The sequence below is a fragment of the Lygodium microphyllum genome, chromosome 25 (genome assembly GCF_053477565.2).
Source record: "Lygodium microphyllum isolate KBCC chromosome 25, Lygodium_microphyllum_v1.1.10, whole genome shotgun sequence".
NCBI classification, from domain to species: domain Eukaryota; kingdom Viridiplantae; phylum Streptophyta; class Polypodiopsida; order Schizaeales; family Lygodiaceae; genus Lygodium; species Lygodium microphyllum.
The window spans coordinates 133,034,265-133,106,353 of NC_141159.1; the positions used below are offsets into that span (position 1 = coordinate 133,034,265).

At 40.8% G+C, this 72,089-nt stretch overlaps 1 protein-coding gene across 3 annotated transcripts; it reads right to left on the reverse strand.

The window, feature by feature from the left end:
* Positions 1–17,223: 17,223 nt before the first annotated feature.
* On the reverse strand, positions 17,224–30,341 carry LOC148014764 (uncharacterized). 3 transcript variants are annotated; one of them, XM_087666691.1, is made up of 2 exons: positions 29,596–30,341; positions 17,224–17,325 (listed from the first exon to the last, which is right to left on the reverse strand). In XM_087666691.1, exons 1-2 carry the CDS (start codon positions 30,281–30,283, stop codon positions 17,240–17,242), a joined length of 774 nt encoding a protein of 257 aa, XP_087522817.1. In that variant the 5' UTR covers positions 30,284–30,341; the 3' UTR covers positions 17,224–17,239. The 3 variants fall into 3 exon arrangements, with proteins under 3 accessions (XP_087522817.1, XP_087522816.1, XP_087522814.1); XM_087666690.1 differs by lacking the exon at positions 17,224–17,325 and adding an exon at positions 21,804–22,179; XM_087666688.1 differs by lacking the exon at positions 17,224–17,325 and adding an exon at positions 27,096–28,907.
* Between the last annotated feature and the right edge of the window lie 41,748 nt (positions 30,342–72,089).

Below are 72,089 nucleotides of genomic sequence, written 5' to 3' on the forward strand. Positions count from 1 at the left end.
TGGCTCAGAGTAGTACTTTGCACCCCACTTCCTAAGCCCAACCATCACTTTCCCCTAGTTCTCTTCATTTTTGTGGGCAAAAACCTTCAGGGTGTGGGGATGGATTGTAACGAGAGAGATACATAGAAACTAGGGGTTAGACACCCAGTCACATTGACTGGGGTATATAAGGTGTAAGAGTCCCAATTTAGGGTAACGAATTATTGTCAAGAACATCATCTTCATCTTCATCTTCAGCTTCCATGGCTTTCTCCTTCTTTCTCCCCTCTTTTCTATCTTTCTCTCTCCTCTTCTAGTCTTCCTTTCTCTTCTTCTTGCTCTATTTCTCTCTCTTCAGTTCTTTCTTCTCTCTTCTCTCTCCTCTCTCCTTTCTCCTTTCTCCTTTCTCCTCTCTCCTCTCTCAACTCCATTCATTACACTTTATCTCTCCTCTTTGATATCTACAAAAAAATTAGTATAGATGTTTACTATTTAAGAAATAAAATCTCATATATATATATATATATATATATATATATATATATATGTCTTGATATACAAACTTACTCATTTGTTGTTAAGTTGAAATGAAAATGAGCATGGGAATTTGATATTTTCATTCTAAATCCAACCTCACTTGATGTAGTGTAAATGATGATCTAATCTTTAGTATTGTAATAATATCCTCATTGAGCCAAATATTAATATCCATTATAGGATATTTGCTAAAATCCTCAAGATTTTGATCGAAAGCAACTAAACTACTACCAACATAATGCCATCTACTATGATAAAAGCTAAGAATGAAATTTTGAGTAGCAAATTTGTATTTGCAAGAAATAGGTTCTTGATCTATCTTACAAGTTATCTTGTCTTCTATCCTTGTATCCCACCTCTCATCAACAAATTGTAGGACATGATCATATGCTAGCCTCTTAACTAATAGCATAGCATTTGATCTTCATATCTCAGCATTAAAATAAATAAATAAATACATTAATAGGCATAAATAAATCTTTCTTAGCCTACTTGAGATATTAGGTTTCAATGTTTTTTGTTATCTCAAAAAAGACTTTACATGTATAGCTCTCACTAGTGGCTAGACTTAATAAAGACCACTCAAGGCTTGTAAATTTTTCTTAGCAAGCCACATGGGCTTTTATATTTTAGAATTGTTGTTAAAAAATATACAAGTTGAAAATATTTCCATGACCTTAAAGAAACACACCAACAATAAATTATCTTAAAGCTTTCTCGATGTCAAATGCATGGTTCTGCTTTTTTGCACCTTGTGCCGTGAAGAAAACACCTCAAGTGTGAACCCCTATTTGTACTTCGGACTTTATATAGCATGCATACATGAATACCATGTCTTCTTGATCAACCTTTTTCACATGTAATTTCATCTTGCATGCTCCTTAATCTCATGCTATACATACAGTAACCCATAGCTTAATTTGAGACATCCACTACAAGATACAAGTCTTATACCGACGTTCAAAGCGACGAAAATGTTCATAAATAAATTTACCCTCGTCGTCGCAAAAAAAGTCGGTATTAGCGACACCATAGAACAATCGCTATCAGCATCGCTATTTGCATCACTGATAGTGATGTAAATAGCGACGATGATAGTGACACTTTGCGATGCTAATAGCGACGCGTGCAGTAAATTTGCGACGCTAATAGCGACGGTAACATGAAATTTTTTGTGCTTTATTTGGGCCATACAAAAGAGTTTTAGTAATGTGTACAATGCTCGTCTAAATGAAGGCAAAGTGTACTTGAATAATAAGACTAATACAAAAAATAAATATAAGATCGCGTAATGAAAGCGACGGTACAATCATGGCAAGATACATAGTGCATAGAAAATGCCTACACAAATCACATGACCAAAAAATAAGAGCATGTGCGCTCCACGGATCCAAGGGCGAGTATAGATCCTCGCCATCCGAAAGCTCGTCCCGTCACAAAGGAGCATTGAACGGACTCTGCAAGAAAAAAAACAACTACACATCAGCCCACCATACAATAATGCATTTTAATTAAAATCAGTAACTACGGACAAGCAATATGAGTGACTTACATGGCCACCGCGTCCATACAATCGGTTGATCAATGCAGTGAGACCGTGTCTCTCTGCATATTGAGTCTCTAGGCTGATGGGATCGCAGTTTGTAATGGAGTGCTGCAAAGAAAACAAAATACAACTGTTAGAAACACGATTGTTAGTACAAGGGATATTGCAAAAAAATAAGCAAGCAGAACAAAAGAAAAACTTACAAAGTCCAAAGTCCTCCAGATATATCAAGTGGTCGCCACTCCCAAGATGATGGACCACTCTTGCCTCCAGCCGTATCCTTGCAATCTTGCGCTATTGTCTCAATCTCCTGAAGAATTTGTAGCCTCCTTCATGAGTCGGCACTAGTCATCTATGTCTAGCCACTCGGACTTTGAGGCCCCACTCTTCAGTGCCTTGCGTGCGTCTGATAGTCTATGTGACATGTACGTACGTATGCACTCCATCATCTAGCCAATGGAAAACCTAACTGCTGCGGTTGGTATCGAAAACTTCTCATGTAAGGATGCTACTATGTAGTCCTTGCTCCCCTCCGGTATGTTATTCCAATGATCCAAGACGTGTGGAAAAACTTGTTGGCATAACTCTCTCATACGAGCCATCACCCTCCTCCCCTTATCATTCATGATGATAGATCATATTCTATCATCTACAAGGTATCCATATTCCTCTGGGGGTATGCCTAAGACGTGTCCTGTCCCACATGCGACCATGCTCCTAGGCATATCTAGGAGACCCCTATACATCTATGTACTTACGAGAGTAGTATCTCTCGGAGTAGCATCCATAGGGGTGCCACCTGCGGACAACTAAGAAAAAGCTTGAGTGACTTGAGTAGACATCCCCACAGGTGTGACAACTCCCATAGGTGACGTAACTACAACAGAACGACGAGACGGAGACACTGCATTGGTACCTCCATAACAACCACCTGAGCCACACTCTCTCGAACCGCCATGAGATCGAGAAGTAGCACTTGTATCTTGAGCCGACTACAAGCTCACTGCATCCATGTCTCCGCAACATCCCCCAGAATCACTCCCTCCATCCACCCAAATCTAGAGCGTCGACCTCGTCTACTAGAAACTGAAGCATCAGAGCGCATCGAAGTAGATCTGATAGAATGACCTGATGGTGTCCGAGACAGCTCCACCATATCTCTGAATCGAGCCATTTGATATGAAGACATACGCATGAAGATCACCTGTAGCTCCTCATCGCTCATCCCTTGACTCATCGTGCTGATCTAAATATCCACAAAGGTTACCTGCACATACAAAAATTGATGTTAGCATAATCAATATAAATCAAGCAAAGCACGGTAATATAAATCTTAAAAAAATGATCTTACTTAAAATGTATATCTTATGTACCCTTATAAGCGATTTGTCAACGAATTGAGTAGGTGGATGCTCCAAGTATGAAGTACCCTATGGTCCCATGTCAATTTCTTGACACAACTCCGCATACACTGGAAGGTCGATAGACATGTCACCACAAAAGGATGAGTCCACCTTGTTCTCAAAGAATTCTTGGACTCTTGTATTTCTATCATTGTTACTTGATTCTGGCTCCTCTACATGGTCCAAGCTTTCGGTGGTCTCCACCCCTTGCAATATTGACCCCTCTATTTGCATACTGTCCTCATCTATGCTGGGAACATTGGTTTGATCATATACTCTTGCACTTCGGGGAGCTGAAGGTATAACATACCACCATCGAGGTTGTCGGGGGTTTGGATAGAAAATTACCTCTTCAAAATCACGTACAAGAGAGATTTAATTAAAAAAAATATGAGTTCATGCACCTGTTCACAATGGGCCGGAAATACAAATGTGTCAGACAAATCCGTTCATATTTTTTCGGAATCTATTTCAAGAAATCTAGATGGAACTCGTCAAACTGTTGTTCTAGCTCCTTCAAGTACCACTTTGAATCCACTACACATTGAATAGGATCATGGAGAAGCTATGGTAATCCACTGTAATAATACTTTGCAAGTTTCCAAAATACTCCATCTCATTTATAACCGTGTTTGGATCCGTTGGTCGTCGTTGGGCTCTGTTCTTTGAACTTTGCCATGATACCACAATCTATTGTGGAGCGCATTTTGTCGATACACTCCACATGGAAATGCCGTCCGCGTGACCACAATGCACTATATATTTTGTAATGTACATTGAAACACTCAAATAGTTGTGGCATATAAAATATAGATATGATTAACCCTAAACACGTCGTCACCTTTGGACTACATCCCCTCGAAAATTCCCACTCCTCGCACTACAACAAAAATGAGGCATAGACGCGCATGTTAGACGCGCAAAGTCGGGCGCGTCTATCACAGCGTCTATAAGTGCGTGTAAACGTGCGTGTAAATAGACATGAATTTTGCGTCTATATATCTGCGCAAATAGACGCTAATATAGACGCGCCAGCAGACAGACAATTATTTAACCACCTAAAATTAGAAATTCACATAATTAAAAAACCAAAGTTAATAATTATTTAACCACCTGAAATTGATTCTTGAGCATGCACATGTGCGCATGATAAAAACCATAGAATTAAGAATACACATTGAATCATTGAATTAATAATTATAGAGTTAATAATTACTTTTTCATTGCTCTCTAATGAATGGCAGTTCCTCCAGTTGACAAGCCTGATATAAGTAATTAGCGGCAAGCGACAGAAACCTTACAATTAGTAGCAAGCATTGCAATATGTATATCGTAATTTCTCTACGTACTTGAAGATGATAAAAGATACTTCCTTTTTATTATGGAAAATTCAATTTAGCTTTAAAATTGACTATTGATTCTTGAGTATACATGTGTGCGCATGATAAAAACCATAGAATTAGGAATACACATTGAATCAATAAGCAAATTAAGTATGTTACAATGAATGATCCATCTCATCTTCAATGAGATCAGCCCTCGCTAAACTATCTACTTCTAAGTCTATGTTACCAAGAGGTAACGAAACAAATAAGTCTATCCCACTATCAGATGTGTTGCTATATTGCTCAATAACTTCATCAATATCATCGACAATCACATTATTGTCTTCTTCTGCGTTTCCTTGAACATCCTCGCGAGGTTCATCTTGTACTATATCACGCATATCATCCATTATGGTGTCATCATGCACATCATCATTAATTCTTGGATTGTCATCTGCTATCTCCATGTCAGTAATATTACCATATATTGGTTTTGAACGATTAGATATAGGGATGACATACCACCATCGATTATTGTTTACCATTGGATGATACACAACCTGTATTTGAAAAACAAAAGCAAAAAACTTAAGTACTTATTATATTGTGTATATGTATCACATGTATACATATAAAAAAATTAGTCTTTGCATATATACCTGTTCGCATTGTTGAGGTAGTACGAATGTGTCATTCTTGTTTTGGTGAAATTTTGTAGAGTTAATGATTACAAAACCACTTGGATGACGTCTGATTGTGCAATGCTCACCATTTGTTACCACTTCTTTAAAGCACTTCACATCCAGTACATATATAAAGAATCGTTTGAAGTCAAGCTTCAGAATATCTTGGATCAAGCCACAATAACCTTCCATGGTACCATTGGCATCCTCGAAGTGAGCAAGGACACCACAATCTTGGGTATTTCTCTTTTCATCTATACGTTGAGTTCGAAGATGTTTACCCTCACACCAAAGTGCATTGAATAATGTGCACTAGTAGTAAAAGATAAAAGATCAAACATGTCAATTATTTATATAAAATAAAACTTATAGAAACAAATTAATTGATAGTATGTCTCACATTTGATAAGCAACCTCGTGCGTATTCCCACTCTTCTTGAGATATATTAATTTCCTCCTCTTTTTCCATTCTCTCCATTTCCTCATGTAACCAATCTATATCAATATGACATGGGAGCGCATTTAGACGATCTGGAAATGAGACATTACGTCCATATCTAGTGCGAAATTCTTATCTTTCACTTTTTCTTCTTGCCCTTGCTTCATTATATAGTGTCACCCATTTGCTCGTTACATCACTATTGAGCACACAAAAACTATTTAACTTACGAAGTTCTTCTTTTGTTAGCACTTTACTCATTCCTTTTCCTTGAGGTACTATAGAGGTCATCCTCAGGTCTTCATCATATTTCCATAGTCGTGGTTGAGAGGGATCCACTTCAGCAAGATATTCAGAGATATAAACAAGGGATGATTGCACTAACCAACCCTAGCCATGCTTCCCTCAGGCCGTGCTTTTTGCCTCACAAAATCTTTCAAGGTTTTCATGAAGCGTTCAAGAAAAAACATCCACCTTACATGAACTGCCCCACAAAGTGCGATCTCATCAATCAAATGTACGAGTAAATGTAATTGAGTAGTCAAAATAGATCGAGGAAAAATTTCCTCCACCAAACAAACCACCTCAACGGATAATACTCGAGCATCTTGCAATGTGTTTGGATCAATTTCCTTCGAGCTCACGTATCTGTCAAGATGTATTTGAGAATTGTTTATTTTTGTGTAGAAATTCAAAGATATATAATGAAAAAATACAATGTATACACACCTCACAAGCTCTCCCATCTTGTAAATGATATCACGTACATCTTTGGATACACAATGGGATATGCTAGTAGGAAGTACGAACTGAATGTAAACAATATTCATAGATCAAATGATTAGTTGAGGAAAAAGTCATCATACCCCAAAGTTTACACATAGTTACTCCACTAATTACTATATTCATGGTTAGAGATACCCTTACTTGAATCATTTTGTGCCAATCGTGGGACTTCAAACCAGATAGTTGCTCCACACCTCTTTTCTTTTTCTTTATGAAGGCTCCCTTGAGACATCTCATACATCGTGTGGGTGTTCGAAAGCTATATATTTGTTCCTTCACTATTTTTTCCTCGTTCTTTGACAACATCCAAGGTGCATGGGGTAGCTCAATCTTTCCTCTGGGTCCAATGCGTGGATAGGCTCGTCTCATGCGACCAATGTTACGTAAATCCTCCCTTACATTAACTGAATCACGAGCCCCTATCAAGTGATCCCATAATGTAGATACAACATTTTTGAATATGTGTATGGGGTCCAACAGGTGATTGATCTTGAGTTCAGTCCAGTACGGAAGACGAAAAAATATAGAGAACCTAACAAACAAACAATATATTATGTAAACAATTCATCATGCTAAATACTTTAAAGTCAATCGAGAGAAATGCACTTCTTACCGACTCATGCCGAGTGGAGGGTGGCAGTCAGCATTAATCCATCTCTCCTTCCAATCTCGAATGGTTAGAGATTGTGGAGTCATTCCATTAGTAGGGAGAACATATTTGGGATGGTCAATAGGAAGAAATCGATGATGATTGTCATAGATAACCTTCTTTAAACGTGCCGGCCTAGAGGAAACTAGAGAGGGACCGCAAATGGGACATGCATGATATCCTGACGTGGTTAAACCTGAAAAAACAAGTGAATTAATAAAATGCAATTGATTCAAGTCTTGAATTTCAAATATAGAGTTATATACATGTACTTGAACACTCTCCGTATCCTGGAAAGTCGTGCATGGTCCACAACAACATGGCCTTTAATGTGAAACCTCTAGAGGATGCAGATGCACTTGTATCTTGCACCTCAATACCTTCCCATAACATTTCTAACTCTTCAATCAAAGGCTCTAAGTAAATGTCCATGTTTTTTACCTTGTACTTTCCAGGAATCAGAAGGGACAACATCACATGTCCCTTTTTAATTGCCATGGATGGAGGAATATTATAGTTCACCAATACCACTGGCCATACACTGTATGATGTGCTTTTGATGCCAAATGGATTGATTCCATCCATACCTAAACCAAATCTCAAATTTCTTGGCTCTTCTTTGAAAACGGGCCACAAATTATCTATATGTTGCTATGCCAGTGTGTTTGCAGGGATCCTCCATTTTCCATCACTTGAACAATGACTAGCATGCCATGACATGAGCTTTCCAATAGACTTACACTTGAACATAATTTTTATACGTGGAACAATCGGAAAACGTCGCAAAACCTTACGAGGCACATCCATTGACTTCATCTCCACTTCGTATCTTGATTCGCCACAAACAGGACAGTCTCGTGCGAACTCATGAATCCCACGAAATAAGACACAATCATTGACACATGCATGGATCTTGACATAATCGAGGCCTCCCAGAGATGTCAAGTAATGTCTTGCTTGCTCTCTCTTAGTTGGCAATTTGTTTCCTTTTGGAAGCATTTGTGATAATAACCTACATATATTTTTAAAAGTGAGTTAAAAAACCACCAACATATATTTCTGTCTGATTTCAAAATACAACAATTAATATTATGATTCATAAGCCAAACTGAATTGATACCTACTTCAATAACGCATCCAAACTGACATTACTCCATCCATAAATTGTTTGCAAGTTAAGTATCTTGAGGGATGCACGAAGAACGGAGTACGTACAACCTTCATACAACAGAGTAGATGATGCTACATATAGTGGATCATCTGGCTTCGTAGAGTGACCTTTTCCCTGAACCGGTTGCAAAAATAGATGGTGTACCATGTTGTCCAAAATCTCATCCTCTACAACTTGATGGGGCATTTCATGAGGGCTACTATCATGGTCGTCAGTCTCTACTCTTCTTGAAGATTTTGCCTCCTCGCGTCGATTTTTTGTAGCCTCTCGATGCCCGGGAGGGAGCATCTGAGGATGTGGCACCACATCCTGCTCAACCACAAAAGGGAGTTTCATGTACGTTGATATATAATTCCCGTAACATAGACATGCAATCTTAGTGGTAAAAAAAAAACAATAAATATTGGTGATTTTTCTCGGTTCCATTCTCCATACAAGCTGAGGTGTGACATTGCAATTCGACGTGCTCGAAAAATACACCCTCGACAACGATCACACATGCATTTAATTTTTCGTTGTAGCCATGCATCTCGATTATGAAGACGCAATGTTTCATCCTCACTTGAGAATGTGCTCATTGACTCATCAGCTTGCACCGCACTAGGTGATGACGACGTCGACATGATTAAACCTAATTCATGACAACATCAAAATATTTGTCATTCATATGTTTACATAAGATCTCAATTTTAAATACATAAAAATCATCATAAATACATTAAAACTTATGATAAGAATTCACTATCAAAACTTATCTTAAAAACAAAAAATTATGATAAAGCCCAAATGCGTGTCTATATCCGTGTTTACCTACGCGTCTATATTAGCGTCTATTTCCGCGTCTATATTCGCGTCTATACTCGCGTCTATCTGAACAATAGACGTGCATATACACGCAAAAATAGACGCACACATCAAAATTCAAACCATACTTAAATCATTTCTTTCCAAACTGCGCCTTTCCTTTCCTGCGTTTTTCGCGGTTCTGAAGCTTGAGTTTAGCCGACATGTAGTCTCTTCATGCCTCACTTAGTCTCTTCATGCCTCACCTCCTCATGACGCACCTTTTCTTTCATTTCAAACACACAAGAAGGGAAAAAGAAAAGCCAAGGAGAAGAAGAAAGAGAGAACAAGAAAGAGGAGAACAAGAAGAAGCAGCAAGCAAGCAAGCAAGCATCAAGGGAAGGTAACTTACCAAGGAGAGGAAGTAGGAGAAGGAAGAAGCGCCACCACCCGCCACACCAAACACCCAAGGTGAGTCTCTTTCTCTCTCTCTCTCTCTCTTTGTTTCTCTCTTCCTCTCTCTGCTCTGTTTGTGTATTTAGGATTTGTGATTCCATTATGTATTGCATTTTGTAAATCATCAATGGCGGTCATCGGCCTAAAATCAGCCGACCGAGCGCGTCTGATAGCGCGTCTATATCTCAGTGTAGACGCAGATATAGACGCGAAAAATGGTTCACTCTCGAGCGCGTCTGAGGGCGCGTCTAACCTGCAATTGAGACGCGGGGATACACGCGCCAGGTCTCCCAGTTCTAATAGTAAACAATATATTTTTGTAATGATGAATGTGACCAATCCCATGTTTATGTTTATCAGTTTTCTTGTTTAAGAGAAGCATTAGCACTTGAGTATTATGCTCAATGTCTAAAGAAAGCTCTTTGAAAATGTAGGTAATATATGATTTTTTGTATGCAAATAAATTTGTCTTTTTCTAGTGTTTTTTTTGCAGATGTCATATCGTGGTTCATCTAGGAATGACCCGGATGTGGATCGCATGAATGATATATTGGCCTCCTTTGGCAGGGGGTCAATGCATTTTTTGGAGGTTTTCCTAGTAGGGAATACTTCATGGGAGAGGTGACCAGACACCTTGGCCACTCTCCTACAGCGGACGAGGTGTTCAGTGTCATGTCTGGGACGCCTCTGGCGTCTTTGCCTGGCACTACTTCCTAGACTCCACATGCAAGTACTCCATATGCAGGTACTCCATATGCAGGTACTCCACGTGCTCCACGTGCATCGGCTGAAGCACAAGCATCTGCAGAAGCATGTGCATCTACAGAAGCTCGTGCGTCCAGCGAGGCAGAGGGTAGTCGACAGAGAGGGAGGAGGGAGAGTCGAGGGGGAGGACGAGGCTTGTGTGGGGGTTGCCTAGGAGGTGGTGAGCGATCACCCTCACCTGTAGATCACGTAGAGGAGGTTGTACGCCAGTACTATAGAGTTATAGATGCTGGTGGCATCTTTCATGATGATGAGGGAAGGGATGTAATGGCGTACATGAGGAGCGTCGTGCATGCGATGTATAAAGATTGTTTCGTTGCCTTCAAAAATAAAAAAAGCGGCTTGTGGCAGGAGGTGTTGAGGGCAGTCCATAGGAGGTACCCAAATCCTGAGGTTAGCGATTCTCGGATGATTGGGGACGTACAAAAGTGAGGGATATGCTTCAGAACAAAAGATCCCACCTCATGACACGGGCCAAGGACTCACTGCGGAGGCTAGAGGAGGGGCGTGGAGCCTATAGCCAACCACCTATGTGCCACTGCATAGAGTGGAAGAAAGCCAAGAAGAAAGCAGCTGAGAAAGTGAAGAGTCGCCAGCACGCAGAGGCGCGACGGATCCAAATGGAAACCATGGGATCGTCGCATTATGGATCGGGCGGCAGAGAGTCGTGGGAGACAGAGTTTGTAAGTATATTTTGATTTCTAGTTTTTTTTAAATTTATATTTCTTTCAATTCTTTATATATTTTAGTCTAATATATTGTGACTCATAATTGTTTATATATCTCTAAATGTTTTGCAGACTACCATCGTTGGTAGGACACCTACTCCTAGAGAGGTGGGTTACCATCGAGGCCATAATTGTGCAGCGATATGGCTTCACTTTTATGAGGAGGGTCTCATCACTGAGGATCAATACAACCGGGCCATGAGGATTCGACAGCCAGAGGAGGTATGTTTTTCTTACTTTCCTATTAAAAGTATAGCTAATTATAACTTTTTCTCCACCTTGTCTATGTAAGTAACCCTGATCTTTTGTGTGTGTAGGCGAACTCGGATGTGGAGCATAGCGAGGAGGGGGATAGCGATGCTAGTAGCCATGGTGGTACTAGCAAAGATGTTTCCTCTTCAGATTCGTAGAGGAGCACCATACCTCCTCATGAGGCCTTCTTTTCTTGTATATGTATGATATCTCTTTGAGCCTACTGCTTGCGTCCACGCTTTAGGTCGCAAGCACTTAAGCTTCCCTTGTAAATGCTTTTGATATATAATGAATACATGGACTTTTATTTTCAATTCTCATGCCCGTAAGATACATTGTCTTTTTCCCAAATACACAATCTGATGTATGGGAGGGGGAAAAAAAAAACTAGAGAGCATGTGGTTGCAACCACATGCTCTCTGGTTTTTTTTTCCAGTTCTGTTTTGCGCTTTATCAGCGTGTCTAAATTGCAGATAATTCACGTTTATACACGCATCTATAATGCAGACTACATGCACTGTCGTGTTGTTGCGCATCCGAGGTGTGAAATCCACCCAAAAGTTGTGTGTGGGAGTTGATATTTTGTACATACTTAGTCTTTATGTTTGCATCTTTATTCTGCGTGGTAATATAGTAAAGAGGGGCTAGAAAAAGATACTGTTGTTGGCAGTGCATTGGTTGCTATGTATGCCATGTGTGGTTTATTTGCGAAAGCACAGAAAGTATTTGACATAATCTCATGGAATGCTGCATTATCTTGGCTTGAAGGTGACAAGGGATTTTGTTTGCTTGTATTATGATGATCAAGGAAAAGAATTCCAAAGTTTGGAGGCAAATTGAAAGCATATGATATGTCATTGTAAGTTATGATATGATGAAGAAGGCTTGTATGCTTTCCTAAGGGCCGCTTTTCTTTGTGCCATTTTATGTTTTTTTTGGGAAGGGAAAATGACGGATGGAATTTGGAAAGGGATGACTATTTTTGAAAAGGGCTTTTTGGGGGGAAAGGAGCTTAATGGAGAAGGAGAGCAAAAAGCAGGGAAAGATTTTTGGCAAAGGGGGCGCTATGCAGAAAAGGCCTTAAGGAAGAAAACTCTGGCCATGCAGGGGAGAAAGAAAATAGAAGAAAAGCTAAGGATAGTGTACAGGAAGGTGTGATCCCTGCTTATCTTTTGGATCGTGAAGCTACAACCAAAAAAAAAAAGTGTGGAGCAATACAATCAAGCAGGAAAAGAAGGAGTTTTGGGTGGCCTTCCATCACCATCATTTAGTGGGCCTCCAATGAAAGGTGGATTCGCTACTGCTCCGCCTAGTCTTATGAACAGGCCTGACATGGGTTATTCTGGGAACTGGTAGTGCATATGGAGGATTTTCCGATCTGGACAATAGCATATACAGCAGTCGTGTACCTGCTGAACGGACTGGCCATAGTGATGTATCAACTAGAAAGCCTTCCAATAAAATTGTAGAGATCACCATTCCGTCTGCTTCTGTCAGTTCTGTGATGAATGGCTTGAGCTCAATCCGAGAGTTTTACAGGTGCGCAGGGTCTCCCATCAAGGTGGTGGTTCATGTAATGTGTGTGGGTCATTTGACGAAGAGACGCCACGCGGACTAACACAGCGACGCTCAGACATCCTGCTCACCAGACATCAGCCCATCAGTCTTCTCCATCGGAATTTTGACAGGCCCATCCGGGAGTATACAGAAGAGCATCGTGAGGGGTCAGCAGACTATATCACAAGCAGAAGAAGGGTGCCAGCAGACTGAGAAAAGAAGTCTCAATTAAAAACTCTGTGCAATGCCACATATCCATATACCTCGAGAGATGAATAATAACTTGGGCAGCAATCGTTTGGTAGCTTAGTGCATGACCTTTTCCACATTCAAGTCAGTATTCCTATTGTCAGGGTGGATCAACATCCACGTTCACGAATTAATAAGAAGGAAAGGTATCTCCAGTGGCAAAATCAGAGCTTTATTCGAACAGTACAGGCTGAAGCTCACCTAAATAGCAAACCAACTGCGACATATGCTGCTCAGACTTCGTCACCGTCGTCATTGTTATAGGCATCCTTTATCATCATCTTCTCCAAATTGAGATACCCTGCAGCAGCATATGTTGACTCCTGTCTTTGCCTCACCCTGTGACAAGAGTATAGCTCTGATGTTCGACAATAGCAGCTACACATGCTACTCAATTCAATGTATCTAAGAGAAGGATTGCACCGATGTGCTCACTGTCAATTCTGTTTTGATCACTGCATACATACGACTTTTGTCAAAAGGATTTGGACTAGGAGGCTCAGGAAATACAGGAAAGATACTCTTGTATGCATCCACTCTGTTTGCATCACTAAGTGAAAACTTGCAAGAGGGAGTTTTACCCAACAAAGCCTTCTTCAATGCCCGCCATAAAACAGGTGGTTTCTAAAAGTTGTATCTTCCCAACTGATCATCATCATAGGAGACAATTACAGTCATATCAAGTTTGGAACTGAAACTAAGTACTGCTGGGGCATGATTGTTAAAAATATTCTTTTGTTCAATGCACATTAAGACAGAGTTGCTGTTGCTAATTTGTATTTATTCACTTGATTGATCTTTCATCTTGGAATTTCACAAGAACCTCTCTGGTTGCGATTTTGCTTTCGAAAACCCTTCGATAGTGCTTATACACGCGCTTCATAATTCAAATTTAAAAAAGATATTAAATAATTTTTTTTAAAAAAGGATATTTTTTGTTTTCCGTTCGCGTCTATCAGTGCTTGTAAAAGCGCGTCTACCAGCGTGTCTATATGCGCATGTATATGTGCATCTATTGCGCGTCTATTTGTGCGTGTAAATTCGTTGATACATGCGATTATAGACGCGAAATGGTAGATGTGCAAATAGACGGGCGGATAGACGCGCCCGTAAGAATTTCTCTATATTCAAAAATCACGTCTAAATGTGCGTCTGTGAGGCCTTTTTGTTGTAGTGTCGGTTGAGACCTCCGCCCCTTCGCGAGACGCTGCGGTCAAAGCTCCATGCAACCATCACGTTGACATAAACCGCAGCATCTCCTCCATACCCTCGGGATATCGAATCGGTCAATGGCACGTACTATGTCAAAATTCAAATAGCGCTTCTTCTCGATCTTTTCTAGCTTGCTCGTACCTAGCGAGCCATGTCTCCATGGAGGTATGATGCAACATACAAAAGTGATTCACTTTCTCCTCCATTGAATCATCCATTGTTTTTTCTATCCCATTTCCAACCACCACATCTCTGATTAGTCTATCATTGTCCTTCAGCGACCATAGCATATTGTTGTCTGAATCCACTGTTGGTAGCCACTGTGAAATATGCACTAACGCCTCAGACACCAACCAACCTTCAGCCATGCTACCTTCTGGCTGAGCTCATTGTCGCACAAAGTCTTTTAGGGTTTTCATGAAGTTCTTCAAGAAGAACATCCATCACGTATGGAAAGGTCGAGCAATCTCCACTTCATCTACAAGATGCACAAGAAGGTGGATTTGTATCATGAGCATGTTGGTGGGCAGGTATTTCTCAAAGAGACACTAAAGTTGACAACCTGTAAATCGCCCTATGTATTTCTAGAGTAAGGCATCCTGCGATTGCGATCAGTAGTACAAACTACCACAAATGAGGAAGCATTATGAACAATGACTACACTCCAAATAGCAAAATATGCAGGCCACTTACAATCCATTCGTAGTAAAAACCTGACATATCTTATGCCAATCATGGGACTTTAGCTGTGATAATTGGTCGTCTTTAGAAAACATGGATATGAGAGAACGCATCATACCCGTCGGAGTGCAGATAGACTTGATAATTTGCTTCACAATGCGCTCTTCTTTAGTGGACAAAACCCAAGGAGTGAGAGGTAGCTACAAGCAAACATCAGCACTCGAGTGCGGCGAAAGCACCTCCATCTTGTCTATCTCCTTCAAATCTATTTGTGCCCGTGTAGTGTCTCTCTTTCCTGTGATGTGGTCCCATAGTAAGCTGCCCACGTTCTTGAAAATATGCATGGGATCCAACAAGTGGTTGATTTGTAAGTGGGTCCAATATGGCAACTCGTAGAAAATTGAGAACCGTCACATTCCGTTTGGATGTGACTCTGTGTGGACCATTTTCAGCTCGTACCAGCTTAACCTTCCCTGAGCTCATGACTCTCTGGCAAGAAAGCAGTGTGTCCTTGATATACCATCTTCTTCATGGTTCGTGACCTTCAGGAGTCTAACTATGGCCCACACAATGGACATGCATGATAACCTGAGGTAACCAAAACTGTCCCAACACTTCCATCCAGTGAATACAAACTTGAACGAGCTATGATAGATATTACCAACAAGAATGGAAGCCTACTTACTTGAGCACTCCTCGAATCCTAGAAAGTCATGCATGGTCCACATGAGAATGGCTTGAATATTGGCAGACCGTCGACTATTGCACTTGTTCATATCTTCCACGATGACCCCCTCTTCCCACAAAATCTTAAGCTCATCGACTAATGGGCGAAGATACACATCCATATTTTTGACTTTGCTTAACTTGGACTCATCGATTGTGTGCCGACCGTGGCATGCTCCACCAAGTCCATTGCATCTTTTAAAGCTATAAGTGTGTTATCTATGTCTTCCAGCTTCAGATTGCTATACTCTATAGGCAAATCATTAGACATGAGAGGGAAGTCATTGATGATTGCCAATATTGACAATGCCTCATCCTCCCTCACTCCAAAAACTTTCTCCCACTGCATGGAGAAAAAAGAATTATTTGTCATCGATGAAGATTTTGCTCATACTATCGTTGCAAAAATTTGTACTGATAGTAGAGGGTGTGGCCTCATGATCACATGAGCCACCTCTCCTAAGGTACTATCCACAACAACTATAGCTCTATAAACCATAAGGTCTAAATATTTTACCTCTTCTACAACCTTTGCTTCCTCTCTAGTGTTATCCACTACTAAAGGCTTTAGATTAGGGACATCCTTCAATAAGCCTCCCACATGCTCATCAGCATTTGTTGTGGGACTAAAAGGAGGTCCTCATCTTCATTGAGGAAAGTGGCAGTCCATGAGAGGTAGTTAGTGCCATGTTGATCAAAGCCATACTCCTTGGCATGTTGAGAAGTGAGATGATTGAAGTAGACGAGGTAAGATTTGCATAGGAATGACCTAGATTTTTGAAATGCCTCCATACCATTGATGTATTTCAAGAGATTGTATGGCACCCATTCCTCACTAGAATCCTTGAACCCGATGGTATATTCTTGTAAGTATGTGTTCATGTACTTGATAGGGTATTGCATTCTTAGACCATGCCACAAAACCATATCATAGTACTTGATATTGGGACAAAAGATCTTGTAAAGATCAGAATTCTCAATGAATTATGTGGCTTAAAGGAATTGCATGAAGCTATTAAGAGGGCGATACATCATCGAAGAAGGGAAGTAGGAGGCAAGTAAAAGGGTGCTTAGGAGAGGAGAAGTGGTTGGAGATTTAGAAAATGAAAATGAGTTCTAGTGAATGGTTTTTATAGGCCATGGACTTAAAGTCTTAGTTCCAAAAAATCTATTAAATTTATTGAATAGAGTTTTGATTTTTAAATAAAAAATACAAAAAAATCCAAAATATAAAATGCTAGATAATCTAAAATATGTATTAAAAATTAAAAATTAAAATTCCATAATCGATTTGTCCTTAATTTTTGATACGTTATTTTGTACATAAATTTGTACATAAATTTTGACTTGTTACAAAGCACTCAATAACATATAATTCTTCTTTATTCTTGTATCCACCTGAAAGAAGAAAACCCAAATAAGATTTGAAATACTATGTCCCAACCAAAATAAAAAACTTCCAATATTAAATAAGCTCATCTTTCTATCACTAATAAAGAAGTTGAAGCTTTTCATATGAACACATTCCATCAATACAAGATGCTCTCATAGATTTAGGAGAGTCCAACAATTACTCACTCTGATTTACTTGATTATTCCACCTAGCATATGAATTTGAATATTAAATGCTTATCCCATGTGTTCAATGGACTCCAACAGAACCCATTGGCTTGAGATATATACAAAACCATGAATCGGTACAAAACATGAATGACTCACTGATCTTGAAGCTCTCCTAAATCTCAATGAGCTATGAATATCATGTGTGATCTTCATTTTTAATGTTTGAAGCATCTAGTCATTTGGAATGGGCCATTTCAAAGGATTGAGAGGTGGAAAAGGAAGTAATGCAAGAGAATCATACAAATCAACTAATGTAGACATAATATACATGAACTTATAAAAGAAAATCTTGCAATGTACAAGATATCGTGATGACTTTTCAATCGTCATTCTCTAGGGCAAAAATTAGGGGTTAATTTTATTCCAAATACTATTTTTAAGAGTTTTTATCAATTAGAGGGCTAAATTTTTAGTCTTGAAAACTCAAAAGATAATCTATATATACAGAAAGTTGCATATTTTGACTTTAAATTTGCCTTAAAATAGCTCAAAAATAGAGTTTTACTCTTTATCATTGATCAATCAAACATTTTTCCATCTATTTATAAACTAAAAATTGTGGCAAGGCCTTATTTTTTACAATGTCATTCTCTCACCCATATCCACATGTAGAGCCTTATATATTCTACCAAGCTTTCCAAAGGCTAATTCTCAATAAGATTCAAAGGGAAAATGTATGATAGGAGAGAATAAGTAAAAATATAAAAAACATATGAGAAGTTAAAAACATAAAAGCAGTGGCTTACAATTTGAGGGGAAAATTGTCGAGTAGTCCTAGTAGGAGGTAGCTTCAAGTTCTTTATACCATACACATATTGAATTGATGCAACAAGACCACCATCTTGAGCCTCTCGAAACCCAAGCACTTTGTACTTTAAATGATTTTTTAGTACACCATGATGACAAATTCAATGAGGCCCTATTGTTGAAGGTTGCATATGGACCCATGAATCCTTATTGAACAATAGTCATTTTCATCTACCATGTTCATCCTTTGTATTGTGTACATAGTTAGTAGATATCAAATCAATGGATCGCCTTTGCAAATATGTAGATGCCATTGAAATGGTAATGAAAGTAAGGAGGGTTGTAAGGCTATGGATGTGTGAGCACAGAAAGATGAGAAATTTTGTGGATTAGAAGAAAGAAAATTACTATGGAAGAAAGAGAGAAAATGGGTGCTAGGTGGCTATGACTCCGAGAATATGGGGGCTATGTGGCTATGGATATGTGAGGATAGAAAGATGAGAATATTTGTGAAATGGAGGTAAGAGAATGACCATGGAAGAAAGAGAGAAGTTGAGTACTACATGGCTATGGCTCAAAGAAGCTGGGAACTATGTGGCTATAGTTGAGAGAAGCTAGGAGTATAGAAAGCTAACTAGGTTTGTGCAATGGAGGTAAGAGAATGACCAAATTGGAAGCATGTCTTATAAAAAGACATCAAAAAATTCATTTTTGACCATACACATTATAAGAAGAGATTTTAGGGAGAGAAAAGTCAATTTTGGAGCTAGGGGAGAGGAGAGGGATCTTCAAAATTTGGGTCACTTTTTTGGACACCAATGGGACCCACCTGCCATGGGGTGGTAGGGACATAGTGGGATTAAAAGAGGATTAAAAGGGGACATAGTGGGATAACCCTTTAAGTGCTAGGGACAAGGGAAAAAATGGAGTGGATAAAATGTGCACATCATCCCCTCTCCCATTGGTTCACCTCAAATCTCTTGTCATTAGGAGAATCATTAACTCTTAAGCTAAAGGGTCCTTTTTGAGTCCATATTTTTCCTAATGTTGGTTTTATACTTAGCTGATAGTGGCTAATATATATTATAGATTTTCTTGGATCAAATATGACTTTTGAAGCTTATGTGATCACATAAAGCATAAAAACAATAAGATGTTATCCTACAACAAGGTTATCTTTGAGTTTTCATTTCAAAGATTTTGGATAGTCATCTTAACATAAGGTATTGTGCTTGTACATTGAGTGCATATATTGCTTTGTTATGCATCATCAGATGAATCAAAGGGCTTTGTGACAAGTTCAATCAATGTTTTCTCTATTCTCAATTTGGTTTGATCTTCTCTTTTTTTATTCTTTTCAAATAGTACTCTATGTATCCTTCTCTCTTAAACCCCCACTAATAAGGCTTGTGACTTAATACCCCTAGGCATTTGGTGAACCCGACATGAAAGTGGTTAGAAGGGTGCAAGATTGGTGACGTATCATGTTTAGGTTCTTAGGAGCAGGTGATGAGATGAGGTAGTTGGTTTAGATTTTTAATATGTATTTGCAATCACAATAGTAGCAATTGCTACAATAGCAACAACCGATGCTAGCTTTTTAATATGTATTTGCAATCACAGTAGTAGGATGTGCTGCAATAGTAACAACCAATGTTGGCTTTTGCAAAATTGAAATTTGCAGTGGTTAAGGCTTTACAAGTTGTGGAAAATGAATTGAAACTATTTAATGGCTATAATGTTTTAGCTTACTTGCATCTATATGTAGTGAAATTTGAATTATTTGGAATTATATAGCTTGCATGGAGCAAGTACTTTGTTTGGATCACTGTGCATGAGTTAAAAACATACATTACAAAATTGTTATAGTATTTGAAGGATCCAAATTGGACTAAATTTAAAAAATCTTTAAGGGAAGAGTTTTACATAGAGTGTGATGATCTAGTTACTTGTAAAGCGTTCCAAGACTAGGTAACTAAGCCCAACAAAAGATTTGTAGCCATTGAGTTGCTATGTGAATTTGAAAGCAAATATGATCAGTTAGATGTAGTAGAGTAGTAGGCTCTAGAGGCATAGACGATTGAAATTTTTTTATAGATAGCTGATCATGACTTGCAAGAGAGTTTGGAATATCTTTTTGAAGTTCAAACAATAGATATGGGGTTTAAGATAGGATGGGTTCATGTAAAAGAGATTGTTAATGCACTTGTGAAGAAATAAAGAAGAAGGGCCATATTCCACGTTGAAACTATGCTTACCACTCTAGTAAGGCAACTGAATTTGCAATTAAGTCATGTGCCTATGGTTGTATCTACTATGTCTATAGTGAAAGAGAATGCCATGGTTGCAACTAGTAAGCCTCCTTTGGGAGGGCTTTGTTCCTTGTTGTATATGGTGTGATAGCTCTTAGCATGAGAGGCTTGATTGTGACATGTATTACAATGTATTAGAGAGGGATTTAATATTTTTGAAGGATGAAAAAAACCATGAGAAAGAAGCTTGTCTTTCTCTTGCTCTAAACTTCGGGAAAGAAGGAATACAAAAATTATTGGATGATATGACTGCTAGAAATGCATATGCGATAGTGAATGCTACCACATTTCGATTGCACATAGAGAAAGTCCCTAGGAATGCTATGACTAGTTAAAAAATTGAGATATAGACTCATGTGATGCATTTAGCTGAGAAGGAAAAAGTATCAAGGACTAAGTTAACTAATGTACATACAAGCATTTGTGACATGACAAGATGGGACTTGTAGTTGATTCCTTCTCATTAGGCTAAGTTGCAAAGCACATATATAATTATGAAGGACAAGAGAAAGAGAGATGGAGATATCACAAGGACTTTCAAAGAGTGACATGTAGCACCCTTGAGTAGCCTAAGGCTTCAGTTCAACCTACTCATGAGTGTGTAATGGAGGATGTATCTCAAGAAAAGAAACATGCCAAGAAACAAGATGGGAAGAGAAAGGGTCAGCCGGGTTACAAGTTGCAGTCCAACATTGAGAGTGTGGTGGATATAAAGAAAGTGCTTAAAGAGTGCGTTCTCAATAAAATGGTGGAATTTGCTCTTGGGGAGGTGCTTGGTATTGCAAAGCATGAGTTTCATAATTAAATTATTGATGAACTTGCAATAAAAGGTACATTGGGGCTTAATTGTTTAAGTGTTTGGCGTAAGTTGTGGGACTTTGTAGACCAAGAGATTAGTTCGCAAAACTTTGAATTTGTATATTATGTGGGCAAAAATTGAAACTTTGAATTCAAATATGTGAGTGAAAAAACTCAACCTTGACCATTGCAAGTTCCCATGTTTGATTTAGAATACTTGATTTAAGTTTAAAGTCATCCATTTTGAGCTCTTAAGTATGGCAATCAATTAGAAAGGTTTAACCTACCATCAACCTCTAGTGAGATGACTATTATCTTTTATTGTTTTTGAGAAAACAGTAAATTGTATTAAGGAAAGGGATTTATACATAAGGGTTTATGAGACATTGTCGGGAGACTGAGGGGAGGAACTTAGAAGCTTATACAGTTACAAAAGTATCTCCACAAGTGGTAGGTTAGTTTAGATAGCCCAAGGACCTATAGGGGCGTGGGGACATATGCCTTGGCACAATGGCCAGTGGGAGGAAAGGTGCTTACACTTGATTCCATACAAAAATGGGTCGGTGAGAGTATGCCAAGGGCAACTAGGAGGCCGAGACTGGGTATTGGTAGGTATCCAGGATGGCTTCCTTCAAAGAAAGGAGGATCTTAGCAGGTTCCAATTCTTTGGCTAGCAATGTCTCCTTCCTCTCCTTTTTCCCCATTGAAATGTTCCTTTGCAGTAATTGCTTTGCTTCGTCCTTGCAGACGATCGTCTTCATGTCTGCCACACCTACCACCAAACCAGGGAGGTGAATAAGGGCTTAGGTTTTGAATACATATGATTAAACACGCAATCATTCCTGGAGATCCAAATAGACCATAAGTAAGCCAATCTTATTACACTCCAGATTACTGGGGGGATATGATTGGCTTCTCCAAGAAGAATTTCTTTCCATGAGAACGTCGAAGGGTGAAGGTGAAAGAGTAACCTATGTAGTTCTTGCAAGCATTTCATGGTTTGCTGGACATGAAACAAACACGTGTGGGATGGACTCTACTCGAGACCACATCTGAGGTAGAGACCATTCCCTTTACCTATACTTGCTGCTTTTTAGTTAGTCCACACCGCATGGTGTAGGATAATCCATAGAAGAATTGATTGTTTAGGGGGAAGGGAGACCGACCACGCTTGTTCAAACCTGTAATGCCACTGGGTTTCTGACCAATGTATGTTCTGCCTTTTGTTGAGCTTACCAACTAAGCTGGTGTCAGAACATCGAAGGGGCGGGAGGGGGAGCAGCTGTAGTATTCCTGACCACGCTTGTTCGAACCTGTAATGCCACTGGGTTTCTGACCAATGTATGTTCTGCCTTTTTTTGAGCTTACCAACTAAGCTGGTGTCAGAACATCGAAGGGGCGGGAGGGGGAGCAGCCGTAGTCTTCCTTTCCAGTGGATGTCTTCCACTTTAACCTGCAGGTTACTAAACATCCAACTACCATTAGCAGTTTCCCAAACATTAATTCTGTTCATGACTGTTTCAAGATCTTGACTATTAAGGCGAAATTCCATTTTAATGTCAAATGGTGATTTCCAGGTCCTATTTGTGACATCCCATAGGTTGTGCCATACCCGAATGCCTTTCTTATGAAGCTTACTGACTAATTTGGCTTGTTCTTCCATGATTGGGGCCACTGTAAGGCTGAACCACCATACTAATTCTTTAGGGGCCCAAACATGGAATTTCTTCCTTTTGACTTTGAAAGAGAACTCAATCTCATATTGAAGCCACGAGGCTCACATGGAGTGAAAGAGTTGGGAGGGTTTTTTGATTTGGAAGCATGTTGGGTTGAAGAGTATATTGTAGACTGGAAGGTTATGAAATGTAGTCCCCTCATAGCTAACCCCTCTGTGGAGGTTGTGAGTCATAAGTATGGCCCAGTCATCCTTCGAAAGGAGTTGGCTTCTGATTATCCATTTAGATGCTAGCTTAGATGCCATCACGTTTGTATCGGGAAGCCCGAGACCACCCTTCTTTTTTTTCAAGCACAGAACTTCCAAACTATTTTTGGTAGCTTGTAGTTGTGAAAATTCCCTCCCCAAAGAAAGTTTCTACACAGGGCATCTAATTATTTAAGACGGACTTACTTGGTTTCCAACACACCAAGAAGTAGATACATGTAGAGTAGATAAAGTGTTGTAGGACGAGCAGCCATCCTGCTTTGAAAGCCCTTCCATCTATCTAGCTTGACACTAAGCTTGTCCATTACCCACTGGCATCTTTGTTTCAGGGTGACCCCAAACCCATTGGGATCCCTAGGAGTCTAAATATTTTTCCTTCTTGGATGACTTGGCATCCTTCATCCAACAGCCATTAGGGTAGGGGAGTTAGACTGGTACGAATGCCTGTCTTGGAATGATTGATTTTGGAGCCAGAGGCCAAGCAGAATTTGTGAAGGCATTGCTAGAAGGTTGTAATAGAGCGCTCTTCATTTTTAATGGTTGCATTTGTGTCATGCGCAAATAGGTTGAGAAGCATCTGCATGTTGGAGTTAGGAAGATGGATACCCTAAAGATTGCCTTGGTTGAGTTGGTTTTCAAGCAACTAGCCAAGAGCATCGGTGGCTATTGCAAACAATAAGGGAGCAAGAGGACACCCTTGTCTGATGGATCTTCTAAGGATGAAGGGATTGGTAAGTATACCATTGATGGAGATCCTTGCCTAGGCATTTACAAAAAGAACACTCACGTACATGGTGCATATGCTTTGTCGAAGTCTATCTTAAGGATGACAATGTCTTGATTAGTTCTTTGAGCATGGTCCATACCCTCCCACAGCCCGATTATTGCGTTCAGAATAAATTGCCCTTTAATGAAGCCTTTCTTCTCTCTCCTAATCCATTGGTCCAGGTGGGAGCTCAACCTATGGGCTAGTGTTTTGGCAAATATTTTATATGCTGTGGACATGCATGTTATAGGTCTCCAGTTTGCCAAGTCCTCCTCGGAGTCCTTCTTGTGTATCAGTTTGACAACCCCTTCATTGATGCAACTTGGGAGAGAACGTTTGGAAACGGATTCCTTCCAAACCCTTATGAGTGGGGAGAGTAGAAAGTGTTCGAAATCTTGATAGAATTCATTGGGGAGGCCGTCAAGTCCTGGGATTTTTCCCTTTTGCTAGAGAGTCAATAGTGTTGCTGAGTTCCACCTCCTTAATATCTTCTTCAAGTAGTCTAGCTGTGGAAATTGGGACTACTGGGCATCGACACTTAGCTATTTCAGCCCTTGCAGCTGTCTTAGCCGGGTGAGAAAGTGAGGTTTGGCTGAATATATTTTTAAAATAGGCATAGGCAGTTTTGAGGTTATCCTCTAGTGAGGTAGATATGAACCCATCCTCCTTCTTGAGTAGAGGGATAGTGTCCCTCTCCTTCTTTAGTTTGAGTAATTTGAATTGTTCTTTAGTGGTTTGATCTATTTTATCCGCCCACTAGCCGCGGAAGTACACCTAAAGGGATTTGGCTTCAGTGACTAGCTCCTCTTGCCTAAGATACCTTTTGGCTTCCAGTAGATTTTCTTGTGCTTCTGCCTAACCTAAATCCACTACCTTTTCAAGCATGATAACTTGGTATAACATGTTCCTTTTCTCTTTCCTCAATTTGATAACTTGAAGTTTGGCTTCTTTTAGGAATCTTTGGGTAGTTGGTCTTCCAAATGGTTTCTAAGGAATTATGGATGAACTCCATCGGAAACAAGGACTGATCTGTGTGAAACCATCCCACTCAAACAAAATGGCTCGCAGTAGAGAGTGTGAGTTGCATCGATTTGTGGTCCGAGAGGAAGATGTTATGCCAGATCTTGGTTTTGGCATTGATGAAAGTGGCCAGTATATTGATTGTTATATAGTACCTATCAAGTTTGGCCTTCTTGAGAAGGGGACCCCGTTGGTTGTTTGACCAAGTGAAACCTTTTTCTGGACTGGGTTCAATAAGGCTCTAGAATCCTTTTAGGTTTAGCCATGATTCTCTCTCTTTGCTCGAGATAATGGTGCCCTTTTTTTCAAAACGATCCTCAAGATTTTCTACAAAATCGAAGTCACCTACAAGGGTGATTGGGAAGTTGATTAGTTTAAGAGAATCCCATATTCTTGGTTTATCCCTAGTAGCTCCCTATGCATATACAGAGATGATCGCAAACTCTTCTTAATCCTTAAGTCTTACCCCTACCCAGCAGCCACCAGGATCCAAGAGGAAGTCTTGTATGTATGGATGCAATTTGGGACCCACTTCAATTACAGCCCCTCCTGCCTCGCCTTTATGCATGGATGAGTGCCATGTGAATTCTTTGTTTATGGTTAGGAGGTTCTGACCTAACCTTTCTCCGAAAGTTTTAACTTCTGGAGGCAGATGAAGTCCGGGTTGATGGCATTCTACTGAAGCGAGTTGCTGATAACTGTCGCTCTGGACTTTTCTGTGAGTCCTTTGCAACAGTTATAGGAGATAATCTTTAGATTATTCATTTCTTACCAACTTTATTTGGTCTTTTGCCTTTATCCTTCCCTGGAGTGTTGGTTGGGCTACCAGGCCCTGCTCCTACTGGAGAGTGCCTTTGTTTACTGCTACTATTATTGGTAGTCTCCATAGGGGTGGGACTCCCCTACTTAGACAGGAACTCTTGAAGCTCTTCTAGGTTTTCCTTGGCTTGGGAAAGAGACACATGCAGTCCATCCCCTAAGTTGGAGGAGGGAAGATTCTCCTCCTCATCCTCATCTAGATCCTCTCCTTTTGTTTGCACGTCTTGATGAGGGGGATTACTTTCCGAGCTTTTCTCTGAACCCATGAGATGGAGTTAGTAGCCTCCTTAAAAAAATAGCTCACATCGATGAACTCATCATTTTCAGAATCTATTGAGTCAGAGCTCAGAGGGTTGGGTGTGCTATTTGTGTTATCCATAACTCTCGAGTCTTTGAGATTCATTAGTAGAGGGGAGTGCCTATTATTTGAGTTGGAGACGGAAGAGTACTTTACTTTTCCCTTTGGCTTGGGGTGTTTTCATCTCTTATTCTGCACCATTTGAAAGCTATCTAATGTCTCCTTATTGCCCTTGGATTCATGGACGATTTTAGATTCTGGCTTCGAGTGCTTGGTATCCTCTTCTTTTACCCACTCAGAGGGAAAACCCTGATGAAGTGGCCTTGTTTGTGGCACTTGAAGCAAGTGTTGGGCAAGTTCTTGTAGGTGATTTCTTGCTTCCTAATGAGAGCACTCCGGTGTTGCTTTGAATGATAATAGAGCTACACAGTTTCTTACCAAGGTCTACTTCGACTAGAACCTGGGGGTGCCTTCTCGGATTGATGTCTGAGTAGGGACGTTGCCTTAAGATTTTGGCTATAACACCCTATTAGAGAATTTGGGAATTTTCAAAGTCGCAATTTCAAATAAGTGATAAATATTTGACCACATGGAGAAATCTTGATCCATATTTGAAAGTGGAATTTGGAAAGATAGCTCATAGAGCATTTAGGATAGACTCTACCTTTAAGTAAGAAAAAAAGATTTAACCATGTGGTCAAACAATAAAGGTATTGGGAATTCCCAAAGTGCATGAAAATTCCCAAATTTCCTAATATAGTGTTCTATGGGGGAGGCAATCGATTGGAGAAAAGGATAGAGATGGTTAGGGAGGTTGGGGAATTCTACCCACACAGGGACTTTGGTTAGTTTAGGCCCAAGAGGGTCGAAGGACTCATCCCACTTGAACAGGGTAAGCGGGGAGTTCTTGAGCATCCATTGACCAAAAGACATGACATGTACGACCATCTATTGGGTTTCGAAAAGGAAGAGAATGTAGTTGTTCAGTAGGTATCTAGCATGCAAAACTCTAATGCCAAGGGGTTGCTAGTGATCCCTCATCCATGGTCTAAGGATTTCTGTAGGAGGTCGCGGACCATGACAGAGGCCATAGATCGCCTTGGTTTGGTATTCTTTAATTCAATGAGAAAAGCTAAGATCTGGAATACGAACTGAGAAAGTACCTTCTGGACATGCTTATTCTTTTGAGTCAATTGGGGAGCGATTGAGGGGGGCGTTGGCCATTGGGGTAGCAGGAGATCCGAACTGGCCCTTAGGCTGTTTGCGAGAGCTTCCCACAGCGCGATAGCCATCCAATTCTTTCGGAGACTTGATGACACCATTGGGGACCTGATGCCTGAAAGGGTGCCGCTGAGTCGAGACTTCTTGAGGAGTGCTTTCCCCTTCCGCAGCATGTTGTAGAGATTGCAGACGTAGTAAAGAGGGATGTGAACTTTGCCCTCCTATATTGCTATATACCTCCACCATTATACTGGCGAGCCTCTGGTCAGTTTTGGGAGTATTGCCATGGACCAGTAGAGGGATAGGGGGGAGCCAATGTCTTGGTCATAAACGGCGAGTCGAACATTGCAAGCATGCCGATTGGGACTAGGGGATGGGGCCAAATTGCTTCAAGACAGGGGGGAGTGCGTCCATGATGCAGCAGGGCTCTCGCTAGTTGAGGAGGATGGGGGGGTAATCCTTGAGGGATGACAAGACTGTTTGCATGAGCGGTTCTAGTGGCATGGAGACATTCCCCCGGGGCAAGGGTCTTTTTCGCCACGAACGTGGTGGAGGAGAGTCTCGCTGACTCCACGTGTCCCTCATGTAGCAGGAACGAAATCATTGGCGCCAAAACCGCCCTCAGCGGTCGGTTTAGCACCACATAAACTGCCTTTTGCGGGTGGCGCTCCACCTCCCTTCAACAGTACTATTTTCAGAACAGGGAGCGTCGGCTGCCCAATTGCTATTGTATCTTTGTTCGTCCAATAGAAATTTCAAAATATGTCTCTTTCAGCAGCGCAGTTTCAAAACGACATGATAATTACCCGAGACGACTGTTATCTTTTTGTATAGCTAGTGAGCCTCAAACTATTTTCTTACTGCGTTGTGTATTCCATCGAATACCATACATTGAAGATATATTGTATCTACACCATGAATTAAGATGGTTTAAAAGTACACAAACGCACCACGGGTTCACCCATAGAGAGAGAGAGAGAGAGAGAGAGAGAGAGAGAGAGAGCCTAGCCCAGCCTATATATAATCAATTATACGTATGTACTTATGCATAGGGCGGTGGGGGGAGGAGAGGCAGGCCGAAGGGCAAACGGAGGACGACGTAAGCCTTGTATCCAGCGCAGCTAGTGGTGCTATCGTTTTGATAGTGTGCGCATGCGCTGTGGCAGCCAGTGATGTTGCGGATGAGGTTGGAGGGGTTGAAATGCCAGTCGTCTCTGTTCCTTGTGAGACGCTCCCGCCCTCTGGTGTTGTAAGGGTAGACGTGTGCATAGATGTCGTCGCTCAAGGCATCGTGGAAGTAGAGCTGCGTCGTGTCGTCATAAACCACGAGTCGGCGAATCTCAAAAGGACCTGCTCCAGATGCAGGTGCAGCACTCAGGTTGTGGAACAGGCGCACCCGCACATGGATATGCACCGTCCGGTCGGGATACCATCCTGCTTATAAAATAAGAAGAAGCTCGTTGCAGGGAGGTGGTCAAAGGAGTTATAAACAGAAGCCAACTAGTTATTACAGAAAACTGGATCTCAAGTTAGAAGAGGAATGCATGGCAATGGACTCCTTACAGGGCAAGATGTCTCGCAGCCGGAACTACAAGCGACTATCAATACTTGGGCTGGTGTAAACGAGTGACCAGTCGTGCAATCGTAACCGAACGATTACACGGTCAACAATGAGCTAGGATGGATGAACATTGACCAGTTATGTGATGATGACAGAACACCCATAATGTTTACGGCCAGTGACCTAGTTAGTAATATAGCAAAGTAGACTCAAGATAGTAAAGCAATAGTACGTAGCAAATACGATGACAACGATTATCAATGACCCAGACTTCTGTGACTAGAACAAACATTCTCCCCATTATGCAGTCATGATGCAATGTACTGGGATTTAGGTGACGTACTATAGATAAATATTTGTCAATACGCATAGCAGCAGAGATAGAGCAGCAGAGATAGAGACGGTCGAACTGAATGTACTGAATGCAGGTATAAATGCATGGGACTGGGCAAATGCTGATAGTAATTGGGTAGATGTGCGCGGTGTGGAAGCTGGTGATGAAATTTGGTACTAATTCGACGCTTATTTCAGCACTGAATATTTGAGCAGCAGCAATGTTACCTGGGTAGATGGTGTGGAAAGTGACACGGCCGTGTGCGTCCGTCTTTTGGTACCCGCGGAGCCAGCGGAGGCCAAGGGTACTGGAGTCGCTGGCGGTGCCGCTGTAGAGGCCATTGAAGCTGCAATGCCAAATGTCCACCTGGGCGTTCATGAGGGGCCGGAGAGGGAGAGGGAGAGGGGGAGGGGTTGCACAGGAAGGAGGGATCATGCCATCATCATGACCGAATTTATCATCATGAGGAGGGATCATGCCATCGTTATTACTCATATCATCATGAGGATGCACATTAATCATGCCGTCATCATCATTATCACTAGCCAACAATTCAGCATTACTCACACAGTTATTGCTATCGATGGGCTTGCATAGGGAAGGAATCATGGCGTCATCATCATGATTGGCCCTAGAATGAATAATGTTCCTCACTCTACGATGAGTAGGAGGAGGGACAGGCGCCATGAGCTGCATGGTAAGCTCCAACGGCAGCCCGTATATTCCCGTCAGCCCCTCCGTCACGTCCGACCTCTCCAGCCCCTCTGCCTCCACCCAGTAAGGTCCTTGTAACTGCCTCACAACCGACCATTGGTCTGCCCAGCCTGTGCTACTAGCTATAACCATCGTCAAGGAGCTTGCAGCTACCCACAGTAGTATGCAGACATGCATCGATGTTTCAAGCAAGAGAGCCATCTCTCTCTGTCTCTGTCTCTCTGTCTCTCTGTCTCTCTCTCTCTCTCTCCCCCCCCTCTCCCCCGCGTTAACGAATCACGAATCACGATAGATGTGAAGCCGCTGCCTTTGTCGCCTAGTGGTGCGCACGTGGTTAAAGTGAGTCCGATAGGCTTTACACGTGGCATTGCGAGCTATACATTCGCCATCACATTCATCATGAAAAACATTTTTGGTACCAGATACAAAAATCTTTAACTCAAAATTTGGAAAAAAAATTCAAATTAGACATATTGGTTATTTTTAGACTCAAAATTTTTAAATGTTCGAGGTTTTAAAGCTTGTTTTTTAAATTTTCAAAGTCCTTTGAAAATATTTGCAATTTACAATTCACTTTTCATTAAACCTCAATTTTTTCGTGAACACTCATCCCTCGTTCTTCAAGTCTTTGTCCTTCACATTGGTGTATAAATACCTAAAGCATTTGTACAAAAGATATAATGTGAGAGTCAAGAAGTTCTGCACATTACCATTCCCCAAAAATCTCAAAATGTAGCTCATGCCTTTAAACAATACCTGGAAGAGCAAAAATTTGTGAAATAGAATGGTTGTGGTTTGAGCGCTTTCTAGAGAGGAGTGAGATGGAACAAGACGGAACCAAACGAATTAAGACAACAAATATCCAACAACGGTCCTTTATCCAGTTCAACCAAGGGAATTGAATGCTCTCCCTAATCGAAATAAGGCTCTTCGCCATGTTGGTACCATGTAGGACGGCGCTACCTCCAGTTTGTTGTTGGATACGATACAAGGTAACACATCTCCTAGTTTCCACTCAAGAATGCCCAACCTTCTCTTCTACATGAGCAAAACCTTGACTTTCACCAAATAGGTACTCTCCTCAACGTTGATTCATTTCCTATTTTCATAATGTTAAGTTATGGTGCCCTCCCTCCTATCATTTCCAATAATAACACTGGATCAAGTTATTCTACAATGCTCACTAATCCTATCTTCCAAAATCTGCCTCCCAAAAACACTTTGGAATATTAGTAGCCATGGAGGAATACAAAAGGTAGAAAGAAGGAAACTTCCACTAGATTGATACTTGCATCTCTACATGGCTCAAAGAAATGCATATTTACCCTTTTAGGGAGAGGACATTCAAGTCCTAGACTTTGTGGATGCTCTTGGAGCTTTCAACAACTATTATGAAGGAGTTGGTGGTTCATTGAAATGTAGCAGGAAAGTCCATGCCACCCCCAAGGAGTAACCAACTCTCAAGGTCCCCAAGTTGAAACTACTTTGTCAATGGCATCCCCCAACTGCAAGCTACCAAGTACGACAACCCTACTCGTAACAAGGTCGAATGACAAAAGACCTATCCGAAAGATGAACAATTTGTCACTCTTAACCACCATGAAGGAGTGTTTCATGGGAAATCTTCCTTTGTTAATCATGCACTTATTCGTCTTTGTTGCAATCCACATCCCTCAGTCCAACTATTTGGGGACAACATGAGAGCAAACTAGGTAGTACTTCGAGGAAGGGTCCTCTTTGGTTAGTATTCACCAAATAATTATTTTATCTTTCTATTTAACTTAGAAGCCCTTGTCCTTGAGGTCGTTAGTTAAGGTCAATGGGTGGTACTAAACTCACCTCTATCATTGTTTCAATGGACTCTCTCATTTAGTCTCCATGATCCAAAACCCACCAAAATTCCTATATGGATTGAACTACCAGTTTTGCCAATGTTGCATAACCCATATGTCAAACAAATAAGAATTTGCATTGGCCATATCCCAGGACAATGCCTTGTTAATGTTGTCAACCCATGATTGCACACCAAAGTATTAGTCAAGGTAGACTTAGCAGAAGACCTCACAAACACTCTTATCCCACTGATCATTAATTAGGAGAACATGTAGTGGACTAGCTCTTGTAGTATACAAGAATATCCCAAATTTATGTTTTAAATGTCATAAATGTTGATATGGCAAGCTCAACACATGCAAATATTGATGATGGATCACTTGACTTGATGGGTTTGTATAAGTACACTTAGCACATCAGTGGTCATTATGATCCTCACATGGCTACTGACTTATCACTTATTATATTTAGTTTGTTACATCTACCTATAGTAGCTGGCATAGATATAGTGCCAGTCGATTAGTATAGTTAGTTATGCACAATTTGACTTAGTTCGCCACTTTCCTTTATATTGTATCTTAACTATACTTTATCTACATAGTATTGTGTGTGGAAAAAGAATAAGAAAACTAGCAAGAAAATGTTTTGGCCTCCATATTTTTTGTTTTCTTGAGTGAGCTTCCTCTTGTGTGTATGGTGTGTGTTTAGTGCATCAGCTCAAGAAAATCCCCCCACCACACAATTCTTGACATGGTATTAAAGCGGCGCCACTGAGAGAGGCTAGTTTGGAAAGGTGAAGTGAAGGAGAAGAAGTAAGGATTCGAGCAAGCAAGCAATTGGTAAGAAGCTCTCCCATTCTTCCACTCTTTCTCTTGGATAGTACCTATGGAGACACCAAATTTAAGACAGAGTACAAAACTCATATTGCTATGAGATTTGATGTATGAGTAGAGTACTATATATACTACAGATAAGCCCGTTTAGGCTTGCCCGCATTTTTTGGGCATCTGAGGCCCTTTTGGGCCCCGTTTTAGAGCTGCAAGGTTGCAGATAACAGTTTTAGGGTATACTACGATTTCGGCTATATCGATTGAAAGTGGATACAGAGGTTGCAAATTTTGACTGTATGATTTTTGAGGTGTTTGCTAAGAAGCAAACATAAGTTTTTTCTATAAACAGGTTGTAAATTACTTGTACTATTGAGCAATTAGTGAAAAAGGTTGCTTGGTGTATTACTATGTACTTGTTGTGAAAGGTTGCAAAAGACTTGCTTGCTATTTTGTATCCTTTTTGTGATAGTGGTAGAGAAAAGTCGAAATCCTATCATGGAGAAGCAGAAAAAGAATAACTACCCCTTCATGGAAGTCCCATGTGATGAACTTCCTCATTGGAAAGGGCCTTTATGAGTTTGTCTCAGATGAACAAAAGAAGCCAACCTGGGTATCCCTACGAGATTGTAGATGAATTAAAGGCGTGGAAAGAATGGAATGCAAAAAACAAAAAGATGATGCATTGACTATCTACAATCATTGATGATACTATGCTAGGACATATCAGGAACAGAAAAACTTCATATGCAGCTTGGACAAATTTTAAGAATATGTTTTCAGTGAATACAAAGGCACAAAAAATTCAACTCAAGAAAGAGTTAAATATCTTGAAGAAAGGGAAAATATCTATCAATGAGTATGTTTTAAAGGTGAGGAGCATTGCAGATGCTTTAACAGTAATTGTTGCAATGCTTGATGATGATAATTTGGTTTCACCTACTTTGGGTGGCCTTAATAATGAGAAGGCTTGAAAATCATTTTTCATTTCTGTATATGTATGGAAGCCATTTCTAGATTTTGTCACTTTTGTATATATATAGAAGCCATTTCTATATTTTGATGAGTTGGTATCTCTCATGATTACATAAAAGATCAATATGCAGGGTGACTCATCTGTAAAAAATGGTGAATAGGACCAAGCATTTTACTCAAGTTTAGGAAGGGATGTGGTAGATCCTCTTCAAGAGGCCATGATATGGGTCATGCTAGTGATAACAAGCAAAATATGTTAAATCAACAATTTAGTGAAATGCAAGTTTTAGGAAGCGTGGAAACTTTAGAGGTAGGAGGAGTTGGAAGAGGTTGATGGTAGAATATAGTTTTGAAAATCTTGCTATTGCTTGCCATTATTGTGGCAAAACATACTACAAACCATTGTTATGCTAAGAAGGATAATATTTGCATTGGTAAATTGTAGCAAAGAAACTATGCATTGTATTCTTGACAGAATGAAGAAAAAAATGAGTGTCTATTTATTATGCAACATATGATGAATGTTATTATAAGAAAGGGGACACATGATGATGTATGGTATGTTGGTTCAAGTGCATCCGATCATATGACTAGTCATGTTGAATGGTTTGGAGAGATGCAAGACTTACAAAATCTAGGTTATGTATAAAGGGGTGATTATTCATACCACCTGATTTCACACATTTCAAAGGTTTCCTTGTCCTTGCATGATGGCCAGACAAAGAGTCAGTCAAATATATTATATGTGCCATCAATCACAAAGAATTTAGTGTTTGTTGGCCAAATGGTAGAGCAAGGGTTATAGATTCAATTTAATGCAAAAGGTTGTTTTGTAGAAAACTTTAATAATAAATATAGGTTCGTTGCAAAAGGAAGTAGAGTTGGCCGCATGTTTACTTTAGATGTTAGAATTCTTGCAATGAATACTACTATGTATGCTAAAGGAAAAGAAGTGGTTGTAAACATTAAAATATGGCATATACTTATTAGATATGCAAACATACGAAGGCTAAAATTAATACAATTTAAAGGATTGGTTACAAGGTTACTTGCCTTTAGAGTTGCAGAATTTCATAAACTGTATAAAGCATGCCACTTTGGTAAAGAAGCAAGAAACCCTTTTTGCATAACAGAGATATGAGCCGAAATATACTTGATGTTGTGCATATAGATGTTTGAGGGCTTACATAGAATGTATCTATTGGTGGCAGCAAATACTTTGTCACGTTTATTGATGATTATTTAAGGAAGTTATGGTATACTTTAAGAAGGAAAAAAGTGATCGATTTGAGCACTTCAAATATTTAAGGTAGCTATTGAAATCGAAACATGCTTGCAAGTTAAGTGCTTGAGATCAGATGGAGGGGGAGAGTACCTCTCTAATGAGTTTAGTAGCTTCTTGAGATCTCATGGGATAAAGAGACACTTTACTTTTAAGTATATCCCACAACAAAATGGGATTGTAGAAAGAAAAACTAAGTATATTGCTAAAGTTGCCCGAGCATTGATAGTTAAAAAAAATATACCAAAACTTTTTAAATCTAAAGCTATTCATATTTTTGTCTATATTATGAACAAAACTCCCACAACTGCAGTTCATGGGATGACCCCTAAAGAATGCTTTACAGACAAGAAGCTTGATGTATCACACTTAAAAGTGTTTGGCTATATTGCATATATTTATGTGCTAGATAAGCTACGAAAGAAGCTTAATCCAAAGGCTAAAAAATATATTTTTATTGGATACTCTTTAGAGCAGAAAGTTGTTATAACCCTGTTACAAGTGAGTTCAAAGTGAGTGTGGATGTTATTTTTTTTGAGATGAGCAGTTGGTATGCATCTATTGGTGATATTAGATGATAATAATGATCATGATAGCTGTGTGCAGAAAGAAAAGCAAGAATCATGGAGCCTTAGTGAAGCAAAAACATCATCTAGTACTACACCTATAGTTAGCCCTTGGTCTGGGAGACTAAGGAGTAGGCCCACATATTCGGGTAGATCTATAACCATTGCAAGTAAAGAAAAAGAAAAGAAGAAAGTGTTGGATAGTAATGATGTATCTACTAGTCATTTGGGACATAATGGAGATTCTAGTGGTTCAAAGAGTTTGGATAATGAACTTGGTATTCCTTCAATTAAGTCACCAAGGTTACAAAGAGCACATAGTAATGTAAAGACTTCATTGAGTGATCCAGTGATATGCAGGCCTAGCAGGGTCAGATATCTTGTTAAAAGATTTAGTTTTGATGGTTATGTAGCTCATCCTCAGCTCACCATTATGCTTATATGGTGAAGGTAGTTAAGGATATTAAGCCCACTTATTTTGAAAATGTTGCTAGTTATGCTCATTAGGGTGTAGCAATGGATGAGGCGATAGATACATTAAAAGCCAATAAGACTTAGGATTTGGTACCCTTGCCTAAGGAAAAGAAAGCTATTGGATGTATATGGGTTTACAAAATCAAGCATAATACAAATGGTTCGATTAGCAAGTATAAAGCTAGGCTGGTTGCAAAAGGTTATGCTCAAATATATGGCATAGATTATGAAGAGACATTTAGTTCAATTGCTAGGATGGCAACTATTATATGTGTGATTTCTTTGGCAGTAGCCAAAGGTTGGAGCTTGCAACAAATGGATATTAAGAATGCCTTCTTGCACAGTGAATTACAAGAAGAGGTGTACATGGAGCAACCGGTAGGTTATGAGGATTTAGAGCATCCCATATATGTGTGCATGTTAAAGAAGGCTCTCTATGGGCTAGAGCAAGCACCTAGAGCATGATGTGGGAACTTTCGCTCAATTGCGAAGACCCAGGACCACTTATTGTTTCAAGCGTTCCAAGCCAAGCACTAATGGCTACCTCTCACATAGCCGATACACCATCCATATGTACGGGTGTATTGAGCTTACCTTGATACCGAAATGAGTTACCTCCTCTCTCATGCACTTCGGTAGCTCCATGATCCAAGTGCAAGCTTCAAGTAAGCTCCATCCTCAAGCTCCACGCTCCAAGCTCCATAGCCACGAGGAGCAAGAGAAGAGAAGAGAAGAGAAGAGAAGAGAAGAGAAGAGAAGAGAAGAGAAGAAAAGAAGAGAGGGGAAGATGGAGAGCTTCTCCTCCCCAGTCCCTCACCCTCACCCTCACACACTCACTCCCTCACACTCTCACACTCCCTCTCTCAAGCACAAGCTCAAGCAAGCAAGAACATTAAGAAGAAGAAGAAGAAGAAGAAGAGAGTCGCTTTTGGCCACACACAAGAATGAGCTTCTCATTCACTTTTAAACTTTATATACAAAACCCTAAATCCCTTTTGGGCGGTCATTCCCTTATCCCCTTTTTTACATGGCCGGCCGTGGCCTAGGCCCTTTTTCCCATTGTCCTTCTATCTTCCTAGCTTCCTTTCCACCCCCCGTCTACATTTACAAATTGCACGGGTGAGAGCCCGATGCTCCTTAAATTAAATCATGATGCACTTGCACTCTTTTACAAAAGTATTGACTTGCGCTTTTCCTTGTGCGCCTTTTTTCCTTATTTAGGACTTTTTTGCGCTTCTTGTGTTTCTAGATTTTTCTTAGCGTGCCATCATTTTCCATTTCACTTTACCTTGGCCTTTGTCTTCTGCTTTAGCTTTTTCAGATTTTCCACCTTGTTTGTCTGACGGTTAACATTACCCCCCTCCTAGACGAGTACTAGTCTCATGGCACTCACCGTCGTAGGTAGCAGGCTTTGGCTTGCACTGAAGACGTGGGTGGAAGGGACATCGGTGGTTGCCGTGGAGGAGTGTTGGTGGTGATGTAGAGGAGGAGGGTCATTGGGGGCACGTTGGTGGCCTACATGGCTGGTGGTAGGGTTATTGGAGTTGGTGGTAGGGTTTTTCTTTGTTGGGGATTGCACTGATGGCCAGCACAAGTATTGGTTTGTTGGGGATTCTGCACATGACGATTCTTGGCGGGTTTGCAGGATGATAAAAGATAAGAATTAAGAGTTGGGTGTCGATAAAGAGCGAACGACACTTTCGTTGGAGTCTTTAATACCTGCAATTGAAAACCTCTCATAGGTGGTCTCTCCCTAGGGGTAGTGCTAGTCTTCTCTATTGTGCACAAGATATAGTTCAATTAGTTTTGGAGACATGTCAAATTCTAAGCAAGCTGAGAGTATTGTCTTGCACTTGAGGACCCAAATTGTGTATATATTTTGGTGCAGATATTATATGAGTGCTTGTGCATACTTAGATATTACGTAGTTAGAAGACTGCGGGATGGTTTCTCATAACAATGTGTGGATGAAGCAAAGTTGTCCATGTTGAGAAGAAGTACACGTGAAGGTGTATGAGACATCCTTTGCGTTGTGACTGCATGACGTAGCATAATTGAACACAGGGACACTGTAATTTCAGTAGATGGGAGCTATTGGACTTGCGTAATGAGGATGGTTGACTTTTCATGGCCATTCGTGCGGTGCTTATCACAATTGATTGCAATGGTATTAAGGTAGAGTGCAAGAGGGAATCGTGCGAATGGGTTAGGATGACAGGTCTAACCATAGGCGAGACAAGCTCCCTAGGTATGTCATGCCCTTGATGTGCCCTGAACAATTGTGGGTGATGCTAAAGGGCTAGGGGACTAGGGACGGAGCCAGCCGACCAAGGTCACTGGACGTACCTAAGTTGAGGACCCCTAGGTGCTGTGCTATGATCATGGGTGCTTCATATCTTTTCATTCCTTTTTTTTCTTTCTTCCTTTTCCGTTTTCTTTTTCATTTCTTTTTTTGTGATTTTTTCTTTCTTTCTTTCTTTCTATTTTTTTTTGGACTTGCCTGGGTACAACCATCGCAATATGTTGAGGCTATCAGCCTTTCAATGGGTTCGAAAATGTCAAGCTTTGAAGGCTCACGAAATGGATATTATAGTGATGATTGTGTCTTAACCTCGTTGTTAGAGAAGTAGTTGTTGAGATGGGGAGATACACTTGAGATATTGCAACCCTCTTTGGAACGTGCGATATTGGTACAACTGGGGTAACAGTTGCCATGAGTGCCTGGCGTAGAGTGTAACCCAGAAAGAGAAAGTGGTTAAGATCATTCTTTGGGCCATGCGACATGGGCAATCGCAAGGGTGATTTTCTCTTTTGATAGCGTGGCTTGTTGCGGCTCTTTGTGAGGTTGGTGGTCTTGCGGTGACTTGGACATTGAACACGTTTGCACGAAGATCTGCGTCATCTTGCATCCACTTGTCACTTCATGAGAGTATATGCAAGTTGCATGTCTCAAGTACAATGAATAGATGCAATCATGTCAAGATATTACTTTAACAAAATCCTATGATACTGATTGTGATGCATATTCTAGTGCTTGTTAAAGATGTGGCATATATTAGCAATATGTAAGGAAATTGTATGCAGGTGGGGAGCTTGCCCCTTTAACCCTGTAAATACAAAAAGTTATGGCCAGATGGCCTTTGTTAAACTGCTTATATATCATAGGGGCTACTCTATTTGCACGAGGTGGGTTGAGTTCGGGTGGTCGGGCGACTGAGGCTGTGCTAGTGAGGGGCTCCTGTGAGGCTGGGCGGGGAAGATGTCGGCTGGGACCCAGATGGTATAGTCCCTGGCCGCAACTGTTTCTAGAATGCTTTTAAATAATGCGTCAAATTCCTGCTTTTCTCTAGCTGCCCTCTCCACTTTTGAGCACTTGGTACCCGAGCGTTTGGTGGGAGCTTGCACGGCTGGTGTTGCCACACCCGGTGTGCTCCCTTGAGCCCTCATCCTCTTAGCTTGGGGGTTTTTGGCCTGCGTCCTGGGCGGTGTCATTTAGGGTCTCTTTTCGACGCGTACCTCTTTAGAGTAGGCACGTAGCATTCTGGTGGGGGCGCTACTGCCTTATGCTCTTTCCAACGATGGAGAGCTTCCTCACATGCCAGCTGTACTATGTGGTCCATGGCTGCTACCGTAGGGGGACTTGCAAAATGTGAACCAAGGATTAGGCCCTGAGGCAGGATAAAACTATTTGCATGGAAGGGATTATATAGTGGGTTATCAAGTGCATATGACGAAGAGGGGAGAGGTGAGGCATGCAGTGTTTGTTGTAGAGGGATGGCCCCCATGATGATGTTCATTTTGCCTTCAGCCATTAGCAGATCTTGGCTTATGCTAAGTTGCGTGGACTGATTGTCATGAAGTGGGGCATGGCTCATCCTTGGAAGGATAGACTGGAAAGGGGAAAGGTGCATAGAAAGGGATGGTGCCCCGTCTACACCATCAGAGATGTTGGTCAGGGCTTCCTATGGCAGTAATGAGGGTTGGATGCCCTCCACCTAGAGGTGGGAATGGTCACATGAATTCTAAATGTGTGGTGAGAGGAGGACCTGAGGAGCTCAGCTTGTCAAACCCAACTCTTCTCCCTACGCTTGACTATCATTGCTTGTGTGTGTTGATATTATCTATACCGGGTCACAAAATTCATTGTTTATTTATGTACATATTTATGAATCCAAGTCACTTCGTGAGGATAAAAACCAATTGTAGAACTCAGGATTATACTAGAGTGTGGCACACGCATCCAGTACCCGCGGTAGTCTTCTTAATAACATCAGGTATTTTGCAACGTTAAGTATCATGGTACCTTGTCTGAGTCTACTTGCAACATGTAGCTCCTCCTTAGTGAGAACCTTATCAGCCAGAGAGTTCTCTTGGCTAGTTTCGGATAAGTCCATACCCAGAATGGCAGTCAGTACTCAAAAGAAAGTCGGTGCCACACATAGATTGGGTCTCTTTGAGACCGCCATTTGGCCAACCGTTCCTCTGAGACCGTCATAATTTGGGCTCCTAGTTCGGCCATTGCAACGTGGTTTTCAAACCAACATTTTTCAAACTGACTTTGACCCTCTGATTGTCGCTTTAGTTGCTCTATTTCTAAGAGATTTGGTTGGTAGAGCACATCATTGAATGTTACAGTTAAGCGTAGTTCGTCGGCTTCCTCGTCAGAGGTGAGTCGCATGTGTTCATGCAGAAGTCTATCATAGTGCTCGTTAAGATGTTCTTGCTCTTCCCAAGATAGGGGAAATTGCAAGTATTCTTCAAGTTGCTCCTTAGGGAATGCACCCATGTCCGCAAGGACATAGACACGTGTGAATACTTTGAGCTTAGCATCCAACTCAGTTAAGCATTCTGCGACACTTCTATGTTTAACGAGGGCTTGCTCGGTTGCTATCTCATGCAAGGTTCTAGGATTTTCCCTACGCTTTAGCATAGCTAGGGCTCAGACGGCCTAGATGAGCAAGGTTCGTCAATACTAGGGTTGTTGTTTCCATGTTTCCCTTGAGGCTTTATTATTGCATCATGGTTCTCCTTAGATGTGACTGGTATAAATTTGTCTCCATGTTGTGACAGTGTTGTATGCACTCTTGATTGGTCAATGCGAGTTCTGTTGTCAGTGGATTGAGTGTTGCAAGCAATCGTTGATGGTAACGACTGCTTTGATTTTTCAGCACACATGGATGTGTCTGAGGTTTCACCACCATTAGGACATCAATGGGTTCATTGGTGGATGGACTCGATGCTTTATTCCTTAGCTCTCCAACGCTCTTGGTCTCAATGTTCTTGGGGTCCACAACCACTTGTAACTGCTGTGGTTTTTGCTATTTCCTCCTCTTCTTCTTGGTCAGTGAAGGTGCATCTCTCAACAACTTAGGACCCTGGACTAGGTCAACCATTGATGTGCTTGGTTGGGCCTTAACATTCTCTTTCTCTAGTGTCTCCTCATGGGACATAGCCGTGGCCTGCTGAAGAGCCTTGCTAGGTTGTGAGGGTACAACTGCCTCCCTTTTTTGGAGAGTCTAGCTCTTCAGCCAATTCCCTTCTGTTTAACTCCTCCAACCTAGGCTTTAGGCACTTTGGAAGTGCTGGACTTGTCAAGGAAGTTGGTTGTGACACCTCCTCCATAGGTAAACTACTTAGGACACGTTCCGCAAGGGGCATTGTCACGGCCAAGGGCTGTGACTGCTGTGATCCCTGATTGGAAGTAGTAGCAACTAGTTCAGTGGACTTGCTACTATTGGTGGATTGCAGTGTTAAGTCCTTAGGTCAATTGGAAGTGGTAGTGTCTTTTGTTGCCCTTAGAGCATTCACTTGTGTATATCGAGCATCAGTTGAGCTAGCCATGGTGGATTGCATAGGCATATCCTTAGGTTGAGAGCTAAGGGTGGTGTCATGTCCTGCCTCTTGGACATTTGGAAGCTCAGATGTAGGTAGAGATTGGGATTGAGTGGCCGCACTTGACGATTGTTGTGCTTCCTGTGTTCGTTTAGGGGAAGAGGGTGTAGGAGACTTGGAACTCCTAAGTGGCTGTGACACTGGCTAGGAGATTTTCTCGTGGCTGTGAGATGATTTTGCTATTTGCTTTGTTGAGCATTTAACCTTGCCATGAGCAATTTTGTGCCTATGATGCATGTTATCCTCTTGGAAAATCAAAGGCTTTTTGGGCACTAATGGCTTTTGCATATCCTCAACGATTACAAATGATATCTGCTTCAAGCACACTAGGCTGAGGATCTACCCTTTGAGTGGTCTCATTTGGTTTCTTGATTTCAATCGTGAGGGGCTCGGTCACGCCACTGTTTTTGACTCGAGACTTGGTTTTTCATTTAGATCTCCTCCTACGCTTCTTTGCTCTTGATACGATAAGGCCTTCAGTTGACAGAGGAGGTTTAACAGGGGATTTTGGCACCCAAATCCATCGGTTACTTGTGTAATATCCTTGAGCACATAGCAACGCTTTGGATATCCATCGCGACGTTGTGCTGACCCTCCATTGATGCTTCATCTATAAGGCTTGGGCTTCTTTTGGGGTCTTCTACTACGATATTTGTAAGTCCCAAGCTTGTCCTTGGCATTGGTTCTCGATCTCCTTGTTTCGACCATGGCCTCACTCACTAGTTCTCGTTGTTCGACTTGTGCTTGTATCAACTCTTCCAAAAAGTACTTGCTCTCATTAGTAGGCTTGACTATTACGCTAGCACCTTCCTTGCCTTTCCCTTGAGGCTCGATGAGGTCACCCTTGCTAAAGGTTGTGACTATCCTCGTACCCGGTAGTGTTAGGTGTATCCTTTGTGCTACATAGTCGACCTCACACTTGGTCGCCCTTTTGAAGGGTCTTTCTAGGAGGGTTTCCTTTCCGTAATTAGCACTATTTGGAGGAACATGAAATAGGATAGGTAAGCTTTCAGTTTCAATTGTCGCAAGGATTTTGTACTTTCCTATAAGTGCTTGTGGGTGTCCCCCATAAGGACTAAGAGTTGCATTAGTCAATATGAGCTCTGATTGGCCTAGTAGGTGTTCAAAGATGGGAGAGAGAGATAGGGAATACTTCATATCCATGAGCCTTCAGGCTCTCATTGTGTTTTTATTATTATTCAAGAACTAACTGAGAAGCACACAATACAATGTAAAAGTAAACTAGACTAGGTGTAGACCTAATTGACTAGTCAGGTCAATTAGGTCACTGACTAACACACACCCGACTTATTCAATGTAGTCACATGGAGACAGCTGTACACACACACTAGCTGTCATAGATGTCGGTCACTCATAAAGACAAACTGAAGTGAGCTTGACTTCTAACAGTCCCTGACTAGGTGTAGACCTAGTCAAGGACTGACTAACACACACCCGACTTATTCAATGTAGTCAAGTCACTTACTCTAGTCAGGTCACTGACTAACACACACCCGACTTATTCAATGTAGTCACATGGAGACAGCTGTACACACACACTAGCTGTCATAGATGTCGGTCACTCATAAAGACAAACTGAAGTGAGCTTGACTTCTAACAGTCCCCCTCAAGCTCAAAACAAAACGCAAATCATCTGCATTACTCCAAGTAGCTGTCTAAAGTGAATGAACTTATCTTTACCAAGTGATTTGGTAAAGATGTCTGCTACCTGGTCTTTAGTCTTCACATGCTCCAAGTCAATCTGATATGGTAAAACCATTTTCCTGATGAAATGGTAGTGAACCTCAATGTGTTTCGATCTTGCATGATAAACAGGATTGCTTGCTAACATGACACTGCTTAAATTGTCACAATACAGCCTTACTTTGCTGTCCAAGTGTACTCCCAAGTCATTCAACAACTTCTGTAACCATAGCTTCACAGGCCGCTAAGGCCGCACCATGATACTCTGCTTCCATACTGGACAGTGCAACTGTAGGCTATTTCTTACTCTGCTCAATGAAACATCCATCTTTGTTAAATCTCACTTGCAGATTCTGTTCTGCCATTTGACCCACAGACAAAAGATTCTTTGTTATGGTCGGTACATGTAATACATCATGCAGGCCTTTCTTCTTGCCATCAGGCATCATGAGAGGAACAATCCATTTATGCTTTATGTCATGTTGGGTGTCATCCCCAGTACATACATGACCATGTGTACCTGTAACCATCTCATCAAACCACTCTCCATGTGGTGTCATGTGGTTTGACGCTCCAGAGTCAATGTACCATCTATCATCTCTATTATGTCTCGATGCATTTTTGGATACATGCTACATGGCAAATAGTCTATCAACTTTCTCATCATGAGCACCACTAAAAGATGCATAGTGCCCATGCTGTCTGCCCTTTGCCTTCATATCTCCCTGCTTCTTATAGCAATCCTCTGCAATGTGCCCATACTTGCCGCAATAATGGCAATCCTTGTCCCTGTTGGACTGATCAGATGACTGCCATGAACCAGATCCACCACCTCTATCTCGGGGTGATCTCCCCCTGCCTCTAGACCCGCTAGATCCACGCTGGCCTTGTGTATTTGCACCATGCCAATTACCCTGCTGCTGTGGCTGTCCATAAGCATTACGAGTGTCACCACGACCTCGAAATGAATCACGACCTCTAAATCCTCTGCCACGCTGGCTAGAGTATAACACAATGTCTCTATTCTGAGATGCACTGGAACCTGTATTCAAACCAAGTTTGACCTCCTCATGTAGCAACATAGCAACTAGCTGTTCCCAGGTAGGGGGCTCTTATCTAACAGAAATGGATGTGTCAAAAGCTTTGTACTCTTTCCCTAATACATTCAAGGCAATAGCAATCATATCATCTTCTGATACACTTGAGCCAATGGTAGCAAGTTGATCAGCTATGGTCTTAATCTCCGTGGTATACACCTGGATGCTCCTGCCATTCGTAGACATGTTGTTGAACTGCTATTTCAACTGGATCTTTTGTGCATGTGTCATGGTTCCATAATTTTTCATTAGTATGTTCCAAGCATCCTTCGGAGTCTCACATCCAGTGATTTGAATTACCATAGCATCAGATATACATAGAGAAAACCAATGCAACAACTTGCATGCTCTCTCATTCCATAGCCTATGAGCTCTTTTCTGTTCATTAGTTGGATTCGTTGCAGGCAACTCAGGAGCAGCCTCATCTCCTATACATAGATCCCAATAACCCCTACCAACTAGAAAGTTCTTCATTTTGAATTTCCATAATGCAAAGTTCTTGTTGTCTAACTTCTCTCCAACTATCTGAGTGATATTATCAGTCCCATATGCATTAGCCATGATGCAATAGACTATGTCTGCCAGATGCTTGACTACCTGCAAGCCAACAAGTATGACTGAACAAGTTCAGTCCTTAACTCTTTATGACAGTTTTCTACAATTAATTGCAGTAAAAAACCAAGGTATTTCAGCCCAATGACAGCCCAAAACAGTCCACAAACAAGTGTCTAACCCGTAGGTATAGCAGTCAATACATATACTTTGTAGTTGCTTCAGCTTAAACTCCTGCAACCTCACTGCCAGGGTAATTACATGCAGTCTGAAAACTGTAAACTGTGAGTAACCAGCAGCAATTTCAAGGCCAAAATCAATGTGTATACATGTCATACATGTCCCAAAAACTCTAGAGTATCTGCTAGTACATGTGGCAGTCCAAACATAACCATTCGAGCACAAAGTAGTGCATATCCAGCAAGTACAAGTGACATAAATCTACTCACAAATTACAAACAACCAATACCTTGGTAGCCAAGATGTATTTCAGCTCCAAAAATCTTCAAGACATGTCATACATTCACTTTGAAGTGATAGGTTCAATACATGAGCATTTGGGTAAGCATAGACAACCTGTCTTCATTAATCACTGTCAAGGAATACATGACTGTTCATAACCATGACCATTCATAACCAGCCCAGGCATTGTCAAGGCAATTATTTCAGGTCCAGATTTGAGTATTCAGCAGCATCCAATGCTTTCCACAATCCCCCATACATTCAACATGCATATGTCAGTTCATATAGGTGATAGAAGCTCCAAAGTGACATGTATTGCTTCAGCAAGATACAATGCTTGCTATTCATTGTGTATGACAGTTTCCAGCCATTAAAATATTTTTAGATCTGAATATTTTAGTCATAAAAAACCAGCTCCAACACATGAGAACATATATATATGGCCTCCAAGCAAATGTCTACGCCTTGTTGATGCTTTTGGGCATAACCAAGAGCTTCTGTAGCTCAATGATAATCAAATGCAAGCTGTCCTTTCACTTTTCCAATAGTTCAAGACTATTTCACAGATTTGTATACTCTGTTCCCAACTCATAACAGAGCTCCAGCACAAGCAATGGCTTCCTGTAGTCTTCAAGTACCTTCAGAAGGTGTAGACAAGCTCCATATCACTTAGTAAATGATGTAGTTGATAGTTTGTAGAGATCTGTGATCAATAGTCCAGCAGGAGTAGTCACGCTGATTTCCAGATCTGGTTTGACAGCTGGTCCTCCTCATCATGAGGCTCAATGAGCACTTACATATGCTCAAAGATGCCCACCAAGGCTCCCAGAAAGGCCTCAACCACTCTGATAAAGCATAGAGTCTAAATGAGCAAATGCATACCTTGACAGAGTAATGGCAGCCTGTTTTGTTTTCAAAAAACCTTGTTCTTCAGCTTCTTCAAGTCTTCTTGACTCCCTCTTGCTCCAGAGAGCTCAACCTGGCAATGCTCTGATACCATGTTCAAAGATGGGAGAGAGAGACAGGGAATACTTCGTATCCATGAGCCTTCAGGCTCTCATTGTGTTTTTTATTATTATTCAAGAACTAACTGAGAAGCACACAATACAATGTAAAAGTAAACTAGACTAGGTGTAGACCTAACTGACTAACTCTAGTCAGGTCACTGACTAACACACACCCGACTTATTCAATGTAGTCACATGGAGACAGGTGTACACACACACTAGCTGTCACAGATGTCGGTCACTCATAAAGATGAACTGAAGTGAGCTTGACTTCTAATAGTAGGGTCCATGCCTCATAGGTTAAGATATTAAAATCTGATCCTTCATCAATCAAAGCATCGATAGTATTCTCTCTTTTTGCGGTGAGTTTGACCCTAGGATAAGAAGGTGGTACTATGTCTTCGTCTTCTAGGTCTTGGTATGTAAATTTAAGCCTTCTAACAAATGTCGTTGGGTCCCCACCTGCACGACCAGATGTGGATTCTCCACTGATGTCTTGGATCGTCTGTGTAGTGCTATTCAAGGTGCATCTATCGTTAGGACTGTCATATCTAGTCATCCTCACCATTGTAGCTTGATGTTATTGCTTTCCACTTTGACTAGATGCAGTCTGAATGCAACATGTACGTGTTTTTGTAGTGTGGCCTTTTTGCCCTTGTTGGCTAGATTGGCCAATTGAGGTTCTAGGGTCTCTGTTTGTCTCTGTTCGGGTATGGGCTTTTGGTTGCTCTTTTGCAAGTGAGAATCCATGCTCATGTAGAGCCATTACTACACTAGGGTCTAATTTGGAGGACTTGTCACGACGTGAATTTTCTCTCCAACCTACTTGGCAGAGGTGCAGAGGGGGCAGAGCCCCCTTTGCGGGGGTCCGAGGGGCAGTCCCCCCCCGGCCCGTAAGGCCATTATGGTAAATGCCATGTGTGCTTTGAAGGACCGTTCGTAGCTAAATTTTGAACTATTTGCTCTAAATTTCAGCCCAATGATCGATTTATGATATGGTTTCAGCTCTATATGGTCTCTCGGTCAGTTTCAGGGTCTACAGGTTAAAATTTGGACAAATCCAAATTTGGCCCAACAAGTCCGAATTGCAGGGGCCGAATGCCCGATTCGGCCTGTCTGAGCGCCAAGGGACGAATGTAATTGGTCCAAATGTCAAATTCGGCCAGTCCCAATGTGGTTGTCCAAGGGTCGAGTGGGCCGAGGGCCAACTGGTGAATTCGGTCGGGCCGAATGTCAAGTTGTCCGAGTGGGGTTGGGCCGAGTTGGCAGGGCCGAGGGCCGAATTTCAAAGTTGGTCTGAATGTTTGATTCGGACATGTCGAGCGGTGGGTGTCTGAGTTGAATGGGCTGAGGGGCCGAATTTTGACGCGTCTGAGTCAAGTGGTCCGAGCGGTAGTGGGCCAAGGGCCGATTCTGGGACTCGGCCCAAAATCGTCGTCACTTGAACTAGCCGAACACGGCGCGACTCTGGCCGGCGCAATGATAAATCGCTCGAATCACACGATTTAGGTCACGGCCTATCACACACACCTCCATATCAAAGCTATGGATGGAGGGAAAGAGTTGTATATACCTAGAATAGCCAATAAACTCCAAAATGCGAATCGGCAATTGAATCAAACCCTCATGCCCTGTTATGACATCAGAAGCCCTGATGCTTTTTTTCCTTCTTTTTCTTTGCTTTTTCCTACCCTAATGCACCCAAATCACAAAGCAAATAACTTTCCTACTCCAACATCCTTTTACAAATCCAAAAAACCAAAAACCTACTTGCTAAGGAGATCGAATACCTCTTCAAACTCCCTCACTTCCTACCTATCTACCTCAAGCACCGGTTCGGGCAAAACCCTTACTTCGATGCTCGATTTGAAGCATGCAAGCACTCAAGGCTTGAATCCGTTGGTCCCAGAAACGGAACCAAAATGTGGGAACTTTCGCTCAAACACCAAGACCCACGGACCGCTTATTGTTTCAAGCGTTCCAAGCTGACCACTAATGACTACCTCTCACATAGCTTACGTGCCATCCATATCTACGAGTGCACTGAGCTTACCTTGATGTCGAAATGAGTTGCCTCCTCTCTTGCGCACTCCGGTAACTCCACAATCCAAGTGCAAGCTTCAAGCAAGCTCCATCCTCAAGCTCCACGCTCCAAGTTCCATAGCTGCGAGCAAGAGAAGAGAAGAGAAGAGAAGAGAAGAGAAGAGAAGAGAAGAGAAGAGAAGAGAAGAGAAGAGAAGAGAAGAAGAGAGGGAAAGATGGAGAGCTTTTTCTCCCCGGTCCCTCACCCTCACACACTCACTCCCTCACACTCTCTCACTCTCTCTCTCAAGCACAAGCTCAAGCAAGCAAGAAGAAGAAGAAGAAGAAGAAGAAGAAGAAAAAGAAGAGAGCCACTTTTGGCCACACACAAGAATGAGCTTCTCGTTCACTTTTAAACTTTATATACAAAACCCTAAATCCCTTTTGGGCGGTCATCCCCTTATCCCCTTTTTTACATGGCTGGTCGTGGCATAGGCCCTTTCTCCCATTGTTCTTCTATCTTCCCATCTTCCTTTCCAGCGCCCGCCTCTACATTTACAAACTACACGAGTGAGAGCCCGACGCTCCTTAAATTAAATCATGGTGCGCTTGCGCTCTTTTACAAAAGTATTGACTTGCGCTTTTTCTTGTGCACCTTTTTCCCTTATTTAGGACTTTTCTGCGCTTCTTGTCTTTCTAGATTTTTCTTAGTGCATTCGTCTTCTGTTTCACTTTGCCTTGGCCTTTGTCTTCTGCTTTAGCTTTTCTAGATTTTCCACCTTGTTTGTCTGATGGTTAACACATGGTCTAACAAGAATTAAGAGTATATTGTCAATATTGGATTTTATATTTTCAATGTTAATCACTCACTTTATGTGAGAAAGGGAGATACATGGTTGGTCATCAAAGTGATCTATATGGATGACTTGATTATTATAGGTGATAGTGACAATGGGATTGCTAAAGTTATGGAGATGTAGGTTTGGTCATCATAGTGATCTATGTGGATGACTTGATTATTATAGATGATAGTGAAAATGGGATTGTTGAAGTTAAGGATTTTTTGAAGAAGAAGTTTGAGATTAAGAATTTAGGTGAGCTGAGATACTTTCTTGGTATTGAATTGATTAGATGTGATGATGATATATGGCTATCCCAAAAGCAGTATGGCTTGGATATGTTATCCAAGTATGGTATGATAGCATTTAAGCCTCTTTTAGTACCATTAGAGAAAAATATGAAGTTGAGTGCTGATGTTGGGGATAAGATACAAGACCCTACTTTGTTCATAAGTCTAATAGGTAGTCTAATTCAGATGACTATCACACGGCTAGACTTGAGCTATATTGTTGGTCTTGTCAGTCAATTTATGCAATGCTTAGAAAGCCTCATTTGGATGCAACTAGACATATATTGAGGTATGTGTGAAGTCATCTTTATATTATGGATTTTTTTGTGAGACAGGTAAGGATGTACAAGTGTTTGGATACACATATGCAAATTGAGCTGGTTGCATGTCAAACAAAAGGTCTACTAGTGGATTCATGTTTTCCCTTGGTAGTGCAATAGTTACATGGAATAGCAAAAAGAAACCTACAATTACTTTATTGAGTACATAGGTTGAGTATAGAGGATTGCTATGGAAACATGTGAGATGGTATGGTTGCAAAAGCTATTTGGTGGCTTGGATGTGTAGGAAGATGGTCCAATTGTCATTCACTATGACAACATGAGTAGCAAACAACTAGCTAAGAATCCAATATTCCATGCTAGGACAAAACACATTGTGATGCACTACCACTTTGTGAGAGAGAAGGTACTTGTAGAAGAGTTTGACTCGCTATATGTCAACATATAGGATCAGATAGCTCACATTTTCACAAAGACATTGAGTGTAGAGAAGCTTCGAAAGTTTCGAAGCTTACTTGGAGTTGCTGAGATAGAGTTGAGCTTGGCGGGGAGTGTTGAGATGGCAAGCTCAACACATGTGGACATTGATGATATACTGCATGGCTAGATGGGTCGGCATGTCTACACTTAGCACATCGGTGGTCATAATGATCCTCACATGGTCACTAACTTATCACTTATTATATTTGATTTGTTACACATACCTATAGCTCGCATAGATATAGTGCCAATGGATTAGTATAGTCAATTATGCACTGATTGACTTAATAGGCCACTTTCCTTTATGTTGTATCTTATCCATACCTTGTGTACATTGTATTGTGTGTGGAAGAAGAAGAAGAAAACCAACAAGAAAATATTTTGGTGTCCGTCTCTCTTCTTGTGTTCTTGAGTAAGCTTCCTCTTGTGTGTATGGTGTGTGTGTTTGGTGTAGTAGCTGAAGCAAGTCCCCCTACGACGCGATTCTTGGCAATAAACAAGGGCACTACATCAAATATTTCCTAGAGATAAATCCCCCCAAGCCTCCAAGAAAATATGACATGTGGTTCTTGATTATGGGTTCCAAATGATCAACAACCATAAAACCAAGAACCCTAAGACCACAAACCCAAAACAAAATAAAAACAAAAATATCAATAAATTCCCCTCCTCCTCTCCGACCTTTTGGATTTAGAAGATTCATTTCCCAACATGACAAGGAGAAAGGGAAGGAGGAAACAATGGAAGAAATCCAATAGAAGTACCACAAAACTTTGTTAATCTCTCTCCTCATCACGATGATAAGTTTGTGGAAAGCTCTCAATTCATCAAATACCTAAACTCAAATTTAGATTGAGAGTACAATGACACTTACCTACCCCCTCCACGCGCCCACCCCCCCGCCCCCCCCCCCCCCCACCCACCCACCCAAAAAAGAAGAAGAAATGACCATGACTCAAGTAGAGGAAGAACCTTTGCCTTTAAAATAATGGAAACACATCTCGCCTCAGAGTGCAAGTACTTGAAAATAGGTGGAGTATAACCTTTTTCACAAAGTAAAGGGATTTGGCCTAAGGAAAAAATCAACTAGAAGAATGAATATTTAATAACCTAAGAATCATCTCTTATAATACCTAAGGTCTATTGGATCTTTCCTAGTGGATTTTTCCCGACCTAAGACTATAAAGGATTGGCTTTGTCAAAATGCTTTGATCCTTGACTTTTTGTGCTTTATAAGAAGTAAAAAATATAGGATTGCATCTAATAAAGAATGGTAAAGTTATCTTGGTTGATTATATCTAGCACACTACCAACTATGAGTTAGGAAGTGGGGGCATTGTGGTTGATATTCATATGTGCCTTACAAGAATGATATAACATGTCTAAATTGATCCATTACAAAGGATCAAGGCCATGGATGACTATATTGATGCATTTAATGAATTAGAAAAGAAAACTTATGGGTCCATTTAACATGGTGCTTAAGTATACATAAGGAGACCCACGTCAAAATTTGTGTATATTTGTTGAAAGATAAGCATACTTATGAATGCATATCTAAACACATAACATTTACAATTTCCTTGGAAATTTAAGTTTAACCATGATATGCTTGCAATTTTTAGGTGTGTTTTACAATATAATAAATACGCACATTGCAAACAAAAAAAGGAGCTATTGGTTGTAGACATCTGACAATCCCTATAGATTTTAAACATATAAACTTAGAAATGACAAAAATGTTGCATTCCAAATGTTAAAAGAACCAACTTAACACATTCTACTAACCATAGTTGTTTGCCATAGCTACTCTATGATGATGTCTTCCTTATATAAGTACACCCGTGTGTGAAGCCTATTATGAGAGTGCTTATAAGCCATCTTGTGGGGCAACTGGGATTATGATCCATAACGCTAAACTACAAAATGAAAATACCATTAATAAGAGAAAAACTGATTGCAAATTTAAGAACAAGAAAACTTAAGATAAAATATAGATACTCACAAACTCTGCCTCCTATGTATCGATGCATCTTGATTTGAAATGTAATGATCCAAATCACTCCATTTGGATTTATCACAATTCCCTTTGTTGTGGGTTGAAAATCCCATGCTTCACCTTGCTATGTACCTTAACCCACTCTTTACCATGTATAGAAATTGGTATATGTACAATAGCTTGTTTTTCCCTCCTCTTGTTTTTTAGTGTGGCTCTGAATTTAACTAAGCCCCCTTGTTAGCAATGATTCTCCGAACCTTTTCTTATGCCCAATGGTTTGTAAACCTCAAATGCATGGGATTAGCTAGAAACTTCTCATGCCAAATGAGAAGTATAGTTAGTGTGTACTATGCTTCACATGAAGCTCACGAGTTTCTTTCCCTTGATCTTGGAAGATCCTACCCTTGCCATGAATTTGTAGTATACACATGGTTTATGTTCTTCTTGCACGACGTTAGCTAGTCTTTCTTCATGTGGTCAAGCTTGTGATTGAGAGGGGTTACAATCACTTGTACCAAAATATATTACTAAATATCCCCTATTGCAACATTTTTCTCTAGTAGTACACTTTCATCTATAGCTATTTCTACTCTCTTGGGACTACTTATAGAATGGAGGCATGGTTGCAACTCTAGCTATGGACTATGAGGCTATCTAGGGGCTAATAAGGCATATAATAGATCATAAAGACATACAACTTAGCTACTACTAGAGAAGAAGGATGCCCCAAAGAAAAATTAACAAATGATATGTATTTCTCACAAGTTGCATTCTCTCTCTCAATGTTAGGGTCATTGAGATTTTGAGATGATGACGATGTTCACATCAGCATTTGTGATGACCAAATACATCTACAAAATCACATCACATCAAAATTAATGGCATGACATTATGTATGCACACGCATAGGTCACACATATAGATAGTACATATAGATAGGCTATACACACATATATGCATGTAATACACATATCTATAGACTATGTATATGCATACATATATGTATATATGTGTGTGTGCATGTACATAGGCTATGCATAGTGTATGTGCATATGTATAGGTTACATATAGGCAATGCATATGCTACATGCATAAGGCTAAGTAACACATCATCCATGCATAGGTAATGCATAGGCTATATTAATCTATGCATGGTCATGCATAGGTTATGCATAAGCCATGCATAGGCTATGGATAGGCCATGCATAGGATAGGTTATGCATATGCATAGGCTATGCACAAGTGTACATATACACATATGTACACACAGGCTACATGCGTATACACATAGAGGTTGTGCATACACATACGTGTACATATGCATATGCATATGATTTTCATAGCCTATGTATATGCATGTATATGTATAGCCATGCTATAAGTATATGTATTGATGCATACACATATATATACATAGAAACATAACTTGATAACTACCTCTATTAACTACTACGCTAATATCTATCAATCTCAAATCAAAGCTATTGGGTTATTCCAAACACATTGATGACTATAGCACCATGTCACAATAGTAGGGTCCTCCTTATAGTTTAACTACCATGGCCTCTAATGTTGGTGTCACTTATGATTTTAGGGATGAGGTACCCAACTATCCCCATCTAAGTACACAAAAATCACACATAATGCTCAACACATCCTCATGCCATTCCTCAAAATATCCTAATGATCCAATACAATGGATCAAATGGACACCCTTATCCACTCGATAAATGTAATAACAATTTGATAATAGCAAGTATGAGAAATCCAACTAAACATCAAAAGAAATATAGACAACAATACCTTTGATATTTGGTTATTCTGTCTCTTCTTTCTCTTCTATTCTCCAAGCTAGTTTTTATAAGACAAATCTAACTCCAACCCTCGGCCCTATCAGATGTTTCTCAAGATAGATACTAGATTTTATCATTGGAGGTAGCATGCTTCACCTTGCACCATAGACAAGGAGTGCTGGTGAGAGTGGGGTGGCTATTGTGGAAAGAGTGTTAAAATATGCAGGATCTAGAGCATGGCAGATACAGAAGTTATGGAGGTTGAAAGAGAAAGAAGGAACTCATGAAGATATTGACCTTGACAAAGACAAATTGTCACACAAGTGAATTAGGCTCCAATATTGAGACTTGGACTCATAAACACAATCTTGTGTATTGATAGTGACAAGACACTTTACTGGAAAGAAAAGAGTACTATCATTGCATTAGAAAAAGAGTGCAAGCACAATGCTTTATAGGAATTGAGTGGTGGTACTTTCTCCTACTATGCATATGGGATTTTGGTCCTGAGCCCTCACTGCTACTTACAAAGGGACTGAAGTAGGTGTGATTACAAATATCTCAACACCCCTCCTCAATCACAACTAGAAGCACAAAGTGTGTAGAGGCTTTAGTGAAAGCAACACATGCAAAGTGTGGGCACACCATAAACATGGCAAAACTCCAGAGGTTGTTGCAAAAAAAGGCTAAGTGTGGGTACCACAAACATGATGGACATCCAGAGGCTGCAACAGGGGCCTCACAAAGTATACAGAGACTGTAGTACAAGGATTATTTGAGGAGTTTATAAGTTTATGTTTGAAGCAATAGGTCTAGGAAATACAAAGCTAAAAAAGTTTATATGAGTGGAAGGACTGATGAGGTTTGTCCTTGTCCTGGTGGTCTTCTTCTTCTTCTTCTTCCTTTCCTCCGTTTTCTTCTTCTTCTTTGATTGCAACTAGATAGGCCTTTTGGGACATTTTTCTGACGTGGCAGAACTTCTCAGTGTGTCTAGTCCTTTTGCAGAAGTCATAGAAGAGCTGATTCCTCTTGCCTTTGTACTTGTTGCCAACATATAATGCATGTTCATCTCTAGAGGTTCTTGGTTCTTCCTTAGTTTTTAGCTTCTTTTCCTCCTCTAACAGTGATGCCCGGATATCAACAAGTCGAGGATTTGGCATGTTGATTAAAGTTGTTGATACATTATTATATTCAGGAGGCAAACTCTTAAGTAGAACACCGATGAAAGCATCTTCTTCCATTTTAATGTTAATTCCTATAAGTTGGGTTAGAAGTCCTTCCGTGTAATTTAGATGTGTGGCAAGTGATGTGATAGACTTCATTTCAAGCCTGAAAAACTCAATCAAGAGACCATACTTTGATGATTTAGACTGTGCATCAAACAAGGTGTCAAGTCTCTTCCATGTATCCTGTGAAGTCTCACAGTTATCCACATGGTGGATATAGCTATCGTCTAGCTCTAGTTTTAATGGCCTGAGCCTTATCATCGTTCTTTTGCCAAGTGACAGTAAGCTCCACATCATGAGGCTTCTTTTCTTTTCCAGTGGTAATGGCCCAGAGGCCCTTCTTCATCAGGATGAGTTTGATGCGGGTTTGCTAGGTGTGAAACCCGGCTCCTTTGAAGCGAGCAGTTCGAGAGTCTTTGCCCATGTTAGACTTGCAGGAACAATAGCAAATCAACTTCAGAATTATCAAATTTGAGCAGTAGAAGAGTTGGTTGAGATGTGTCAAAAGACACAAGTGCTAAGAGCACTAAGTGAGTGTCAATGGACACTATGTTTCTTCCTTGAGTCTTCCAAATCCACAAAATCCTTCAAGTTCTTTCAAATCCAAATCTTCCCCTTCTTGATTTGATGCTAGGACAGTAGACTGCAGTGGCAATGGATTGTTCCAGTGGTAGAAGTGAAAGGTGAGAAGGATCAAAGCTTGCACTTGAGAGCTATGGCGGGAGAGCAAGAGCAAGAAAGAGAGAGACAAGAAATGGGAACTCCAATAGTCACAATGTGTGACCGGTCCTTCCTTTATTCAAACTATCACTAAAAGAATAAAGAATAAAGTGACGATGATGGGCGCCCGCCACCTACAGTGTGTAGTAGCGGTGACTGTCAGTGTAGTAATACATGGATGGCTAGGCGGAGGCACCTTTACCCCCAACAACCTCCCACTTAAAGGCGAATCTGCCCTAGTGAGGAGTGAAAAGAAAAAGAAAAAGATAGTACAACATGTACACATGTACAACAGGATGAGGAAAGACGTCATCTCATCCCACACCCACCATCAACCTCCTGAGGAAGGCAAAGCGCTCTGTAGAGAGGCTTTTTGTGAGCAGATTTGCAGGATTCTGGTCAGTTGAGATCTTGACAAGATCAACAGACTTGTCCTCAACCACTCCATGTATGAAGTGATACCTCACCTCAATGTGTTTCGTCTTCACATGGAAGACCGGATTCTTGGCTAACTGAATAGCACTCATAGAATCCGAATGCAGTATAGGGATAGCATCAAAACCAAGGTCAACAACCAAACGACCCAACCAAATGGCCTCCTTACAAGCCTCAGTGGCTGCAACATACTTGGCCTCTGTAGTAGAAAGGGCTGTGCATTTCAGCACCTTGGATATCCAAGAAATAGAACCTCCAGCATAGGTGAATACATAGCCGGAAGTAGACTTCCTACTATTTGCATGTCCTGCATAATCAGAGTCAGTGTACCCCACAACTCCTGTATCCTAGCTGACATAGCATATGCACATATCTGCAGTGCCCTTCAGGTACCTCATGATACCCTTCACGGCATCTCAATGCTTCTTGCCAGGTGTAGCCATATAGCGTGCCACAACACCAACTGTAAAGGCAATATCTGGACGAGTGGCTATCATGGCATACATAAGACTGCCCAATGCGAATGCATAGGGAATCTTGGCCATCTCGGCCCTCTACTCATTTGTTTGCGGACAATCAGCCTGTGATACCTTTACATAAGAAGGCAATGGACAGCCAATAGGCTTTATGTCCTGCATGCGGAAGCGCTCAAGGACTTTATGAATGTACTCCCTCTGTGACAAGTAGAGGAGTCCCTGATGCCTGTCGCGTCTAATGCGCATACCAAGTATGTGAGTGGCTTGTCCTAAATCTTTCATCTCAAAGCTCTTCTTGAGCTGAGCCTTAAGAGCATCTAGCTCATCATGAGCTTTCCTTGCTATCATCATATCATCCACATAGAGGACCAAAATCAATAAAGAACCATCACGGCCTTTCTTCGTGTAAAGACACGGATCCATAGCACTCCTGCTGTAACCTTGTGACTGCATAAAGGCATCAAACTTATGATACCACTCCCTAGGTGCCTATTTCAAGCCATAAAGACTTTTCTTCCAATTTTCACACTAGGTGCTCCCTGCCAGGTTCTGCAAAGCCCTTAGGCTACTCCATATAAATCTCATCATACAAGTCCCCATGTAAGAAAGACGTCTTGACATCCATTTGGTATAAATCCAAGTCAAGCTGAGCAACCAAATCCAAGACTAAGTGCAAGGTGGTCATCTTAACCACAGGAGAAAAGATCTTATCAAAATCCACACCATGCTCCTGCTTAAAACCCTTTGCTACCAATCTACCCTTGTATGCTCGCTTGGGGTGTTCAGGGGTACTTTTCAGCTTGTACACCCACTTGCATGGCAAAGCCTTCTTGCCCGTAGGCAAGGAAACCAAATCCCAAGGTGTCATTCTTATGCAAGGAGTCTATCTCAGAGTGCATAGCCCTCTCCCAGGAGTGACTGTCACCCCTGCGCATAGCCTCATCATAAGTGAAAGGCTCTCCTACATCTGTAACTAAGACATAATGCATCGAGGGCTGAAATCTATCAGGTCGATGTCTGTCTCTAGTAGACCGTCTCACGGCAGCCTCTACTGCCTGCCCAGCTGCCTATCCAACACCCTGACCATGAGCATCTGCTGCAGTTGTAGGCTGCCCAATTGGCTGTGCGGGAGCTCTCGGCTCCTCCTAAAATATGACCATGTGGATCTCAACAACTCTCTCAGGTTGCGATGCATCTTGTCTTCATGGAAGACTACATCATGACTGCGGATGACTTTCCGCGCTTGCGGATCCCAGAGACGGTAACCCATCTCGCCTGCATCCCCATAACCAAGGGAAATGCATTTGATACTTTTAGGATCCAGGTTACTTCTCTTGTCCCTGGGCACATGGCAAAATGCCTCACATCCAAACACACGAAGATGTGCATAAGAGGGAGGCTTTCCAGTCCATACCTCCTCTGCAACCTGAAAATCCAAACCACTAGAAGGTGATCTGTTTATGACATGCATAGCTGTACTAACTGCCTCAACCCAAAAGCTACGTGGTAGGCCTGCATAGCTAAGCATACGGTGTACACGCTCCTAGATGGTTCTATTCATCCGCTCAGCCAAACCATTTTGACGGGGGTGTAGGGGGTGGTCAACTAATGCTTAATACCCCTCTCATCACATAACTGCTCAAAAGCACGTGAGACATACTCACCCCCATTATCTGTCCTTAGGCATTTTAGCCTATACCCAGACTGGTTCTCAACCAATGCAAGCCATCTCTGAAACACAGCCAAGACATCGGATTTCAGCTTAATGGGATAAGCCCAAACTTTCCGTGAAAAATCATCTATGAAAGTAACAAAATACTTGGCACCACCCATAGACTGACAAGGCATGGGCCCATAGACATCTGAATGTACCAATGCCAAGGGCTCACTCATGCGTGGCCTACCATAATTCTTATGCGTAGACCTAGTCTGCTTGCCATAAAGACAATGCTCACATGAATCAAAACATGCATAATCAAGGGACGGTAAGTATTGCAAACCAAAAAGCATTTTCATTCCCTTCAAAGACATATGGCCCAAACGGGCATGCCAAAGAGATACATGTGGGATAGAACCCACAAATAAAACACAATCAAGTGAAGAAGCTGATACAATCAAGGGATAGAGGCTACTGGCCTTAGCATCTCCCACAATCACAAGTCTTCCACGAGTGATCTTCCATGCAGAGTCTCCAAAACATACACGGTATCGTGCATCATCAACCTATCCAGCTGACATGAGACTGCATGTCAAAGCAGGTACATGACGTACATCTTGCATAACAAAACTGTTGCCAGAAGGAAACTTCAGCCTAACAGCACCAATGCCCATAATATCAAGAGAGCTATCATCACCCAAGCGCACAGAGCCCGAAACAGTACGGTATGAATGAAACCACTCTCGGCAAGGTGTCACATGAAAGGACGCACTTGAGTCCAAGAGCCAACACTGTGCATACATAGAGTGTATCTCTATCATCTGCAAAGCACTAGAAGAAGCTGCAAGGATATAATCATCATCATTAACATCCTCATGCTGCATAACATTGATCTCTTCAATTTTAACATTGGCATTTGCAGGCACTATGCTGCGATCAGAAGACTCATCCTGCACTTTGTCTTTCCCCTTATCTTTGCGCCTTTCATTGCGCAGTTCATGGCATTGTGGCCTAATATGGCCCTTTTTCCCACAATGGTGACAAGTAACATCTGCATTCATGCCATGGGATTTGCTACGTGACTTCCCACGAGACTTGGACCGAGATTTCTGAGAATCCCGACCAGGGCCACTGCCACTGCCACTGCCATGCTTTCCATATCCATCATTCCTGCCTCTAACTGTCATAGCATGCGACACACGAGAGGTAACCTCTTCTTGCAGAAGAGCACTCTCAACATCAGATAATTTCAAGGTAGCAATAGAGGCACATAATGCAGTGCGGGAATACATCCCATGACTCATTAAGAGTACCAAGCAAGAAAATAGGAGTGACATCCTCTACAAAAGTGATGTCCTGCAAAGTCAAGTTCTTGAGTATAGCATGGAACTGGCTCAAGTGAGCAGACATGGCCACATTCTCCTTCATGCGCAGATCCATAAGTTGCTTCAGCCAATACATTTGACTCGCTGGGCTTTTCTTTTCATAGACTGTGTTCTTCATCAAATACATCGTAATGAAGCTGTTCTATGAGAGATAATACAATAGTGGACTTGCATAACTCATCAAGCTCAAGCCATTCCTCATCTGGCATAGTTGCAGGCGGATGCCCACTCAACCTCAAAGGTTTGATCTGTGATTTTTGCACCAACACCTACCAAATCTGGCTCTTCCAATAAGAGTAATTCGTACCATCAAGCTTAGTGATGTTGAAAATAGCATGATCAGTCGACGAACTTGCCATAATGCAGGCTAGAAGACTGTAGACAGTTCAAAACTGCTTGCTGTTTACTACAGAAAATGACAAAAAAATCACCAAAATCGAGAGAAAATGGCGAGAAAAGTGTAACCAAAGTTGTTGCCCACCAAGTACTAGTGAAAGTACATCATTTCAGAATATTTTAGCATGAAAGATCCATGTCAATCCGGAGTTATATGCTTGCTGTAATAAATGACAGCAGGGTGCTGAGAGAGTCAATTGCTGACCAAATCACTGCACCAAGTCAATAAATGACAGCCAAGATATGACCAGCCATAAACGGGCATAAATCAACACCAAACAGTCATCAAGACCCTGAGCAAACACCCAAACATGTCACCAAAGCATTCGTCAGTGTGAGTAGGCATACCCCCTATACAATAGGGCAAAGTATACATAACACTGGCAAGACCTGACACCAGTAGGTGTATGCTCACAAGAGTGCAAAGCCCAAGCTCAAGTCAAAAGCAAGTCGAAGACAGCAGTGCATGAACAATGAGACATCCAAGTGTAAGAGATCCCAAAGTCTCAAGTATCTGCAAAATGCTTAAATAGCATAAACTTCCTGCTCAATGTCGGTCAAGCATACAAGATGCTCCCACTGGCACAAAAGGCGGATAAACGAGTTCAACAGCTCAATCAAACCAAGTCAAAATGCCAAAGATAGGTGACCAAGACAATGCCTCAAAAGCATCCCAAGAGCATGATGGCTACAAAGCAACTGTAGGTAGCATCCATGAGTAAGACATACATCTCAATAAACTCTCCAATGTCGGCCCAAAGCATGAAGGAGACATGATCAACCATGGAGCATAAAGCGGAAGCATAGACCACATAAGCATCTTCAAGCTCATAACAACCTGTAATAGCATTTAACCCCAGCCAATGTCATAAATGCCAAGCTTGATTTCAGTGCCAAAATATCCCCAAAGGCATAGCCGAGTACATTCCATCCATGGGAAGCATCAATACATCATGCATAGTACGCGAAGCATAGCCGGTAAGCCATAGGCATATGAAATACCCTGTAAAAGACCTTCAGCCCTGTTGATTCCAGCATGTAAAATTTTGTGCAAACTGAGCAAACAGTGGCTCAATCCAGTCCCAAAATCATAACCAAACAATGGTGCATCATCCCCAAAGTATCCGGGTACCAAACGGGACCATTCAGGCATCAAATGCCAATGCCACTAAGCCCAAGCAACAAATGCCAATGTTACACTATTGTGTAATGTCTGTGAGCTACTGTAAACAGTCCTGGGACTGTGAAAATCAGACCCAAAACATCAGCCAAGTCAAAAGCAAGTGTCAATGCTCAATGCCAAGTGCTCGAGGGCTCCAAATGAGCCAAAATCAAGTGCCAAAGGAGGGGGAGAGCTGCTGTTGTGACTGTCAATGCTGAAGACACATATGGGAGGACTGCATGATTGTGCCAAATGTAAATGCTGGTCCTGGGGCTGCAAAAAATGGTGGCCAAGATTCGGAGGGGTCCGGTTAAAGCCAGGGAAGGCCTCAAACAAGCTCCAGCAAAGGGGAGAGCAGCCCACATATGAAATGAGAGCTGGGAGTGTAATGGTTGCCCTGTGTTCTTCCAGATATGAACTACCTTTGTGACTGAGCTGAAATGTAGCTCCAGACCAAGCTTAAGAGAGCTCACTGAAGTGCGGGAATAAAGGACAAAGGGCGGGGAGGAGGGGAACAAGAGTACATACTATTCGAAGCTTGAGCTATGGCTGCCATGAAAATCTCTGCTGTAAGTATACGAAGTAGAGCTGAAGCAAATGTGAGTCGGGTCGAGCTCCACGGATCCAAGAGCCGAGCTGTGATACTAGTTGAAAGGTGAGAAGGATCGAAGCTTGCACTCAAGAGCTATGGCAGGAGAGCAAGAGCAAGAAAGAGAGAGATAAGAAATGGGAACTCCAACAGTCACAATGTGTGACCGGGCCTTCCTTTATTCAAACTGTCACTAAAAGAATAAAGAATAAAGTGACGGTGACGGGCGCCCGCCACCTACAGTGTGCAGTGGTGGTGACTGTCAGTGTAGTAATACACGGGCGGCTAGGTGGAGGTGCCTTTACCCCCAACAAGAAGAGAGAAAATGATGAGATTTTTGAGCTTCAGTGAAGTTTGGCTATGGCTTCCTGGATTAGGGTTTTGACCTAGCCTTGGTTTTTTGCTGATTGTGGGAGCTATAGTGGATCATTTTTAAAATTTTTTTTAATCAAAATGAAGCTTGAATGATGGGCTATCAATGCCCTGTGTTGGTCATCAACATCACGACCTATAGCAACTGCAGTAGTAATACAAATGACAGTAGGCGCATTCTGGACAATGACCACAAATTTTGTCAATGCTAGGCTTTGGAGTGGCCAATGTCAAGGTGTCAGGTGATAGGAATCTTCTCCCTGAGCAAAGGCACAACTCTCTAGAAGGAAGCTTCCAAAGATATGAGCTCTATGATGAGATATGAAAGCTCCAAGTGCAGGAGGTCCTGTCTGGCTATGGCTGCCACAAGGTGATTGTGGGATTCAAGTGAGAAATGAGGGTTATGCACTCAACCTGAGCTAGACTGAGATGAAGAGAAGCTCAGAGAAGTGAAAGAAGATTTGGACTCTGATACCATGTTAAAATATGTGAGATCTAGAGCATGTCAGATGCGGAAGCTATGGAGGTTGAAAGAGAAAGAAGGAACTCATGAAGACATTGACCCTAACAAAGACAAATTGTCACACAAGTGAATTAGGTTCCAAGATTGAGACTTGTACTCATAAAAATAATCTTGTGTATTGATAGTGACAAGACACTTTACTAGAAAGAAAAGAGTACTATCATTGCATTAGAAAAAGAGTGCAAGTACAATGCTTTATATGAATTGAGTGGTGGTACTTTCTCCTACTGTGCATATGGGATTTTGGTCCTGAGCCCTCACTGCTCCTCCTTACAAAGGGATTGAAGTAGATGTGATTGCAAATATCTCAACAAAGAGTAGTGATTATTGTTTGAGGTTCACTGGTGAACATTGGCATTACTATGGATGCCAATTATCAAGAAAAGATTTTGTATTAGATGGGGGTTTTTAAAATTTTGAATCTTCTGTTTTGTCAGACTTGTTGTACTGAAATAGAATGGTCAAAGCTAGTTGTTGTGGAAATGTTAGCTAGTAGAAATTGAAAGCCACCAAATTTGCTTGTATTTTCAAGGGAAAAACTTGAGTGCTCTCTCCCTAGGAGAATTCTAATTTATATTTTTATTTTCTCATAGTCTTACTCAATGCATATATGAGAGATAATACTCAGAATAACTGCTAAAGAACACTATCTTACAGTAATTGTGAGAGTTGATTAAAATTGGATGGGTTGAGAATTTCATGAAAATGATTGAAATTTTACTTATTAGTTTTGTAAAATCACTTTTTTAAAACATTTCAATGCCATGGAATGCATAATTAATGGATATTGGTATGACCATGACTAGTTAGTCAATCATCAATAGTACCGATAGGCTGCATTGTGAGAGATTTGTTTTGTATGAATTTGAAGAGATTGATTGCTATAACTTCCTCTCTTTTTTAAAAAAAATCTTTGATTTTTTTTGAAAATTTGGTTTCATATCATAAGCATGGATTTTGAGCAAGATTTGTACCAAACTAGCTAGTGGACGATGTGACTAACTAAGAAGATCAACTATCACCACAGCTATTCTTGGTTAAGATTTGATGTATAAATCTATATTTTTAGTCAAAGTAGGTTCAAAAACTATAATTCATTGATTTTTCAAGAGTTTGAACCATGATGTTAATTGGTTATACATCTACAAAAAGCAGTCTCCTAGTGGGTACTGAAAAGTCCTTCACAAGTACTTGACATAAATTGAGGACTTTTGGGTTCACTACAAGGATATAGGGGAATAGCGATGGCCATTTGCAATGCAAATTAGTGCATTGCTATTAGCATCGCAAATAGTTGTTGCTATTTGCGTTGCATTTGCAGCGCAAATAGCAATGGTACTTAGACGGAAAAAATGGGTTGAAACCCAAGGACAACATCTTGCCGCAAAAGAGCAAAAGAGAAAGTGAACTACATTGTGCATTTGGGAGAGAGAAAGAGAGAAAGAGGGAGAAAGAGATCTTCTCACTGCCACCACTGCCGTTCTCGCGAAGAAGAGGAGGAAGTGCATGAAGGGCAAAGAGGAGTCGTCGTTATGAAGAGGAGCCGTCGAATCCATTCTCGGGCCTTTGCGGTGAGTGCATTGCTCCCTCTTGGTTTGTGCATGTTATTTCTCATTTTATTTTGTTTTTTTTTTAAAGAATGATGTGTATTGAGGGAGAAAGAGAGGAAATGAGAGAAGGAGAGAAATAGAGAGAAAAGAAGAAAGAATGAGAGAGAGAGAGAGGGAATAAACATGGAACATAATAAAGAAAGAGAAAATGAGAGAGAGAGAGAGGGAGGGAGAGAGGAGAAGGAATGAATGAAAAAAAACAAGAGGGTAAGATCTTGTTCTTTAATTTCTTCTTTTCTTATTTGTAGCAGTAGCAGTAGCAGTAGCAGTAGCAGTAGCAGTAGCAGTAGCAGTAGCAGTAGCAGTAGCAGTAGCAGTAGCAGTAGCAGTAGCAGTAGCAGTAGCAGTAGCAGTAGCAGTAGCAGTAGCAGTAGCAGTAGCAGTAGCAGTAGCAGTAGCAGTAGCAGTAGCAGTAGCAGTAGCAATAGTAGTAGCAGGAGAGAGAGAGAGAGAGAGAGAGAGAGAGAGAGAGAGAGAGAGAGAGAGAGAGAGAGGTTTTGTTAAAGATGCACCTTGGGTGTGTTCGACGCTTCAGGAAGGCGAGTATTAGTAGTAGTAGTGGTAGTAGTAGAGAGAAAGAGAAAGGTTTTGTTGAAGGTGCACCTTGGGTGCGTTCAATGCTTCGGGAAGGCAAGTACTAGTAGTAGATATATATATATATATATATATATATATATATATATATATATATATATATATATATATATATATATATATATATATATATAGTTAAGGGTGTACCTTGGGTGTGTTTGACGCTTTGGAAAGGCGTGGAAGGCCAGTGTCTCTAGGCCTGTTAAAGTAAAAGAGAAATTGGACTTGGAGGTGAATGGATGGTTTTCTTGACATGCTTTGCACTACCTCCTCCTATGCTTTGCATATCGAGTCGCACACAAAGGAAACAAGGTGACGAGGTCTGGTGGAATACCATAGGATAGGGAACACTCTGACATAGGGTTTAGGTTTGGCATAAGATATGTCAAGTTTGTACTAGGAATGGATTGTAAGTGGCTTGTATATTTTACTATTTAGAGTCTACTCATTATTCATAATGCTTCTTCATTTGTGGCACTTTTTACTACCGATCGTGATTGCAGGATGCCTTACTCCAAAAATACGTGGGCCGATTTGCAAGCTGTCAAATTTAGTGTGATGGATCTCATAGAAGGAGATTAAGACATCCTCTATTGAATCCGCAAGGTGAGGAGCAGTGGTGACTGTCTGTCTCTTTGAGAAGTACCTACCCACTAGCATGCTCACGATACAAACCCACCTCTTGGTGCATCTTTTAGAGGAAGTGGAGATTGCGGGACCTCTCCATACATGATGGATGTTCTTCTTGGAGTGCTTCATGAAAACCCTGAAAGGCTTTGTGCGACAATGAGCTCAGCTAGAAGGTAGTATGGCTGAAGGTTGGTTGGTGTCTGAGATGTTAGTGGATTCAGACAATAGTATGCTATGGTCGCTGAAGGACAATGATAGATTGACCAGAGATGTGGTGGTTGGAAATGGGTTAGAAAAAAGGATGGATGCTGCAATGGAGGAGAAAGTGAATCGTTTTTGTATGTTGCATCATTCCTCCATGGAGACATGGCTCACTAGGTACGAGCAAGCCAGGAAAGATTGGGAAGAATCACGATCTAAATTTCAACATAGTACATGCCATCGATTGATTCGATATCCCGAGGACATGGAGGAGATACTGCGGTTTATGTCAATGTGATGGTTGCATGGAGCTTTGACCGCAGCCTCTTGCGAAGGGATGGAGGTCTCAACTGAGGAGTGGGAATTCTCGAGGAGATGTAGTCCAAAGGTGATGACATGTTTTATAAGCTATCATATGTAGATTTTATATGTGACAACTAATTAACCATTTCAATGTACAATACAAAATATACAGTGTGGCATGGTTGCGCGGATAACATTTTCGCGTAGAGCGTATCTACAAAATGCACTCCACAATGGATTGTGGTATCATGGCAAAGTTCGAGCAAGAGAGCCGACGATGAGAAATGAATCCAAACATCATTATAGATGAGATGGAGTATTTTGGGAACTTGCAAAGTATTGTCATGGTGGATTACTATAGCTTCTCCATGATCCTATTTGATGTGCAGTGGCTCAAAGTGGTACTAGAAGGAGCCAGGGCAACGGTTCCACGAGGTCCATTTGGATTTCTCAAAATAGATTCCAAAAAAAGATGGATGGATTTACGCGACACGTTTGTATTGCTGGCCCATTGTGAACAGGTACATGAACTCATGTTTTTTTAAAATTTTATTATGACATGGTACATGTCACAAAAGTTAAATCTCTCTTGTATGTGATTTTGAACATGTAATTTTCTATCAAAACCCCCAACAACCTCGATGGTGGTATGTTGTACCTTCAGCTCCCCGAAGTGCAAGAATATATGATGAAAGTAATGTTCCTAGCATAGATAAGAATATTATGCAAATAGAGGGGTCGATATTGCAAGGGGTGGAGGCTGCTGAAAGCTTGGAGCATGTAGAGGAGCCAGAATTGGGTAACAATGATGGAAAGACAGGAGACCAAGAATTCTTTGAGAATGAGGTGGAATCATCCTTTTGTGGTGACATTTTTATCGACCTTTCAGTATATACGGAGTTGTGTCAAGAGATTGACATGGGACCATAGGGTACATCGTACTTGGAGTCATACTTGGAGCATCCACCTACTCAATTCATTGATGAATCACTTATAAGGGTATACAAGATATGTGTTTTAAGTAAGATAATTTTTAAAAGATTTATATTACACTGCTTTGCTTTATTTATATTGATTATGCTAACATAAATTTTTTTCTGTGTAGATAACCTTTTTGGATATTTGGATCTGCATGATGAGTCAAGGGATGAGAGACGAGGATATATAGGAGATCTTCACACGTACATCTATAGATCAGATGGCTTGATTCAGAGATATGCAGACTAGGAGCTGTCTTAGACACCATCAGGCCATTCTGTTAGATCTACTTCGGTACACTCTGATGCTTCGGTTTCCAATAGACGAGGTCGACGCTCCAGGACTTGGGCCGGACGAAGGGAGTGGTTTTGGGGGATGTTGTGGAGACCTGGATGTGGTGAGCCCATGGTTGGTGGCTTGAGATACAGTGCTACTCCTCACTCTCATGCACTTTTGAGAGAGGGTGGCTCAAGTGGTTGTTGTGGAGGTATCAATGTAGTGTCTCCGTCTCGTCATTTTGCTAGAGTTGCACCACTTGTGGGATTTGTCACACCCGTGGGGATGTCTACTCTAGTCTCTCTAGATTTTGCTTAGTTGTCTATAGGTGGCACCCCTATGGGTGCTACTCCGAGAGATAACATCCCCATAGGTACACCAGATGTATAGGGGTCTCCTAGATATTCCCAGGAGCACAATTGCAAGTGGAAGAGGACACATCTTAGATATATCCTAGAGGGGTATGGATACCTTGTAGATGATGGGACAGGAGCCATCATCATGAATGATGAGGGGAGGAGGGTGATGGCTCCTATGAGAGAGTTGTGCCAACAAGTTTTTCGACACAACATCTTGGATCATTGGAAGAACATACCGGAGGAGGGGAGCAAGGACTACATAGTAGCATCATTTTTCTTTTTTTGTCATGTGATTTATGTAGGCATTTTCAATGCACCATGTTATTATCATCATTTGTATCTTGCCATGATTCTACCGTCACTTTCATTACACGATCTTGTATTCATTTTATGTATCAATCTTATGGATTCAAGTACACTTTTCCTTCATTTTGACGAGCATTGTACACTTTATTATAACTATTTTGTATGGCCCAAATAAAGCACATTGTGCTATTTCTAGCAAGGCAACTTGCTGCCCTGCCACAAAATTTTCTTTTTCTCTGTAACTGTCGCTATTAGTGTCACAAATTTACTACATATATTGCTATTAGCGTTGCAGTTTTCATTGCAAACTATCACTATTAGCACCGCAAATAGCGACGCTCATAGCAATGCTGATAGCGATGGTTCTATGGCGTCACTAATACCGATGGTTTTAATGACGACAAGGGAAATTTTTTTAATGAACATTTTTGTCACTTTGAACATCGGTATGAGGCCTGTATCTTGTAATGGTTGGGCCACTATAGTATACAGACCTAATAAAAATGTTGAAAGTGATGGAACTATTCATTGAAAAAGTTTACTCATTGTCTTAGATAGTGAACAATTGCAAGGTAAATTTCTCATGCAAATAATGATGGTTGTATGTAAATTTTTTGAAAAGGATGGCAAGACACATAGCCCTAACACCCTTCTAGCCACATGGGTTGAATATTGTTCCATAATTCATTTACAAATGTAATATATTTGAATGCACGAATAAGTACAATGACAACATCATATTTCATAGTACTACATCAAATGATAAGGAGAAGAAACAAGAATAAGGAAAACTATCTATAAAAGTTGAGAGATGTGAGCCGTATATTATGAAGGAAAAGTGTGTGCAAAGAAAGCTAGATACAATCATGGAAAAAGTATGTATAGAGCACAAGGCCAAAAAAGAGAGGGGTGTTCTATAAATCCAAGATCCATCTCTATAGATAGTCACCATCCAATAGCTCATCCTTACACAATGGATTGTCGAAAGGAGTCTATAACATAGCCAAAGATCAATCTAGAATACACAATGCATCACAAGAACTAAAAATTAGATACACGAAATAGGCATGACTTATCAGAATACTCCACACGTATAGCTTGTTGTGATAAGTTTAGTTAGACCATGTCTTTTTGCATATCGTATCTCCAAGCCTATAGGATCACAATTTTTAATAGAATAGCAAAAAAGACAAAGTATAATTGCTAGAGTAAATTGTCAAGTATGGATCCATCCTCTTTTCTAACATAAATTGCTAGAGTAAATTGTCAAGTATGGAGCCATCCTCTTTTCTAACATAAATTTGGTTAGTAGAAAATTGAGAAGCCGACCCACCATAGAGCAAGCTGATCTTACCCTACCATGGTGTGGATACTAAATGTAGTTAGGTCACAAATGTAGAGATGAATTATTCTACTACAAAAAGGGAGTGTTTGGCAATGGTATTTGAGGTTAAGAAAGTTTAATATTATCTTATTGCAATACCATTCATATTCTTTGTGAATCATCGGGCATTGCTCTACCTTGTTAACAAACCATATGGAATAGGATGCATTGCCACATGAGGTTGTTACTATTTCTAAAGTTTGATTTCATAGTGGTAATGTGCAAGAGTAAACAATATTATATGGCAGACCATGTATCTCCAATAACATCTACGGATCCCACAAAAAGGGGAATCATAGACAACTTGTCAAACCACCATCTATTGAAAATCTCTAGCAAAGAAGAATTACATAAAGTAGACCTCATGCTATATTGCAGTGATAACATAGTAAAAATGCTTGAAAAAAGAATTTCAAACCATCCAATCAAGAAGGCTCGACTTAGATAACTCGTTCTTAAATTCTAACCCTACCAATGAATTTTTGATCACTATATATGTTAGAACACAATGGTCTATTAAGAAAATCTTTCTCCAAACACAAAATACACATAGGGGAATTGTAGGAGGAAACTTCAATGGAGATACTACTACAAGAAAATTTATTTAATCTCAATTGTAATGGCCTATATTATTTCATGATGCAAAATAGACATTGTGATGATTGCGAGCAAACAAAATTACCCTCAAAGAGACAAGATGGAGCTAACACATATAATAGCATACTAACCATTTGAGAAATGGGGCATTGACTTCATTGGTCCCATCAACCCTACAACCCAATACTTGCAAAATGAGATACATTATTGTAGATCAACTATCTCACAAAATGGGTTGACACAAGATCCACTAGAAGAGATGATGCTAGGATGATAACAAAGTTCCTTTAGGAGCAGGTGATCTCTAGATTTGGCTATCCTATGAGTGACCGGGGTGTTTTTTGTTATTCACTACAAATCATCACAATATTACCCCCAAGCCAATGGTTAGGCTAAAGAAACAAACAAAGTATTGATTAATGTGCTAACAATGATAGCCTCAGCCTCTTGTAGTGACTAGAATAACAAATTGATGGTAGCATTGTGGGAATATTGAATGACTTACAAAACCCATAAGAAAAACTCCCTTCAAGATAATCTAAAAGAAAGAAGTAATCCTATTGGTCAAATTCTTTGTTTCAAGCCTAGAAATTATTGTTTAAGAATGTTAGGAAGGCTAAGAAACCTAGACTAACCATATGGTAGAACTAGAATATCTTAGAAATGCAAATTCTAGCCACACGGCATGAAGGGAAACCTTGTATTTTTCTATTCTATCAAGGGCCACAAACAAAAGATGAAGTTTAGAGCACTTGTGCCTTTTCCAATTTGGCAGAATAGTAGAACAAACAATGTGGAGTTAGAAATATTGACGACTGAGGGGATTGAATTCTTCAATGGAAACCATACCAAGAAGTATTATCCACTTTCTCATCCATTGCATAAGCCTCCAATGTCAGTGCTACCCATTTTTGTGCGAGCTATTAGCATCACAAAGATAGATCCTAAAGATGGGGAACAAATATCACTCGCCTATCAGAGGGTTAGGACCAATGTTAAGAAAGAACATACCCTTGATACACTAATCAATGAAGGCGTATACCACAATATTCTCACTTATGGTGAGTGGACAATGATAGAACAACCACAACTAATCCCCAAAATACCTAAGACCAATCCATATGGGGATCTTTGCCCTATAGCTTACTAGAGAAAGGTGAGGTTGTGGTGACCATTGAGACTAAGAGCCTCCCCATCATTTTTTATGTACTTTCAAATGCAAAGAGATTTGGGAAAGAAATGTTGTTGGGTAGAACACTCAAACAACAAACTTAATGTAACGTCAATAATAATAGCCAATGTATCCATTTGGCCCTCACTAATGTAAGAATAATCACAACTTTCAACAAGGGCAAGCTAGCTTCCATGAAGCTAGAAATGCCATCGATGTCTTCAACATATAATAGCTCTAATGAGGGGGGTAAAAAAATGCTTAGTAAAATATGAAAAGCAC

What these genes read in the sequence shown, in the direction of transcription:
- LOC148014764 (XM_087666688.1), bottom strand. Translation starts at nt 30,283, where the DNA reads ATGGCTCTCTTGCTTGAAACATCGATGCATGTCTGCATACTACTGTGG. An exon ending in TTTCCACACCATCTACCCAG is followed by an intron (nt 28,908 to 29,595) that starts GTAACATTGCTG and finishes TTTTATAAGCAG; the next exon opens with GATGGTATCCCGACCGGACG.